Consider the following 57,313-nt stretch of genomic DNA (forward strand, 5'->3'; position numbering starts at 1 on the left):
CCCGGGTTAGAAAATCTTGTGAAAGCAACAGCTGTTGTTTCCTTTTCTCCAGACAAAAGGCCAAGGACCCACTGGAAGCTGAGACGCCATTCAGGGGCGGCTGTAAAACGAACCCAGTCGACAAGGAATCAGTCCTCCTCTAAGCCACGACACATTTGCACCTTCGAGCAGAAATGAGTCCGGCAAGAGTCAATGGAATGAAACCCCAACTTCTTGTTTCAACAAAGAAGAAGCAAGAAGGCGACTGAAAGAACACATTTATTCACCTGGGCTGCCAGCGGGGAGACAAGCATCCATAAGTCTTTTCACAGCTGATATGAGGGGATGGGGACAGGGGACGGGGGGGACGGGGGGTATCGCCACGTTGCTGGCTAAAGAAACATAATATTTTTTGCTTTTTCCTTTTGCAAATGGCAAATGTGGAACTGATTGTCTGCCTGCTTCCCAAGTCCCACTCTAGGCCTTGTTGCAGGTATTGAGCAAGACTTTGTAACTATGTGCCACAACACTGGCCTGACTTCACACAAACACACGTTCGTAGCACCAACAATATGTTATTTTAGACAGTCACCATCTCACAGCGGCCAAATTCATTTCTGGAGCCGGCAAGCAATTGTCGTCTCGTGCCTTTTTCAGTAGGAGGCTCTTGGGAGGGACAGATTGTATTTGGGTCTGCGCCTGCGGGAGCGAATACCAGATTTTTCCCTCTTCTAAATATGCGATCGGAAGAGCGAAGGGGTTTATGTCTCTCTGGAGTACTTCAGGGACTTCTTATCGTCTTATCAGAAACAGTCCGAACAGCTTGGCAGGTCACAAACAACAGCGTGTAGATCTGAATCAGTCCGAAACACTACCCCATCAGACATGTGTCCCAACCCGCTCTGTGTCACGTCCCTCTGATGGAACCCAAACGCAGACCAGACCAGATGGGTTCAGGTGAAAACAAAGAGTCTTTATTGACACTGTGCAGGAGTAGTCCAACGTGCAGAATGGCGAGTCAAGGTGAGGTGGTGGGGGTGGAGGCGTCTCCGTGGCCAGGCGAGGTTGACGGGTTCCCAGGTGCAGAACTAGAAAACAGGACAAAAGACAAGTAAGTGTTTCTCAAGGGAATTCTCGGGATCTCAGTAAGTAGCGGTGGTAGCGAATGCAGGCACACGTACTACTTCGTCTAACAATCCGGCAAGGACTGGATGTCGGTCTCAGCTTAACTAGGGTTGGCTAATCAAGATCAGGTGTGTTGGCTTGATTGGCCGCAGGCCTGGAACTCTCCGCCTCTCCACGTTGCTCGGTAACCATGAAAAACAAACAGACAATAGGGAAACATGCTCAGGGAGCTGGGGTCGTGACAGTACCCCCCCTCCGACGGACGCCCCCGGGCGGACCACCCGGTGCACCGGGGTGGCGTTGGTGGAACACCCTCAGCAGGTCAGCGTCCAGGATCTGACGCCGCGGAACCCAGCACCTTGCTTCTGGACCATAGCCCCTCCAGTCCACAAGGTACTGGAAACCCCGGCCTCGTCGCCGGGAGTCCATGATGCGTCGCACCGTGTAGGCAGGACCTCCGTCAATCATCCGAGGGGGAGGAGGCCGAGAGGGAGGGGGTAGCAGGGGACTGAGAAGGACCGGCTTGATGCGGGATACATGAAAAGCAGGATGTACCTTGAGGGATTTGGGAAGCCTCAGCCGGACAACTGCCGGGTTGATGACCCTCTCTACCTTGAACGGCCCAATATACTTGGGGTTCAGCTTCTTGGATTCAGTTCGCAGTGGAAGGTCCCGGGTGGCCAACCAGACCTTGTCCCCCACCTTATAGTGGGGTGCGGGGGAACGGCGACGGTTGGCCTGGGCCTGGTACTGACCAGAAGCTCTCAAGAGGGCTGCCCTGGCCTGGTGCCATGTCCGGTGGCAGCGCCGGAAATGAGCCTGGACCGAGGGAACCGCAATCTCCTTCTCCTGCGAGGGGAACAACGGGGGTTGATAGCCGTATAGGCATTGAAAGGGCGACATACCTGTGGCGGCGGTAGGGAGCGTGTTGTGGGCATACTCAGCCCAAGGCAGCCGGGAGGACCAAGTGGTGGGGTTAGAAGAGACCAGGCATCGCAGTGTTGCCTCCATCTTCTGGTTGGCCCTCTCCGCTTGGCCGTTGGACTGGGGGTGGAATCCGGAGGAGAGACTGGCAGTGGCGCCGATGGCAGTGCAGAATGCCTTCCATACCGCCGATGTGAATTGGGGACCTCGGTCGGATACGATGTCCCTCGGCAGACCGTGGATCCTAAAAACCTCCTTGACCAGGATAGCAGCAGTCTGTGTAGCTGAGGGTAGTTTTGGGAGGGGCACGAAGTGTGCAAATTTGCTGAATCTATCAACTACGGTTAGAACAACTGTGTTACCTTCAGATAGGGGAAGACCGGTTACAAAATCCAGAGCCAGGTGGGACCAGGGCCGCCTGGGAATTGGTAGAGGGTGAAGTAGTCCTGCACTGGGTCGATTTGTTCCCTTATTCCGTGCACAGACAGGACAGGCAGCGACAAACCCCTGAGTGTCCTTTCCCATGGCTGGCCACCAGAAGCGTCTGCGCAACAGCGCCATGGTACGGGCCACGCCCGGATGGCAAGCAATCCTCGAGGCGTGTGCCCACTGGAGTACCGCCGATCGAAGGGGTTCGGGCACAAACAAACGACCCGGTGGGCCATTACCTGGACCAGGTTGGCTCCGAAGGGCAGTCTTTACCTCCTCTTCAATCCTCCAGACTACTGCCCCCACCACGAGGCTCCGGGGTAGGATGGTCTCCGTCCTGGCCATTGTCTCCTCGGTCCTCGCGAATACCCGGGACAGCGCGTCCGCCTTGCCATTCCGGGAGCCTGGTCGATACGTGAGGGAAAAGTTGAAGCGACCAAAAAATAATGCCCACCTGGCTTGACGTGAGTTGAGACGTTTAGCCGATTGCACGTATGCAAGATTCTTGTGGTCGGTCCAGACGATAAATGGTTGTTCCGCTCCCTCAAGCCAATGGCGCCACTCCTCCAAGGCAAGCTTGACGGCGAGTAGTTCTCTGTTCCCCACGTCGTAGTTTCTCTCTGCTGGGGAAAGACGACGAGAGAGAAAAGCACACGGGTGGAGCTTACCATCGGCAGAGCTACGTTGGGACAGGATGGCGCCTACGCCAACCTCAGAAGCATCCACCTCCACCACGAACTGACGTTTGGGGTCCGGCTGTGTGAGAATGGGTGCCGTGGTGAACCGGTGCTTTAGGTCCCGGAATGCTCTGTCCGCGTCCGGGCTCCAGCAGAAGGGCCTGGCACTGGACGTCAGGGCTGTCAACTGGGCGGCCACCCGGCTGTAGTCGCGGATAAACCGGCGGTAGAAATTTGCAAACCCCAGGAACCTTTGGAGTTGCAATCTAGTAACAGGCTGAGGCCAGTCCAGAACCGCCCTCACTTTCTCGGGATCCATCCTCACCTGTCCCTCCGAAATAATGTATCCAAGGAATGATGTTGTGTGGGCGTGGAAGTCGCACTTCTCTGCTTTAACGAAGAGGCGATTCTCCAAAAGGCGTTGAAGGACCTGCTGGACATGCTGGGTGTGGATACTGTAGTTCTCCGAGAAGACCAGTATGTCATCCAGGTAGACAAACACAAAACGCCCAATCATGTCGCTAAGTACCTCGTTTATCATCCTCTGGAATACTGCAGGGGCGTTAGTAAGGCCGAATGGCATGACTAGGTACTCGAAATGGCCCATGGGGGTGTTGAACCCAGTCAGCCATTCGTCCCCTTCTCTTATTCGGATGAGGTGATAAGCGTTGCGGAGATCAAGCTTAGTAAACACCGAAGCGCCCTGCAGGGAGTCAAAGGCAGAGTTCATCAAGGGCAGAGGGTACTTGTTCTTGATGGTTATATTATTCAAACCCCGGTAATCAATACAAGGCCGAAGGGACCCATCCTTTTTACCCACAAAGAAGAATCCAGCCCCTAAGGGGGAAGATGAGTGACGAATTAGGCCCGCTGCCAGGGCATCCCTGATGTAGGTCTCCATGGCCTCGCGCTCCGGTCGGGAGATGCTATAGAGGCGTCCCTTGGGAAAGGTGGCGCCAGGAATCAGGTTGATTGCACAGTCATAGGGTCTGTGAGGAGGAAGGGCCAGTGCCTGTTGTTTACTAAAAACCTCACCTACGCTGTGATAAACCGTTGGCACCAGAGTCAAATCCGGGGGGGGGGAAGACACCACCTGGCGGGGGATAGAGTGGGAGCAGGCAGATTTAAGACAGTTAGCATGACAGTGAGTACTCCAACTAGTTACCTTGCCTGTCACCCAATCCAGGGTGGGGTTGTGTTTCCTCAGCCAAGGGTGACCAAGAACCAGGGGCATGTGTGGTGAGGACAGGATGAAGAAGGAGATGTCTTCCGAGTGGTTGCCCGATAACTGCATCTTCACTGGCTCCGTTCTCATGGTTACCCGTGCTAGTAGTCTGCCGTCGAGGGTGGTCGCTTCCATGGCCTCCGGAAGTTGTTCCTTGGAGAGCCCCAGCTGTTCCACCAGACTAGCATCGATGAAGCTGTCATCTGCGCCAGAGTCAACGAGTGCATTAATCTCCACAGACTGGTCTCTCTTGGTGAGGGTGACAGGAAAAAGGGGTCTGGCACGAGGGGAGGGGGTCTGAGTGGTTTGGCTCGCTAGAAGGCCTCCCAAATTTAGCGAGCCCGGGAGTTTCCCTGGCGCTGAGGACAGGAAGAGATGTAATGGCCCGCACGTCCGCAGTAGAGGCAGCTCCTGGTATCTCGCCGCCGCTGGCGCTCTTCAGTGGACAACCCCTGTCTGCCCACCTGCATTGGTTCAGGGTCAGGCAGTCTCACCTCCCTTGTCTCGCTAAGTGTCGGGCGATTGGGGTGCTCTGTGCCTTGAAAGAAATTGGGTGACCGTGGATGGTTTGGCAATCCCAACAGTCTCTCCCTTCTTCTCTCCCGACATCTGTTATCCACCCGGATGGACAAGGCCACCAGGTCTTCGAGATTCTGTGGCTCAGGATAGGAAATTAACTCGTCCTTCAGTGGCTCGGTCAACCCCTGGTAGAACACTGCCTGTAGGGACTCGTTGTTCCACCCACTCTCTACAGCCAGTGTTCGGAATTCAATCACATATTCTGCCACGCTGCGGTTTCCCTGACGCACAGCGAACAGGCGCTTTGCTGCATCCTTACCCCGGGTGGGGTGATCGAACAGCCTCCTCAGCTCTGCCGTGAATTCCTGGTATGCGGTGGTACAGGGGTCTCGTTGCTCCCAAATAGCCGAAGCCCACTCCAGCGCTTTTCCCCGGAGCAGCCCAATAACAAAGGCTATCTTAGCCTTGTCCGAGTGGTAGGTTTGAGGTTGGAGGTCAAAAACCAGACCGCATTGTAACAAGAAGGATCTGCAACCTCCCAGATCTCCCTCATACCTCTCCGGTGTGGGCACCTTGGGCTCCCGGACCGATGGGGAAACTTCTCCAGTCTCGACCAGGGCTGGGGGTGATGCAGTTGGCGGAGACGCAGCAGGAGCATTTAGCTGGGCCTGAATGGCAGACAGGCTGGCAGATAAGGCTTGTACCGACGACATGATCTCCTGTAGGGCGGTGCTGTGTTGCCCTAACAAATTTCCTTGTAGGGACACCGCATGGCTCACAGAGTCTAGATCCGCTGGGTTCATGGTGGCCGGATTGTTCTGTCACGTCCCTCTGATGGAACCCAAACGCAGACCAGACCAGATGGGTTCAGGTGAAAACAAAGAGTCTTTATTGACACTGTGCAGGAGTAGTCCAACGTGCAGAATGGCGAGTCAAGGTGAGGTGGTGGGGGTGGAGGCGTCTCCGTGGCCAGGCGAGGTTGACGGGTTCCCAGGTGCAGAACTAGAAAACAGGACAAAAGACAAGTAAGTGTTTCTCAAGGGAATTCTCGGGATCTCAGTAAGTAGCGGTGGTAGCGAATGCAGGCACACGTACTACTTCGTCTAACAATCCGGCAAGGACTGGATGTCGGTCTCAGCTTAACTAGGGTTGGCTAATCAAGATCAGGTGTGTTGGCTTGATTGGCCGCAGGCCTGGAACTCTCCGCCTCTCCACGTTGCTCGGTAACCATGAAAAACAAACAGACAATAGGGAAACATGCTCAGGGAGCTGGGGTCGTGACACTCTGTGAATATCCTATTTAGAGTAAACGCAGTGCGCGCCAGAGATGCCGATATGACTGTTGTGTATTGGCCTTGTTCTGACACAAATAGCCAGATTGGGAATGGTTGAAGTTTGGCAGATCTGGAATGAGACAAAATCAAAAAAGGACAAATCTGTAAATGTACAGAATATGTATTAATTGGTAGTATTCTCTCCGAACTTCTTTCTCTCTCAGGAACTGTAAAGAAAACTACTTTAATGATTTATTCCCTCTGTAAATATGTATAGATGAGTTTTTGGTCTCCATCTAATGTTGGTCTTCTTTAAAACAGCATGATCTTCATTTAGTAAATGATGGTCGTTAGAGTCCAACAGACCTAGAGGATGCTTTAGGTGCAAAAACTAAGACAAACCAACAAGAGGTGAAGTCACAAAGACTCCGTCCACTTCTAATGTAGGTTCTACGTTCAAGCCTGAGGATCCCTTACACATGATTCCAGTCACTCTCATACCCATTCAGTGCAGGTACTGCTATTGACACCAAAAAGATATCTTTTCTAACCTCATAAAAGGTTCAACCAGGGAAACCAAACAGGATTCTTCTGTAAACAGATTAAACAGATTTAGTTAACGCCCTCAAAAGCACAAGTGCACGGCCATTATTTTCACCAACGCCTTTTTCACCGGATTCTTCTCTGTCCCACTTTTGCTCACCAACACTCCCACACCAGCATTTTGTCCTTCTTACTTTCACTCCCGGTCCTGCCACTCCTTTAGAACCCCACAAACAACACGCACAACGCCTCGACGCCCCACCTTCCTGCAGTGTCTTTAACGCCATATGAGCTGTTCAGATGGAGCTTGGCTTTGCTTCTTTACTGGAATTTTAACATTTTGACCCTAGAATCACTATCCTCGTTGTCATTACACATTCTGGTTTATCTCCCTCACTCAATGTGAAGTACGTTTCCCCTCAAACCGCCACAGAGGAGGAACTTCAGAGAGGTTTGTGGGTTCAATCCGTCAACAAAAAACAATGCAGAGACATCTGAAAACGCTTCCTGCTCCGTCACCAAGTGAAGCACAAAAGAAGGCTCGATTGATGGCGACCGAATCGCCAGCCCTGCTCCTCAGCTGCTTTGGTAAAACCGAACCATTGTGCTCCTTCCGCAGCTCTGGTGGGATTATTCAGTACGTGTTTTATCTTGTGTCTGACCAGTTTATTATAGATTCATTCGGTTTTGCACCACTGTGCTCGTCAATCGAGGACACAATCTGGCTTAAGAGGTTGTTTTTATGTTTTCTCTTTCCTTTAAGTAAGATTTTTTATCTAAAATATTAGATGAAAGATGGTTTACATTTATTAATCCCTGCTGGTATTCCGCCCCCAAAAGGCCAAATCCAAAACCAAACAGCAATCGGTTCTAAATGAGTAAAAACGAGGAGTCTTAACAAGGTCCGGAGCACTTCTGCTATTGGGGCTTCAGAAGTTATGTGGTAATTACAACATGTGACCAACGGGCAGAACATCGATCTGCAGAAATGTTCAGTTTGTTGCAGCTAACGTCACAGATGTATGCAGCGTTTGAGCGTAACAACAGCGTGACTGATGAACACTAATCACTTAGATACATTCATTTGAAGGATTTTGGACAATTTTGAATTGCTGCTCAAGAAATACATTTTTTTCAACATATTTTTAAAATATTTTTCTTAATTAGTAATTTTTTACACAAAATAATCCTAAAGAACCGATAAGAGTACCAATAAGGAAGCAAACCCATAAGAGTTCTTATAAAACCCCAAAGTGAATCACCCCCCATCTCTGTGACGGAGAACGAACCACATTAAGAAATAAACATGCAACAACCCAACAAGAAGATATTAATCTTCCCGTTCCACTTCTTTTGCCACCACTTGGCAGTGAGACGTCCGCTTTGAACCTCCTCTGGGCCGACGGGTGAAGTGGCGCCCGCTGAAGGCTTCTGGGTCGTGTTTGCTCTTGGGATTTTCTCTTGAGGTTTGTTTACTAATCCCCTGCGCGGGGAGCACAACAGGGGGAGAACGGGTTTGAATCCCCATGTGCTTTTGTGCCGCGCGCATGTTTTATGGGAATCATTTGCTAATCTGTTGACCACATAAGTGAACTGTAGTCGCCGCAGAGCGGAGGTTGAGGATTCAGTTTCAGACCGTCTGGCCTAAACTCACGGGGGGACTCGCGGGAACTTAAGTCAGAATGCACAGGACAAACATATCGACCATCGGGGGCCGGGGCCCCCACGCCTCGCTGCTTCATTCAAGTACTTTGACAAAGTCACATGAGCTCACACACCAACCCAAACTTATTTATGACCCCTTCAGTTCGTACGGAGGCCGCTGCACCCCCCCTCACCCCCCCACACCCCCCACCACCCCTCCCTCGTGAAAAGAGACAGGAGCATAAAAGAGGAAATGAATGTGTGAGGGATGAATGCGTGGCCCTGGGGGTCAGCTTAATGGAGTGAGACCCCCGGCCCCTATTGACTTCCACCGCAAAACTATTAACTCCCCGCAACTCCCGAGCTACGGCCTCATTATTCATGTCGGGGAGGGGGGCACATTTCTCACTTGAGAAAAGTTGTTTTGACTTTTGTTGGCAACCTATAAATAATCCATGTTAACATAACCCTTTTAACATCCAGATTGTAAAAAAAACCAATCACCTTGTCACAAAAGTTGGTGAACAAATAGTTCAGTTTGCACTTTTTCCCCCAAACTAAAACATTTTGTATTGGTTTCTTACAAAAAACATTTCCAAAACCTTTTTGAAATGTTTTTATATCTCCTGCCTCTTCTCCTCATGTGAAAGGATTAAAAAATTGCTTTAGTTCAATGTGTTCCCACAAAAAGTAACTGATAAAAAGTTAGGGATCAAAAACCCCGTTAAAGCTCCTGCAGTGTTTAGACAACAAATAGACCTGCTTGTGTTTCAGGAAATGATGGAGGTTTGGGTTAAAATAACTGTGGAAGTTGTGTTACTTGATGTTATGTGACAAAGACATGGTTTCACCTGAGATGTGCTGTTAGTGTTCACACTCAAACCCACTCCTGAAGCTAACGTCCATCTTTGTACAAAGCCTCCTATCCTGGTTCAAGATTAGGGGGGGGGGGGGGGGGGGGGGGGGGCTCTATGCAACTCATAGTACATTACTCTTCACATTTAAAACAGTAGTGTTCAGCTTCTGGTCAAACTGAATATAACAATGTTTTTGACCAAATACCTCAATATTGCAACCACACTCTAGGCTCATCACTCATGCTATATTATGATATCTTAAGTTCATGACGACGTCGAGTCTTATCTCATGATATTTATATAATGTAGAGATATTATCCCCCCCGAGGTCAAACCAAAGAAACATAGTCCCAGAAGTTACGTTTAAAGGTACCTTGTGAACCTCTTGATCGCTAGTATTATCGCATTATTCTAGGAGCTAACTCATTCAACATTGATGAAAACAATGAATGATTGAAAATCGTTTTTAAAAACCTGCTTTGCAAATGCTCATTTGCACATGATGTCACATTGTGTTGCACTACAACAACAAACCTGTGTGGAGAAAAGGTGTTTGCTTGGTTCGTAATGCTGCTCAGCGGTCACAGAAAAGGTAAAACTGGCCCCGATACATTTGCGTTTATTTAAATATTTAATTGGATGGTGTTTTGAGACACTTTTAACCACAGAAGGGTGCAGCTACTCTTGAATGCTGATCACTTCTGCCACTAACAGTGCAGATGGTGACCTTCCATGAGATTGGTAAGGCTTCCTGAGATGTCATGGCAGCCAAGACTCCCACCGACGTGTGTGTGTGTGTGTGTGTGTGTTTGCTTGCTTGCTTGTAGAAGCGGGGGGTGGGGGGGTAATCAACAAGTGAATGGGGTATGTTACTTTAGGACAGGCCCATAAATGGTGGCCCGGTCACCACCTCCTTCACTGAGTGAGGGGGGGCTGGCTGCTGTTCAGAGTTTTCCTTGGCGGGTCGAGCCGGCCATTGAAGTGTGAATGGGCTGCCATGGCAGATTACACCGCACAGCTGTCCCCCTACCGTGGAAATTAAGTTATGCCCCGTGTCAGCAAGTTTTGTGTTTTCCTCTCCTCTGTCTCTTTCTCTGTCCTCCACCCCCCCCCCCCCCCCCCCCACCTCTTCCACCCCCCCCCTGCTTTCTAATTCCTTCAACTGCGGAGGAATCTGAAAAGTTCCCGAGCCAGAGGAGGCAGAGGAACTCCCCCAGCTCTCCTTCGCAAACGGCCGCTCACACAGACGTGGACACAAGCGGGCAAACGGAGGTCGTCCCCGACTCGGCCCGCCTCTCTGGTTGGACGCCCCTCGGCACTCGCGTTTGTGTTTATTCGCGAGGCTGAAGCTTGTTTGTGTTATGGTCAAAGTGAAAGGCAAACACTCCTCCAGTGATGCGTGAACGCGCTGGGACAGTCCCCCCCCCCTCACCCCCCCAAACCCAGAGCCCACAAGCCAGCTGGAGGCCGCTGGCGGTTCTGAAGTTGACGGTGGATGAAGCTTCATCCCAGCCGGCGCCATGACACCGTTAAAAGAGTTGTGTAAAAGGGAAGTGGAGAATTACCACGATGCAGTTTGTCCGATACTAGTATCCGTGCTCGTGTGTCTCTGTGTGTCACTCCATCCCGTTGTTCATTCATTCGCCATGAACACTTGCTTCTCCCACCTCATCAATGATTCGGATATCCTGCAACAATAAAGGATGAGAAAACGTTCTGGCTTCTGCCTGATTGCCAGTTACAACACTTCCCACACCCTGCAGCTGTCAGCGCCTCATCAACGCACCAAGGAACCTTTCTACCGGCCGCCTGCCGCAGCCCGTCTCCTTTGGGGGAAATCTCAAAGTGTGTATTCAGAAGAGTTTGTTCCAGGGTTTCTCAGGCTCAGATCCTATCCTATACATTAATATCCCATCTGGCTTTCACGCCTTTTCTGGGGAATGTAGGAATCATATGCTTGAGCAGGTTCCGACGATGTGAGTGTTGAAGGGGAGGTGAGAGTTACCATCAAAATACACTTATGTATCCAGATATAGATGGTCTTCTTCTTCAGATTGTTTATTCAGTAAATTATGGTCCACTTAGAGTTAAATAGACCATAAAGCCGAGTACTTCTGTGACCAGAAACATATTTGGCGTCACTCCTCCACATTCAAAATGTGGTAACTTGGTAGCAAAAAAACGACACAGCGATACAGGGATTCAAAACGTCAGTTCACAAAACATTGGGTCATTGGGTCAAGTCTGTGGTTCAGGATTTGAACTGGTGAATACGTTTTTCTTATTTGCTAAATGAGTCATTTGAAAAGCCGCACAGTGGAATTATTTTGTCCCCCGTGCAAGTTAGCAAAGGGCAACTTCTGAGGGAAGTGCCCCCCTGCATTTGATGATCCATCCAACAAGAAGCTGTGACTGCACAGACAGTACTGTTTGTTCAGATTCAATCAAAGTACACAAGCTGTCAATCAGATTTTAGGAGGCACAGTTTTGGAATAGGACTCATCCTACAGCCTCTTCGCTGGCACACATCATCTTAGTTCACCTTCACCAAATACTATCTATTCCCCCGTAAAGCTGTAGCGTCTCTACAAAAAAGAGAGAGTCTCCTCTAACTATGTGCTCATCCCGTGTGTGCTTTGCACTGTTGGAAGAGTCATTTGACAATAACCCGTGTGAAAGGGCAGCAGGGTCGTGTAATTACTGGATACAATCAGGCTGTGCAGGTTAGGGGAGGATGAATGTGTTATTTCTGGATTCCTGTCTGCAAGACTGTTCATAGCAGAGGAAATCCAAAGTCCATTTTATTCCGTACAAGCATGGCATTAGCAGCCCTGGGCAACAAACAACAAATGGTGCGCAACGATTTGTGACCCCCTCCCCACACCACCTTTGTGAAATGTGAAACATTATAGCGAAAAGTAAGAAAATACTACAGACAGTCGGGTAGCAAAGTGTTCCTCCCAGTGACACTGGGATTAAGGCTGCAGGTTTTTCTTTCTCTCTCAGGACCTCGAGGAGTCGGGTGCACAGCCGGAGTAACTGGATTACAGGCCTTTTTTCCTCATTTCAAAGGGGAGGTGAACTCAGCAGAGGTCTTGCATGATGAAATCAAAGTGGCAGCCGAGATAGGAGGGAGGAGACACAAGGTTCTCTCAAAAGTCGGCTGAGTCGTTAATGAGAGAGAGAGAGAGATGCAAAACAAACGTTGCACTAGTGTGCTATCCCCAAAAAGTTGAAACATATGCAGGAAATGCAGCTTTCAGTGATCACCTTTCGCTGTGGCGGGAGCACAAAGGAGGGGGGGGGGGGGGGGGGGTCGCCCGAGGTGGAGCCCATTCCGTCCAACACCCCTGTGGTAACTTCAGGGGATTATATCCAAATCCTTTCAAATGAACTTTCCATCTCAGTGCCTCCTCCTCCTCCTCCTCCTCCGTCTCAGCCATTCCAACTGTCCGACCATTTCTGCATCACTTTCTGCACGGCCTCGCACCGAGCCGAAACAAATTCCCCCCCGTGAGAAATATGGTTAGCGGCACGCATCCGGGGCGCTGGAGGGGAGGGAGGGAGGTCCGACATTAGTATGGTTCAGTTTAGTAAGATCTGGAGAAGAAAACAGGACACACGTGTCTCAAGCGCACAACTATAGTTGGGAAAATGTAATGGGGACTTGTTCATAGAGACCAGAGCAACAACCATTTGAATTCATAAAGTCCTTTGAGGACAAACAAAATGACGGTTCCATGGGAGACGTCTCCCACGGGACACATCCGCGGGAGACGGGCCTTAACTTAAGGCACGCTCCACGTCGTCGGTGACTTGCGTAATTAAACGTGGCAACCTGACCTTTTTCCGCCCGGAGTGGACGTGGAGGAGGCAACGCGAAGAAAATAAAGAGTTGCTTGTGTCAGGATTCTTGTGGCTCGCAGCCTCTCGGGGATCCTGTCCAGCGATGTGGTGTGAGAGCGCTGCACCTTTGTAAACACCGTGCCGCCATACGCAGGGGGGGGGAAGTGATCCGCATGGGGCGAAGTGTGGGTCGTTTTGTTAGGAGGAGGAGGAGGGGGGAGTGGGGGGGGGGGGGGATCAAGAGCTTGGAAGTGAACTGAGCCCACTGAGGCAAAGTCGATGGCAGAGATACCAAACACACGCTCAGAGGGCCGGAACACAAACAGCCACGGTGTGTAAATCAAAGCCAGAGCGCACACACACACACACACACACACACGCACACACACACACACACACACACACACACACACGCACACACACACACACACACACACACACACACACACGCACACACGCACCACAGGGGAAGTGGAGGAAAAGAGGCTGTGGTAACTTTTCCTCTGTTTAAGGGCGCCACTTTGAAAAAATGAATTTCTATAAAAAAAAAAGCCCTACGATGACGAAAGACCAAAATGTGTTTTATTGCTCAACGTTTTCCTCGTGAGTGTGACGCCAAACGTGCTCTCATTGTGCTCCATTTCCTGGCAGGCCAGTTTTGTGGGATTTTTTTTCATTCTTTTTTGCACCTCATTCATCCATTCACACCCAGTGCATTATTACAGCCTAATCAACGCATGGTGCGCTTTTTCCTCAGTGCTGGAACAGCTTGAAGAATTGTGAGAGGCACAAGAGAAAGAGGAGGAGGAGGAGGAGGAAGAGGAGGAGCGGCCCGGCCCGGAGCTATTCTCCTGCTGGAAAGCCTCATGCACGATGGACCGGCCAACCAACTCTGCAAGGAACCGACTGTGCTTTTATCGAGGAACCACATTTAGTGGATTCAAGAAGGTTGTTTGTTATTGCGTACACAGCAGAGTTTACTTCACTGCAATGGAAATCTGAAGGGTTTTAAGTTTAATGATGTGTTTATTATAATAGTAAAAACGACTAAAGTAAGGAAAATGCAAACTGAAATGGAATATAAAGAGATGTAATGTCATGTGCGCTCATCTTCTTCTCGGTCTCCTTTTAGATCGTTCCCACATGCTTCCCCGCCGCTCGGCTCCCCAGAGGTGTCAAGCCAGCCTGAAAGAATGAAGTGCCTCTCCATTGTGCTGCCCAACTATTATGTGCTTAACATCTCCATGACAAAGGTGCCACTCGACTTCTCCTTTCGTCCATTCAGCTGGAGGGCCCTCGCCCCCCCCCTCCCCTTCCTCTCATACCCCTCTTCTTTTAAGGAAACATTTTGCAGAAGATAGTCGATTTCAAAAAGCCCCATCTCTGCTAAAAACAAAGATTAATAGCATGAATCTTAATTCCAGGCAACTAGAGGAATCTAATTAAGCTGCTGTGAGGTCAGAAACGTGTCATCACTTCTGCATTGATTGATTATCCTAATAACTCCAAAATGAAAATTAATTAGAACACTCCTTAATCATGAAAATAAAAAAAACGGCAAGGGCTGTAAATCCTGATACCTGAGAGTGTTGGTGTCGGGTGTTGGTGGGAGGGAGGGAGGCGAACGAGGGGGGACGGGGGGTCTCGGTTGATTTATGGTGCCAGTTGCTTTTGACAGCAGCCGTCTAAATCAAGACGTAGCAGGTCATTAGGTCTCCAGTCAACAGAGGAAGCCGGCCGGCATTTTTTTCTACAAACAAGCCTGTATTCTCTTCACACGCTTCCTCGCCCGCACGCCGTGTAAAATGTAACCACTGCTTCTTGACAATAGCAAATTTGTAACTTTCGTCTTCTCTAGATTTATGACAGAAAGAACTTTTGGAACCATCTGGTGTGTCCAGAAAAATGTGATCATATGAAAAATGCAGCATTTGGCAGCAGGTCGAGGTCATCACATCCAGCATCTAAAGCGCTGCCGTGTTGCGTATCGGGCTGTCAATATAATATCCACATCCAACGCAAAACAATATACTTTTTTTTAACGGCTACCGGCTACAAATATAAACCAAGATGTTGCGTGTCGTATCATGTGTGCAACAGGTTTCGGGCAGAGACACATTTCCCCTGTGGAGATAATAAACTACATCATATCGCAGGGTATTAGTGCGTTGTTGGCTCCCTGATGGACACGGTGCTCTCACATCTGACTTGAACCATTACGTAAACTAACAAAGTGCGTAAAGTAAAAGATTCTCACGCATATTGGATTTACACGAGGCGCAAAGTGACCATTCTCAAAAGGACATTGACGTTTGATTCTTCCTCCACCTGGTATTCACCTCCCATAAAAACAATATTGCTTTCCTCATACGCCGCGCACAACAACCGACCCGGCGATAATAAACAGACCTTGTGTCTTTGGTGTGACCAACAATAACACAGAAGCAAACGAACAAACACACTCAGCAGTCGAGAAAGGATATCTTCAAGTTTCCTTTATGCCTCCTATAAAAGTATATCGTTAAGGCAAATCATACAGTGGATTTAGACGTGTCTTTCTCTAGGCTGTACACGGTGAATAAAGCCGAAAACATAGAGGATTCTCTGGGTGGGAACAAAAAAATCTATATAGGCTATACACATATATACACAATGCACATTATCTTTGAAGAGAATATAAGGTAAGTTCCCTTTAAAGCTGGAATACTTGTTATTCACACGGAGGACATTTGGGTGGCTTGTAATAAATTACTATTTCACTTTTTAAACTCCTGCGTCTATTTACAGCTACACACAGTTCATAGGATTTCATCATTAAATATCTGTAAATCAGATTAGACTGGTGCCCAACAAAAACGGCAACTGGCGTCATAGAAAAATAGTTCATATCTTTACAAAAAAAAAAAAAAAACAGGGAGATTGGCAGTGCACAGCTGATCAATGGTTTCTACCAAAACAAGCCCGGCGGCGTCTCCATGGCGACGACTTCAGGAGGCGATCTGGCTCATCACATCAGCAGATGTGGGGTTTGAGGACAGGGAGGACAGAGACGCCCGGGGGACCGACAGACGTCCCGCAGCCTCTGGAAGACTCTTAGTCCGAACAAAACACGCGTGCCCCCCTCCTCGAGTCCGCTTAATCTGTGCAGCGGGGACAGAGTTTAGCCTAAACCAAAGTGTGATTAAACAAGAGCAAGTAGAGCCAAAATGGAGGCCAGCAGGGTCAAAGCGCCGCGGGTCGCCGGAGGAGCGCCTCCGCTCTCCGGCTCCTCCGTGTAGTCCTCGTAGTCCTCCTCCCGGTCGTTGTCCGAGCCGCTGCCCTCGTCCCCCCGGGCGGGCGAGTCGAAGCACAGCTCCTTCATGCTCCTCTTCACGTACTCGCAGATGGCACGCTCCGTGCCGTCGCACGTGCACGCGTCCAGCTGCTGGCCCTTGGGGATTTTGCGCATGTTCGCGATCACGGCGCGGCAGGCGTTGGTGCAGATGGCGCCGCTGAACAGCTTCCCGCAGTGCTTCAGGTAGTCGTGCATCGCGGAGCTGCACTGGCCGTCGCGCTCGCACTGGCGCCGGGCCTCCGTGCAGCCGGTGCTGGTGGTCCTGGGCAGGCAGGGCTCGATGGCCCGCTTGGTGCTGGTGCACAGCGGGTCGTGGGCGCAGCTGCAGTCCTCTAGCGCCGGGCCGCTCTTGGTCAGGTTGAGCTGCACCAGGGACGAGATGCAGTGGCTCGGGCACTTCCTGCGCTCGCCGTTCAGCACCGGGCCGCACGCGCGCACGTAGTGCTCGTACGCGTAGTTGCACTCGGGCTCGGCCTGGCAGTTCATGATGGCCTTCCAGCAGATGAGCCGGCGGCCGTGGGGCGGAGAGGCCGCGGCGAGGCAGCCGAGGAGGAGCAGCAGCAGCGCGCAGCCGAGGGGCAGCGCGGAGCGACGGGCGCGGCGCGCCGCGGCGCCGGGGGTCGCCATTGGTGTGGCTGCGGGGAAAGGGGCGCCGCTCACCGCACTCTCATATACAACAACAGCCAACAACAATGATGACTTTCTTCACCGCTTCCTAACCAGAGGAGTATATTCCCAGGCAGATGGTGTGTGTGAGTGCGCGTGGGGGGCGTTCAACAGGTTGCCACAGCGCGGTGTAATTCCGGCTCCATAAAAGCCGTCAGCGTTGATCCGTTCGAGCCGGGCTCCTGCGCGACAAGCTCCCGCTGTCCGCTCATGACCGGGGAGGGTGGAGTGAAGTCCTTGAACTCCTCACGGTGGTCAAAAAAAAAAAGGACGCAGAAGGAAAAGTTCTCCACAAGTTGAGGAGAGTTTCTGCAGCGGATCATTCCATCGCGGTGCTTCCCTCCGGCTCCGCTGTCCTCTCCGCCGCAGCGGATCTCAACTGGCCCCCACCGATGCGAAGACGGCACAAGTTCCGAGAGCCCTCTTTCGCGGGACCGCGCTGGGTCATCTAGCAGTCCTCGTGCGCACGGAAGTGCAAAACAAATAGCGCACGGGGAAAAACAACAAGCCGTGCGGGTCGCGGGTCGCTCCTCTACTCTCTCCCCTCGGAGCGTTTGCCTTTCAGTCCCCCCCGTTTTCACGTATTAGCGAGGGGCTGCTCATTGGTTGTAGGTAGAGGTGGGCGGGGTTCAACGAGGGGGGAGTCTGTCGGTGAGAAAAGATTTGTGGGAAGAGCGCTCCTCTTTATTATCAGAGGGGGGGTTGAGAACTGTTTAATGCTCAAAGTTTTATGAAATCACGTCCTACACCAATTATTATTATTGTTTCTAATTGATTGATCGCTTGCTTTGATTCGCAATTTATAATTATTGAAGGCAACAGGATTTATTCAATTTGAGTGCTTTGTTGTGTTTGGTTCACATTACATAAGGCAGCATCCGTGGATTGAAGCATGAACTTGTAGGTCGTAAAAAAAATTCATGGTGATCCTTCTCTTTACTTTATTCACATGTAGGCTCTTGACATTATCTGCTTATCGGTTTAGTTTCCCTAAAACCTCCACTACACTAACCCTTACCTCTACCAAAGGTTGGTCCCTGTACCATTCACAGCGTGATTCCAATTGACTTCCTTCCTAACAACATGGTCAACTCCTTTTTTGATATGAATGATGCATTTTGGCTGATTTTGTGGAACCAGAAGGGACTCTAGAAGGTGACCAAAATGTCATAATTACCGTTCGTAAAGGAGAAACACACTTTAAAAGGGTTAACGTTAAAGCTGTAGAAGTATCCCTCTCTATCTGACTCTAAATGGACCATCATTTACTAAATGAACATCATGCTCAATGGAAGGAGACTTCCAACTAGATATTGAGACTATCAACTCATGACTACAATGTTTACGGAGGAAATCAAGATAGAAGGCGAATCGTCTTCTTATTGACGTCTGTACAAGCAGAGGAGTCGCCCCGATGGAGAGAACGCAGGTTTAAGGCACTTCTGCGTTGGCTTGTCACCTTACAGAAACAGAGGTTGCCGTCTGAAAACAGAATGACCGTCCAATTTGGACAGTTCAAACTGTGTGAGCTGCAGTTCTTCTTCAAGCAGCCCCCAATGTGTACTTTTACATTTCTAACCATCATAAATGTTGCTTCCTGAAGTTTTGAATTTACAGCCTCTTTTCAAGAGCTTAGATGAGATATCGTCATGGAGCTCATCCTTAAACTGACATATCAGTGTGTGTGTGTGTGTGTGTGTGTAAAATCAGTGCCCACATGTTGATATATGAGCGAGAGGAGGCAGTTCAGCTCTTGAGGCCTGCTGCGGATGAGGGAGGGGGCAGCGAGGGCACAAAGGCTGTTTGTGTGTTCAAACAGCATTCTGATCTCAGGAATGTACCTTCAGGCCACAGCCGTGAGCTTCCCGCTGCAAACAATGCACTCAATGTCAGTTACGGCCGGCTAGCGCCGACGCTGCTGGCGCTACTCCAAGGCCCCGACTCGTTGGAAATGATGGATCCAGGGAACTCAATACCTTGAGGAGTCTCCTCTCCTACCTCCCCCTCCGGCACAAAGAAGGGCAAACAGTGTGTGTCGTGACAAAAGATCCCCAAAACAGCAGTGTCGTCATTGTTTCGAGTGCTTTTTACCTCAACTGTAATACGAAACGGAGGCAACACCGCTAAAGCGAGGTATTCAGCCATTAATCTTTTGTATATGAGTGGTGGTGTTGTGGTTGGCACCGTCGCCTCTGAGCCAGAACTTCCCGGGTTGGGTTTCTGTGTGGAGCCTGCACGTTCTCTGCAGGTACTCCTGCTTCCTCGGGGGATTCGGTAGGTGTAGGCCAGGTGTACCCCGTCTCTCATCCCCCCCCCCCCCCTGTGACCTTGTATGAAGGAAAAGCGGCTTTGAGGATGACTAAATGAAAAGTCTCGTATTGTTGGTGGAAAAGGCCTCTTTAAAAGCTCATCAACCACATGAAAACAATCTTTCATCCTAATCACTAACAGGCAGGAGGATGATCAAATCATCCAACACTTTTGCCTTTGCCAACAGCTGCGCAATTGAACCAGATGTGCTGAGCTGAGATGAGGCTGAGCGCTGTTACTTTGAGGGATGAATGAAAAGCGTTCTTGCCGTAGGAGTCCAGTTAAGTGGACATAGTGGTGTTCAAAACCTCCCCCTGCTAGTGCTCATAGCCAGCCAGGCTCTGTGCGACGGACGAGCATCAGGCCCTTTTCCAAAACACACAGTACTTTGTCGGGATTGATATTTAAAGTATAAGTTTGCTCTTTTAAGTATTATTTTAAAAAGTAAACTGGATTCAACTTGTGCTAATATATACTTTAAAAAAAAATCTGCAGTTTCATTCCATTAAAGATGTCTCTGAAAGCCTATTTCATACGTTATGAGACACTTGCTGCAATTTCTGACACAAACAGTGTAACTCCTAAATGGTCGAAGGGCTGACGAGGGATGCCATCATGTACTGAGTGAGCTGGATTCCCAGAGAGCAGGTCAGCGGCAGTGGGCCTGCCCTGCACCCAGCCTTCTGTAGCAGGGTACAGGAAATGAGTTAGCAGGAACTATCCGTTCAAATTGCTTCCTCTTTGGGATTTCAGAGAAGCGATAATGGCTAAAGTGATAAGTTATTTGGAAAGAGACCAAAAAAAAAAAGCTTAAGGATTCATTTCCTTCCTCGTCTTTGCCTGTTAATTCGCCTCAGTTTGGTCCGTCCTCTTCAGAGGATTTGAGTCGCTGTCTTTGGGTTGGGAACTGCAAAGCCCTGCAAGTTGGCAGATAATGGCAGGGAGACAGAAATAAAGCACTATTTTTGCAGTAAGAGCCGTGAGTTGCTTTGCTTGCGAGGGACAAATCCCCTGCAGCACCAAACAACAAACCACCGGCCACTTTCACAGAACATTGCTACTACGCAGTTTGCAAGGGACAAAAATTGGGAAACTCTCTCTGCTGCTGTGCTTTAAACTGTGTCTTTCATATGCTGCTGAATGGTCACAATGTCAAAGGTTCCTTTAATCAGTGAGATTAAAGTCATCCATCATGTCAAACATGCACTGGCCTGCTGACCCTTTTAGCAAAGGCCACTGCGTCATTTCAGTTCACCGTGATCTGATCCGCACATTTGGCCCATCAGGAAACTAACTGGTGAAAATAATTAGAGAAGTTTCAATCGGGGCCAGAAACATGGTCAAGTCACAGTTTGGACCCTGTAATTCAGTCAGTTACAATAATTGAGGAAATCAAACATTTTTTCTTTTGTTTTTCAGACACACTTTGTTTGAAAAGAATCAAATAAATGGTTTTAGTGTCTTTCAGGGGCTGACGTGCGCCCCCACGTCCTCGCTCTGTGTCTGGCTTAATGGAATGTCGTTGTTCACTTATTTCCCGCCTGCTTTCCACTGTCAGCATCAAATAAAGTCGTATCATTTCCCCCAACAGAATGTTACGGAAGAAGAAAGGGTGATGTGGATGGAATGACCACAGCAGTCATCGTGGACCGCATGTCCTCTAATCGTAAACAGTGGAGTCCATTAGTGGTGCAGAACGTGCTTTTAGAACTGTAATTACATCCAGGTATCTCTTACAGTATTTACCCCGACAGAACTCTACGCGGCCTCTGCACGTGGGCAGCTGCTGCGACACATGCTCCTCAGCCCCGATGCCTGCATCAGGGGCTGTTTACACGGACCCCGAAGGCCCCTCATATCACTGCAGACAAACAGCAGCACATATGGACGGACCAATAAAAGACCTAACCTGCGACACAGACCTTCATCTACCGGACACGGAATGCAGCAGGGAGGAATTTAACAATATGAAAAACAGGACAAAGCAAAAAAAGTACCCATCGTTACTTGACGCACACGTGCTAAGCTTCTGCTGTAGATGAAAGCATCAGTTTTATTGTAGGGTTCAATGGAGACTCGTGAGAGTCTAAATGGAAAGTTTTTTTAGCTGTTTACAAGAAGAAATTGAGGAATAGTTTTTAAAAATTGCTACGGACACAATAACGGTCCTTTGATGTCTTTGGGTTTGGCTGCCAATGCAACTGATGCCAAAAAGATACGCTGATAAATACTTTAATTTAAGGAATACAAATACTGTCAACAACATCATTATACAACTTGTATTACTTGTATTGTATGTATTACTCACAGAGAACCTGATAGAGGATTCTATGAAATTAATATCTTTTTTTAAAAACTTTTTGGCAGTTCTCAAAACAGTGTGGACATATTTTCGCTCAGCCCTTAAGACGTATCAGGGCTCGAGATAATAATGAACAAAATGTCAATCTCCCTTTGGTGTTTTCATTTTTACCTCCTTTTTGGTACTTTTTACTAAAAGAGCTGAAACGAGGTCAACGAGGAAGATAAATAAAGAGAATGTATATGAAACAAAGTTCTACTGACCACCGTGCCAAACACAGGTCTTCCATTAATGCTTTACTCTCTTAAAGTGTTTGTCAAACTACTGACATTTCCAACCTCCTCAGCTGTACTTTGTGTTCACTGCTACGAGCTAATGTTAGCAAGCTAACCCGCCAAAATAAGCGCTCACGCCGTCATTTGATACATTATTATGGAGAGATTAGAGCCAGAAGGAGCCCGCAAGACCAAGACGGAGTTCCTCCCTCCCCCGTTGAACCTCAGTCTGAATGTGAAACTCTACCCACGCCGCCCCCCCCCCCCCCCCCCTACGCCCCCCCTCCCCGTTTGGCACGTTCCTGAAGCTCCAACGCCGTTATGAGGCCACTTCATAGGAGTGTAAACTGTGTATTTAAAAAGCCGTCATTGTGGGACCAACATTGGCCCTGGTGTAGGTTGTTAGAATAACTGAATGACACAATGGTTTCTTTTCTAAATAAACAGATGTGGGTAAGCTATTAAAACCTCCATTTTTTTTCCTTTCCCTCGCTTCCTCTTCGTCTCCTCCTCCCCTCCTCCATCCCATCTGTAAGTGGTCTCACACACATAAACACACGCTCGCTCGCTCGCTCGCTCTTTCTCTCTCTTTCGCTCTCTTTCGCTCACTCTCACTGCTTCTCCCTCCCTCCCTCCATCACACATGTCTAAGAAAGGCGAGCGGGCCGGTTTCCTCCTGCAGCTGTTCGGGACAGACGGGCCTGTATTCCAGCCTGCGCAGTGAAGTGATATCGGCCGTCCACCCCGGCTGATTAAGTGCGCGTCATTCTTAACTCCTCAAAGACCACTGCCCCCCCTCCCCACTGCTCCTCCCACGCTGCACATGGAGGAAATGAAATCACCACAATCCTGCTGGCACTGGACTCCTTTCAAATCTAATTCTCGGGGAAAGATTACTGTGGGATTTCAAAAAGAGTGGGGCGAGGCCCGACGACGATAATAACTTGTGAGTTCTGTGGAGAACTAATGAGAGGCAGCTGAACTCACGAAAATCGCTCACCCAATTTAGGTACCCTACTACCCTACCACCCTACTACCCTACTACCCTACCACCCTACCACCCTACTACCCTACTACCCTACCACCCTACTGGACTACTACCCTACTACCCTACCACCCGACTACCCTACCACCCTACCACCCTACTACCCTACCACCCTACCATCCTACTACCCTACTACCACCCTACTACCACCCTACTACCCTACCACCCTACTACCCTACTACCACCCTACTACCCTACCACCTTACCACCCTACCACCCTACTACCCTACTACCATACCACCCTACCACCCTACTACCATACCACCCTACCACCCTACCACCCTACTACCCTACCACCCTACTACCATACCACCCTACCACCCTACTACCCTACTACCATACCACCCTACCACCCTACCACCCTACTACCCTACCACCCTACTACCATACCACCCTACCACCCTACCACCCTACTACCCTACCACCCTACTACCCTACTACCCTACCACCCTACCACCCTACTACCCTACTACCACCCTACTACCACCCTACTACCCTACCACCCTACTACCCTACTACCACCCTACTGCCCTACCACCTTACCACCCTACAACCCGACTACCCTACCACACTACTACCCTACCACCCTACCACCCTACAACTCGACTACTCTACCACACTACTACCCGACTACCCTACCACCCTACCACCCTACTACCCGACTACCCTACTACCCTACTACCCGACTACCCTACCACCCTACCACCCTACAACCCGACTACCCTACCACACTACTACCCTACCACCCTACCACCCTACAACCCGACTACTCTACCACACTACTACCCGACTACCCTACCACCCTACCACCCTACTACCCGACTACCCTACTACCCTACTACCCGACTACCCTACTACCCGACCACCTTACCACCGTACCACCCTACCACCCTACTACCCGACTACACTACCTTTTAGCAATAAGCATTATCCAGTTCAATAGTTTTAGTTCATGGTCCACTGAAGATCTTGTGGGACCTTCTTCGAGGAGTATGTACAGAGTCAAAGAAAAGCTCCTTCATAGGACAAAAATTGTTTCTTTCTTTGAATTCTGGTTGGAAATTTGGCTGTAATAGGAAAACACAACCATCATGAGCTTGAGAACTACTGAGAATATGAAGAAGAAGACCTGATGAAGAACGCTGGAGGTCAGCACATTTCACCTACTGCTTGCCGTTGTCCTCTGGTAGTGCAGGAGAACATTCCCAGCTGGTTCTGTGACGACGGTAAAGCAGAGTGGCTGCCTGGTGACCAAATAAAAAGCACATGTCTGACATCAGAGAGGCATCAATCCTCCGCAAACTCTTGACTCCGAGGGGATTACTTTAGATAACAACGATGTGAGCAAACCCCATGTTGCGTACTTTGAAGAAACACAGGCGCCGTTTCAGAGTGTCAGCTTTCAGAGGGCGTTTTTCAAACACATACAAGTGTTTTAATGTTGATTCTATTTACTGCAGAAGCTGGAGTCACTTCTCAAGAGCAGATTTTAATGCAGCACTTTACATTTATTTGTATCATTATTACTTAAAATAATGAAGGCATTTGTGTGTATTGACATGTTGCAATATATACACAAATAAACAAACAACAGACAGAAGTAAAACAAGAATGTTAAGCCCAAAGTTCAAGGTCAAAATCAATTAAAAAAACATTGTGAAAACTAAAATGGCCTTTTTTGAACTGCAGCTGTCCTGTATTTACCTGTATCTTATTTTGGCTTTTTGGATGCAATATCACTTTGGCTTTAGGAAATATGCTGGGAGCCGGATTAAGATTTCCTCAACCCAAAGGTAGAAAAAGATCTGAAGATGATCTGAGGCAGAATTTCGAACTGTGAGTGATTTTTTTTAGTTTTTATTAAGCCGTAGACAAATCTGGTCAGCGAAAAAAGCTTTCTTCACCTGAAGAAATAAAAAAACTTTTATTTAAGTGACTATGGCGGAGAAAGATTGTTCCTGATCTGCGTTCTCCCACAGAACCTTTTCCGTTCTCCGGAGTGGGAATCGAAACGTTCAAAAGTTCAACCAAAAATGTTGGCGTTTTGGCTGCAACCCTGTCAGTGTCTGCTTTCCCCCGATAACAGCCAGACAATCACTCTAGCAGTGGTCCCAGATGGCTTTGGATAGATCCATCACAACGAAGACCCTGGGTCAGTCGCAGGTAATCCATCAGCGCGCTGGACCAACTCAGGGGTGTCAGGTGGGAGCGAAATAACTCTGTCGCGGTTACGACTCCATTGACAAAATTTACGGCCTGGTCCGAGTCTGTAGCTCTGAGTGCAACGTCTGAGGCACACAAAGTGTGTACATGAGTTAACACCCGGGAGAAAAGCTCTCAGTTTACGACCGTGTTGCGTGATGTGGTCTTCGCCCCAAAACTACGGCAACAGCTGACCAAAGAAACCCAATTCCACAATCCAGATAATGTACCCCCCCCCCTTTCTGTGGCCTCATTGCACTGATGTCAAATACAATTTTCAACAAACATTATTAGGACAGCAGGGGAAGCATTTCCCTTTCCAATGCCCTGGAAATTGTTTCTGCAACGCTGCATTATCAAGATATTATTAATATAAACACAACATGTGGCTCATTACGCACTTTCTACAAAAACATCTGAAGGTCAAGAAAACGCATGACATCATATCCGCTTGGATCGCTTTGAGGTTCTCATAAGCGTCGTTGTTATGTTGTTTGTTTGGTTTCCGCTGGGTAAACAAGTAATACTTTGTAGCTAATTAATCTGCAGGAAGGGGAAACTCAGGATAGGGATGCTGAAAGATTAGTTATTGCAAATGTTGATGGGTCAAGTCATTGGAACATTATATATTTAGCTCCAATCATCGTTTCTCAAGCCTCTAACAGTTTCTGCGCCTTATTACCTACACACTGGAGAGTATGTGGCTTTCTTCCTGTTTGTTGGTCAGCTAGCAGGCTAGCTCAATAATAACTTAAGACCATTTTGATTTAATGTTAATAAAGTGGCTCTTGTGAAGTCCATTTGAAAGCAAACAGACTTTTAGCCATTTCAATTTCAGCATTTTCTTCCCAATATTTATTCTGAAATACATATCTGGGTTATTTAGTAAGTTATTTAATAACCCAAATATTGAACGAGTGACCTGTAGCGACCACTATAACTCTTTGTAGCCAAATTCATGACACAGAAACACGTCACCTCTCAGCAGTCCACTGGGAACAGTGATGAAGAACTGTTATGCTTGTTATTGGAAACAGGAGCTGAGACGGAGAGGGAGAAGGCTTCTGTGCGCACCCAACAGAATATCTGAGAATACCACTTTTCCCTAAATATCTGTATATTAATATCAAGAAGGTAATCATTCCATAGATCCAGTTTCCACAAGCCAAAGCGGAGGCTACGATTAAAAAGTAAATTCTGTAATTAACAAGGGCCCTCAACTGGGGTCTCTAATGCATGGTGGGATTTGGGCTGCAAAATCCTTATTCTAGTCTTTTGGAAAGGTACATGGTATCAACTGAATACAATCGACCTAAACCATCACTCACGGATCATATGGAAGTAAAATTCAAGTTAACTTCAACGTGTGTGTGAAAAGCCTGAGCTTTGACCAATGATCTTTTAACCCCTCTGTTGCTTGACACAAATTTCCAATCCGGGTGTTATTTCCTCTGTCTCCTTGTGTTAAAAGCGCCAAAAGTTTACAACCTTGTGCGCTGAACTTTTCTATTACCTCGCACTGTTTCAGCCTGTGGCCGTCCTACGAGCTACTATGTAGATGTGGACGTGGACGTAGATTTTGATGTGAATGTGGACGTGGACGTGGATGTAGATGTAGATGTGTGTTTTGTAGGAAGACACTATTTATATCACCTACTATTGTAGCATACTAGTGGGCCAAGTATGTCTAGTTCCAGAGACTTAAGGGGCCGATGCTGGAGAGCAGACTTCACTAAAGGGGCCACGTCTCCACTCGATTACATACCAAATCCATCACAATAAAGGACACTGAGGCCAGAAGGACATTTGGCTTAATCACTGTCATTTCCTGGACCCTGCCGCGAACCCCGGCTGTCTCCGAGCGTGGAATCCGGCAGTCTGGGCCCATATAGACAGCGCAAACACACAGCGAACACACTCATCCACCCAGCACACACAAGAACTCTGATTCATCTGCGACGGCACGGCCGAACAATCTGCTCCTTCTTCTGGCCTCCCCTGTCCAGACATACTTTCTGTCTCGATCTGTCCGCCCCGAGAGAAGATAACGGAGCCCGATTTATCCTTCAGCATTGAACTATCTGAAAGTCCCTCACGCAGATGGCTGGATAATGTCAACTGCACGAGCATCCCCTGCTCCTTTGCTGTTTTTCTGCACACATATTCGTGAGAATGCTCAGGAGCTCTGATGACAAGGCGAAGGTAGAACGACGGTTGACGTCAGTTATAGTCTTGCATGCAACAAATGGCCGTTGGGTGACCATTACAGAAGCTGACGAAAGAAGCATTACAGACTTTTTGTGTGTTTCTCTCGGAGTTGTGTGCCCTTTTTTCTGAGGCACACACTCAACAGGAAGAAACATTTCATTCAGTTGGAGTTGAGTTTCCTTTTAGCTTTGTTTTCATCTCCACCAACTCCTTAGGGAAATATCCTGTTCTTTAGCAGCTAAATGCAGCACTGTATTCGCCAGCCATTCGCTATGCGTTTGTGCCATTTGGTGCCGGGCAGAAAGTGTCGGCTTCAGTAGGTTTGTCAGACCTTTTTTCACAGAAGACAGCTGCCACTTACTGCTAGCAGAAGACAGACGTAGAGTTTTGGTGGCTGGGATTCAATGTCAAATCCAAATCTGAGATGATAATGAGTGGCTTTCAAAGTTTAGAGTTCATTTCAAGATCTAAAACGAGCCTGATATCTTCTTCTTCCGAACCACCAACTACAGCAACTGCAGTTCCACAGAGATACCTCTGAGGAGACATCCACACTGCTCGGTTTTTGCTTTAAAACGATCAGCTGATGCTTCAGCATCTTTTCCGAGTTGATCAGCAACCATACCGCAACCTTCGCACACATATATCAGATGATGATTAACGTATACTGGATATGCACATATGGTCACGTGATAGGAGTGTGACAAATCAGGGAAGGACACGGCAGAACTGCTGAGAACCAAACAAGTGGAAAACGCTGAGGCATGTGTGATGGTTTCTTCTTTTTTCTATCTTACACAAACAATAACGTTACATCCCAAAGACCAATTCCTTTCCGTCTGTGCCAGCTTTGTCTTTCCAGGTCATCTACCCTCGTGTCAAGCTAAATGCTCTGCTGATCACATACATAAATGCTTTTCTTGTCCGTCAGCGTTGCTCAACCCACAAACACACGATGAAAAACCCAACGTGATATTATCTGTAACTGGCATAAGACATCTAGTGGTGTCGTAATGCGATGTCTGCAAACCCATCAATCTCAAACGTGTTTTAACAAAGCTGGCATGCAGCGATGGTTTGGGCTTTTTTTTCTTCATGCCATTGATCAAACATTAGTGTAAGAGACATGTTCCCAGTTTAGGCTACTTTATTTGTACCCGAGGGCAGACTTGGTTTGCAGTAGAAGCAAACTATTCCTGTTGTGTCTTTGTCCCTCATTGAAGCGGGGGCCAATTCTCTCACCATCGGCCGCAGACAGAGAGACATGTTTAGGTAGACTTTGGCTTTGATTTGCGGTGAGGAGTGCATGCTTCCAGGGCATGGCGCTAACTTTTGGTCCATAAGCTTGCAAGATAATGGCACCATCAGAATCTTGAATGTTTACAGAGTAAATATTGTTTGAATAATTCCATCTGTTCTTGTGGGCAAAAGCTTTGTGGTTCAATAGCGTTACGTTTACCTGTCGTGTGGCTTTACTTTGGCTAAACAGTACAAATGTTTTAGGTTTGCGCGGGGGAAAATGGTCAGCACGTCTGGTCTTTGAATCTTTGATATCAAACTATCTGGCACACTCAGGTCTTATCATTAAAGCATTTTCTAAGCTTCAGTAAACCTCTTCAAGGAGGAAGAAAAACAGCCGGGCTCTGCTTTGAACTTGAGATAACATGGTCTCCACATGGCGTGTTTTTAAGGAACTGCTTGTGTGTGTGTGTGTGTGTGTATGTGTGTGTGTGTGTGTGTGTGTGTGTGTGTGTGTGTGTGTGTATGTGTGTGCGTGTGTGTGTGTGTGCATGCATCTATATTTTCAAAGTAAAACTAGAAGGATGCATTTAGCAGAGTGCTCATCTCCGTTGAGCTCCACCATCATTGCGGCATTAAAGACGCATAAAACACACTTAATTAAAACTTAAAAGCAGGCGTGGACGTATGCAGACAATCAGCTCAAAGTCTCCCTATAAGACACAAAATTACAACAAAGCTGAGTGGCACCTAGGAAATAAAACAAGGAAGAAGAAGATACAGAAGAGAGTATTAGGAATTCTTCCGCAGATCAACATAAACATGCATACAACATTAGTCATTTGGCCAAACCTTGATGTTTGATTCTAAAGCCCCCATGAAACCCTCAAATGGATTTCAGTTTCATCCATTCAGAGGACCGACTCTCCTGAGCGAGTCCAACGGATTCCTTCTACTCATCCTCCAGCTTCACACCCCCCCCCCCCCCCCCCCACACCCCACACCCCCCCACCTGACAGGAGCAGCTGCGCTTAATGACGGATCGGCCGTGTCGTCTCCAGAATTCCTGCAGGGCTGCCCTGCTCTCAGCATTTCTGTCAGCACTCAATATGACGTTCTAATTTTACCGAGGCTGGTACGCCTTTGCACACACAGTACAACTGAGCATGCGTACATGTCTCTCTCTCTCTCTCTTTATTCAACAATGCCTGCTCATATATATATATATATATATATATATATATATATATATATATATATGTGTATTCTCCCTCCAAGTTAGTAAGATTCCTAGATGGTACACAACATTTGGGGCCTGACCATACTCCAAGGTCTTGTTAAGGCCATGGAATGACTTGCAAGGCCCTCTGGGTAATGAGCTGGGGATGTGCTGGAAGGAAACTCAAGCGTTCTTGCCATTCCAGGCAGAGCACAGCAGGGCTTGCTCAGTATGAATGACAAAAACAGACAGGCAACCGTGATGTATTGAACATGAGGCAGACATGAGGAAGTCAGAACTACGGAGTCAATGATCATTTTTGGGACAATTCTGTTAGTTCTTACAAAGCGTTTTCTAAACTACATACAAACTACATACAAACTCAGTTTCCATTATTTAAGTGCTAATGTGAACCTTCCTATGCTTTAATGTGGCATCGTTGTACAATCCGTGACTGTGATGGGAAAGAAAACCAGACAGCAGAAGGTCAGACTGCCTGAGAATAGATCACTGAGGAAAAGGTAGCGCAGATACTGTTTTTTAGTAAAAACGGGGAGTGTTAATTCTAAGACAAACACATTTATACAAGCATGTAGTCAACTACTGTTCAGTCCACAAATATACAGCAATTTTGTGTAAATTCTGACAAGGCCATGCGCTGTTTTGGTTGAAACCATGTGGGACTCATTTGCAATGGAACTTCTGGCTCCGATTCCAAGGCCTGGTTTTGATGTTCGGATAGGAACGATACACATTTGATCAACGGCAAGATATTCCAAGGTAAACGTGCTGCGTGTCACAATGGCCCCCACACCCACCTTTCCCCAACAAACACACACACTTTAGCAGAAATGTACAGTACATGGAGTTTCCTTGTTCCATATATTTGAATAATTCTTCTTCTACACCCACAAACTCCCCCACAAATGTCCATTTTTGTATTTATTTTTGAGAAAGCTGAGCTCGGCCTTTCCTGGCATTATATTCCAGTAACGGGACTCGTTTCTAAAAAGTGTCTATAAAGTTACAGTGAGCGTTTCTCCGTTTGGCTTCAACGGGCAGATCTGTGTCTGTTTTTCTCTCCTGCTTGGATCAAATTAGCTGAGGGGCCTGTTGAGGGAGAACTTAGGCAACACAAGGTTCGACTGCAAAACTCCTCTGTTGCGTCAGCTCCTCATACAGTAATGCCAAGTCTTTCAGAAAGAAATAAGGAAAGGATCATAAAGACCTCGTGATGGCTGTCTGAACTAACCTGTGACCTCTGAAACCGGCCGCCAAAAGAACATCTCCGCTGATTAGGGTTTTAGTCAGAAGTAAAGGCTGGAGGGGCTTCTTGGGGAAGGGTTTTTGCCATTAACTCGCTCGTCAACATGTTTTTTTGCACTGTATTTTCGACTTTCACACAGAACAAAAAAAATACAACCTGCCAACTTTTTCCGAGCTTTTGCATTGCGATCAAAGACATAAACCAATCCCATTGCGTGAGACAGGCGTATTCCAAATGTAGAAAATAGTGCTCGACAATAGAGACAACAGAGACTGCTATTCATTTTTGAACCTTTACAAAGGCAGCGCACACCAGATCCACGCCATCTGTCCTTGCCTTTCACAATAAAAGCCCCACACATAGGCTATACTACACTAACTCTCTGCAGGAGGGAACTCGATGAAATAGCATACAGCCGCTTCGGTTATAGAACAAACGGACGCTGCTCTGAGTCAATAGAGTTCCAATAGTCAGTGCAACTGTTGTGTACTCGCATCGCCGAAGATACGAAGGGTTTTGCTCCAAAATGTTTGCGAGTTGTTCTTAGTCAGAGACAGTCGATTCCCCTCCGTAGCCCCTCATACTCAAATGTAATAACATGTCACTGGCATTGGTTGTTCACTTAATGTGTTTTTTTACAGTTCTCATAGTGAAAACAGCAGTGTCGAGCAAAGGTCCCTCGAGCAGCCAAATTTAATGGTTGCCCAATCCAACTCCCAGAGATTAAAACGCATCCAAAACCAACAGCGGCGTGCCAAAAGCAAATGAAATTGCTGCTTATTACACTGCTAGTAAAGTAATCATTCCCATTTGGGTTCTTGTGATCGGGTGTGTTTGTTTTTGAGTGTTTCTCAGTAACGCCCCCACCATGTTACCAATGCTGTGATAATGATCAGCGGCTATGGGAACACCGTTGGCTTTAAATGAGTGGTAAAGAACAAGGAAAACAACGCCCCACACACATATAGCAACATGCAGACAGCGTGGCACCAAATTACCAAACGTTGCATCACTATGCTGTTCACGCTTTGATCTGAGAACAGCTCCAAGCCTTTTGACACTCACTACGCTGTCCTGCAGCACTGCGTTAAGAAAGAAGAACTACACTTTGTATTTTCTCAGATTTCCACTGGCAGGTTTTAAAGTCAAATGGACACCTCCAGCTGGTCCAGGATCCTCATGGGCCACAACGACCTTAACTCCAGTAAGTGGTTTCATGGCACACAAAGGGAAAGTTCAGCCGTGTTTGCCAGAGGCTCAATCTCGGGGTTTTATCTGGAACCGATGGATGAACAACAGCCTTAAACTTTAGGGCTTTGAGGAATTGTCTCCAAGCGTATAAAAGTACATCATGTTACATCAAAGTCTGCTTATAAATCTTGGGGAATGCAACACGTTTTATAAATCTTCATTTGGCTCCAGAGAGAGAGAGAGATCTTACATTCTGTTGAGCTTTGAACTATTCGCTCAACTGAACAAGACAGTCCCTTAACGTTACCTTGGAGGTTTGCTTCTTTTTATTGACAATGTCCATCACTGAAATATTTTTGGGGTTTTCCACATTTCATAATCTGCAAAGGCCACTGGCTGTTAGCTTGCTAGCTTCTGACAGTCATTTGGATTTTAGCATCCAGCCAAGTGATTTAGAAGCGGATACGTTTTAAACACCTTCAGCGAGAGTCGCCCCAAAGAACACAAAACCGAGCCAGAAACAACTTCCAACAGGAACGTTGTGTTCTCATCACAAGCAAATATATCAATACTTCACACCGTTGGAAATATTAATGTTACGATGCGTGGCGTGGCGTCGGACCCAAATGCAGCGAGACCAGGAGGTCCAGCGGGAACTTATTTATTGTCAGGAACCAGAAATGGAGGCAGATGGGGGAATGGCAGAGAAATCCAGGTGGGGGAATCCAGGCAGGGAAACGGCAGACAGACGGGAGAATCGGGGGGATGGATGCCTGCAAGGACGCAGAATACACGGCCAGAGGAACGTAGAAAAACAACAAACCAATATCTCTGAGACATTCGTCGTCAGCACAGACAAGCGTAATTACTGCCAGGTTAGTGGAGACAACGATCTGGCAACGAGTAGATGTTGAACCGGGGTAGATGTGGACCCGGGGTAGATTAGGAACCAGGGTAGATGTGGAACCGGGGTAGATTAGGAACCGAGGTAGATTAGGAACCGGGGTAGATGTAGAACCGGGGTAGATATGGAACCGAGGTAGATTAGGAACCGGGGTAGATGTGGAACCGGGGTAGATATGGAACCGGGGTAGATTAGGAACCGGGGTAGTTGAGGAACCGAGGTAGATTAGGAACCGGGGTAGATTAGGAACCGGGGTAGATATGGAACCGGGGTAGATATGGAACCGGGGTAGATTAGGAACCGGGGTAGATGTGGAACCGGGGTAGATGAGGAACCGGGGTAGATATGGAACCGGGGTAGATATGGAACCGGGGTAGATTAGGAACCGGGGTAGATATGGAACCGGGGTAGATATGGAACCGGGGTAGTTGAGGAACCGAGGTAGATTAGGAACCGGGGTAGATTAGGAACCGGGGTAGATATGGAACCGGGGTAGATATGGAACCGGGGTTGATTAGGAACCGGGGTAGATGTGGAACCGGGGTAGATGAGGAACCGGGGTAGATATGGAACCGGGGTAGATATGGAACTGGGGTAGATTAGGAACCGGGGTAGATATGGAACCGGGGTAGATATGGAACCGGGGTAGATTAGGAACCGCGGTAGATTAGGAACCGGGGTAGATTAGGAACCGGGGTAGATGTGGAACCGGGGTAGATGAGGAACCGGGGTAGATGAGGAACCGGGATATACACTGCAAGGTGATTTGTAGACTGAAAGCAGCTTGGTTTCCTGCGCAGGTGAAGTGACTTAAAATCAGGGAGTCTGAATGGGCCTCAGTTTGGACATGCCACATGCCACATGATACCAGCAGGAGGCCTGGCCTCCCCATGACAATTAAAGTCTAAAGGCTAAAGGCTACAATCTGCATCTATTCGTTTGAAAATGCTCCAAACACAACTCAAGTTAGTAAATATGTTATGCAAATTAGTTGAGAACATTTTTTTCATCAAAGTTAGAAGCTAACAAAGAAAAAATCCAGGCAGTTTTAGGGGTTGGGTGGTTAGTGGGGGTTTCTCAGCCAATCGGCACTTTGGCTTCTGCGGCTAAGGAGCACTGTTCCGCGTGCTGTCAGTCGGATCCAATCGGATCAGACGATCAAAAAAAGTGGTTGAACCGTGTGACTCAGCCAACCAGAACCGGACAGATGCAAATCCAGATTTTCAGTCTTGCTGTTTCTCTGCCGCGAGGCCTCCACTAGCGCCTCCTTTAGAGTACTTCATCTTCACTATCATCCTGATCAATGACACACAGTGAGCTGTAGCGTAGATGTACTTTTACTTCACCTCAGCTGAATCTGACGGACTCAAGTCGAAGCGCTGCATGACAGTGTGACCGTACGGAGGCTTGCAGGAGCTTCTCCCCCTGAAGGCCGTGACTCTTTCAACCTGTAACTTTATTCTGCCGGCAGCTGCGCGCCCGCATGGAGCCGCCTTCATTTAGACATACGCCGCCTGCATCCATCAGACAGGCAGAGATTGAGGATGTGGTCCAGGGTGACGAGGCACGGCAGGTCAGGTTTCACACCCCTTCTCACATATCCATGAGACAAGATAGAGAGGAACACACCACCGAGACACCCACTTTGACTTGAACGAGGAAGGACGAGGCCGATGTTATTCTCTATTTTTGTTTTTGTCAACAAAACCAACAATGAGTTTGACTTTTATTCTCTGTATGCGGCACTCACATGAAGCCTTAGTGACAAATGAAGGCCAGTTCATCTATAAAATGTCTGAGAGTTGTAGTTTTTAACATTACTCCAAGAGTAAATAGTGCATTTTCAGCGATGGATTACTACCCTTTTGAGATAGAGCCACATTACTAACACATTATAACAGACTGCCCTGCAGTCACGAATAAAGACGCAATCTAACGTTTCAATGTGGTTAATAAAAAGCTACAGACACCCTTGTACTTCACATCCATGTCTGTCCTAATGTCCTAATGTCCTCACTTCAGAATTTTACCGCCTGAGACGTTTGTTTGTCATTTAGTATATTAATTCTTGAATCATAGCCATGAATGTGATTTGTGAGGTCACAATGACCTTTGACCACCAAATTCTAAAATCAGTAAATCATCTTAAGTGGATATTTGCGCTAAATTTGAAAGAAATCCACTCAAGGTGCGTTCATGAGAATGTTCGTCACCTTTTGTTTTAAAGGTAGACATCTGCCCACGTGTTGCTGGCGTGGAGGAGAGGCGGGAGAGCGCAGCAAAAAGATGGAAGATGTCTCGACTATGCTGAACTGGCCTTTGATCTAAGGCTGGTATGCCTTTTGGAAAATGAGATGATGAAAGAAATGGTTGCATCTATTATCATGTCATATTCATGGTCTCTAAGTAAGAGCAAAATACTTGAAGGGAAACCGGATACCTTCTCTTCTGGTGGTGACAGCTGGTCAGAGAAAGAGAGAGAGAGTAAGGAGAGAGAGAGAGAGAGGGGGGGGGGATAAGGGAGAGAGAGAGAGCAATGGGAGAGCAGGTTGTGAGAGAGGATGCAGCTGCGTGGAGGCTCTGTGATGGTGGTAGGGGCCCAGAAGCAGATGGGGGCTTCAGCCTGCACTGCAACATGATAGCCAAGATTAAATGAAATAAAATAAATAAATAATTTCACATTCTGTAAGACAACTTAAGAAAGTGACGAAATCTGCAGCCCCCAGTCGATCAACATTTTCATGTTTTTTTCCACTCATACATACTCATGTTCTTCCGGCACACTGTGACCACTTTGGGCTTTAGGATTTAAGTGTTAACTTGGAATGATAATTAATTAATACAGATTCATTTCTTAGGCACGTCTGCTGAATCCAGCTTTAGTCCGAAGGCCGCAAAATTTGAAATCATTGAAGAACTTTGAAATCTGACCTGTAGAAACCTAATAGTTAGCACGCCCCCCCCCCCCGCCCCTCTGTAGCTCTAACAATAACAGCCATGTTGGATAAGCGGGACTTTAAACCTACTACAGGAGGCCTGTGAAGAGTTTCTGAATGTCTGAATGTCAAAGAGACTGTTGCCTGATACCTGATATCTGCCGCTGAGCAGAAAGTCTCGGCAAAAGGACGTTCAATCGTAAATACTAAATCTAGGTTTTTAACTAAGTTATATATTTCTGGTTTTATTTTGATGTAAAACAAATGTCAGAAACAAGTAGTTGCATAAATCTAGCGAGTGGTCACATTCGAGGTAGCTATAAAATAAGAAAGATTCAAAATAGGACATAATGGCATGACAAAAGGTCACTTTAAAATATCTTTAGAAATGCTTCAAACATTTGTACTATTCTCCAGAGGGGAGAAAGAACATATCACATGTTTAACTGATAAACAGAAACAAACCACCATTCCTACATTTAGCTTTGCACCATTACTTTTTAGTTGTCAAACCATTGGAGGTCTCATTTTCTAGATGACTTCCACGAGGTCCGAAAGTGTGCGTAACTTAAGACAAACTTGAATCCCTTTCTCCATTTAAGCAATTTCCATTAAGCCAGGATGTCGACATAAACAAATGTTACACAAAGGTTTTGGAGCCTAAATAAGCGTAAATATGGATCTCAAACTGACAGTGAGCTGATTGTCATAACACGTCATCGCGTCATGATTTGTTATCATCCATTTGCCCTTTTGAATGCGTTAAATAGATTGGCGCCTACGCCGGTTGCCTGGCAACCTGGCGCTGAAGACAACAACTTGCTGCGCTGGTCCAAGAAATAGAAAAATCCCCAATAAAATCCCGAAAAATAAACAAGTGGAGTGGAAGTCTGTGAGGACACAGAGGCAGGCTGGCTGTTCAGTCTTTATGCCGAGCTCGGCTACGCAGCTTCAATGGGACGATATCTCAGTGACCAGTCGCCTCAGCAAACCAATAAGCATATTTCCCAGCGTGTCAAATTATTCTTTTAAATCAAACGCTGTGAAAACGTTCTCTTTCAAGAACAAGCAATCTAAACAAAGCTCTACCTCGCCATTGCCAGAAGCGAACTATGTGTTAGCAAAGCCTGGACATGAGTTACAGCTGCTATAACGTGGTGGCTGTTTCACTTTTATCACTCCAATTATAGTTAAAAACGTGACGCCTGCAGAAGTGGCTGTTAGGCTTTAGAGGAAAAGGAGGGGCGAAACGTACACTCAACATCGAGCAGCGAGGGTTTATGAAGAGCCCCCCCTGCCCCCCCGCTCCACAGCAGGAGATATTTTACTAGCGGTGTTTAAATGACCAGCTTGTTAAACATCAAGCGGCAGGCGCTCGGTGCTTCAGGATCCGCTGCAATGCTTCGTCTCTGGCTGTTTTCACCCTCTTTGGAGCTTTATTTGACCCGCGGCTGTGAGGACGGCCTTGTTTGGAGACACAATAATCAGGTTTGACCGTGGGTGTTGAAACACTGGATCCCCACCTGTGAGCGGTGGTCAGGACTCGAGTGGTCCCGGGTTCCTCAGCATCTGTCGTAGTGTCAGAGAGAGAATAAAAGAAATGGGGGAAAAAGAGGCCGAGGGAAGAGAGGTTGGATAGATGAGGCGTCCCAGCCGAAGTATTGAGGATCTTAACACCTTGAGTGACAGCTTAAGGACCCCAAATGGAAAATCACTCATGCGTGGATTAGTGTGTTTAATCAGATCCAAGTCCTCTTTTTTTTAATCTTATTGTGACATGCAACGTGACTCATTGGCTCGCAGGTCATGGGAGCACATGAAAACTACGATCCCCTGAGATTAATGCTGCGGTCATGGAAAGTCCGACACATTAGCCGCGATCCCTGATGGCGCTGACGCAGACGCTGCATCGGGGGATGGGAAAAGTCAAGTAATGGCTTCAACGTCAATTCCATTTTAGGCTTTCGCTCAGTCTATTGCCTCCTTTACAGTTCATGTCTGCACAGACTTTGGATCTTGCCGCTGAATTGACTCAGCAGAATTTTCCAGTAATGGCAAAGAAATGTTTTTTTAAAGACCGATTTAGAGCTGCAATGTTTAATCATGTAATATGAATACTTTGTTGTGTCTTTAGTCTTGGATGGTTCATTTGTTGCGGCTTTGGACCAAAACAAGATACTTGAATGTCAGTCACAATTGGCCGAAGTGTCATCGTGACCAACGTTTCTTTTGTTATTTAAAGACATTTAATAGGTCAAACAACTAATAGAGTAACTTACAGATTAATCAAAAATAAAAATAGTTCCAACCTTCAAGACAGTATGATGAAATATTTACATACCGCTGTATTTTATTCAACTTTTTTTGATGGATATTATGCAACATTGAGGTCATGAGCTTTATGACAGCATAACAAATAGTAGTACAACATTTCTGTATTATATTATAGAAAATACCAAACCCCAGTCTCTACAGATGCCAAGTCCAACAACAACAAGAAAGAAGTCTCAACTATGTTATTTCAATTAACAAAAGAAAGGAGCATTACAAACAATCCAAAGATAATTTCTGCAGAAAAACAAATCTCATTACACCATGAAAGATTCACATTTACTTACACTGACTCAGTGTCATCAGTCGAGACGGGAGTGAAGACAGAGTATTTTCGAGGTTGCTGCAAATCAAAGTATAAGTCACTCAGCCGGGGTGGACGCGGTGAGCGCGAGACGTTGGGAACCTGAAGATCATTTGTCTCTGATCTGTGACGATGAAGTTCAAGGTTCCTTACAGGAGATCAATGCTGAATATAATAAAACGGGATTTAAAAATGAAGTCCAAGAGGAAACCCCTTGCAGCACAACACAATGATGAAAAAGAGGGAAAAAAGTCAGAGATTCATTGACCTCCAACAAAGCACCATACATACGCTACATTACTAAGAAGTTCCCATGCAAGATTTCCCACGACAACAATAGATCGACATACTGCAGATAAGAAAACTGGCAACTGCAAGCCATTCCAGAAACAGACCAATCTCCCCAAAGACCTCTTATCTCTGCTGTAACTCAAACAACACACCGGACTTAGGAACATTATCAAACCCACCTGCAGATGTCCAATCCGAGGCCTGTTGGACTGTCAGCCGATGGGCAGAGCTTGTGTTGGTTTGCAGCTCATTTGGGGTCCTGGTTATGCTGAACATTCAGGGCCGGTCTGATCTGATGCGGTATCACTGTTTTCCATTGATCAAGCCAGAGTGGCTCCAGGTTGTCTTTGATTAAAGGAAATACTTTTCAATGGATAAAGGATAAAGGGTGCTGTGTCATTCGCAATGGGCCAATATCCTGTCTTTGGATACCGGATGTGCTGCTGGGAAATCAAGAAGAGTTTGGTTGTAACGTTAGTATATCCGCATTCCCGTGTACATGGGAAATGTACCAGGGGATTGTGCAAAAATACCCTTTTTTGTTGCGTTTTGATAGAACATTCATGCAAACCAACTGTTGTAGGCTGATCGGATGATTTAAGCATCATGGAAGGAGAGCAAAAATTTGGTCTGGTAGCAAAACAAGCTGAACAAATTTCCCCGTACTGTGATTATTTTCCATTAAGCCAAAGCCTGCTTTCTATACCAGAGACAAGGGTTTAAAGCAAATTCATGCAGCACTGAGACAGCTCCGAAATGAATGATTCACTGGGGAGTGGTTGGAGCCTAGAACATATTTCATGAGCCAGAAGAATGAGCGTTGAGGTTTCTGGTTTGGGGTCATCTGAAGAGTCAGGATCAGACATCCCTCAAGAGTCCCACACAGGAAGTCATCGCTAAGAGTGCAATTAGACAGAAAGCCCCCCGTTTCTGCCCAGAGAGTCTTCCTGATAGCACAAAGCCTTTTAACTGTGGTCAAATTGATAGCCGGTTTATTCCCTTTGGCCGGAGAGAAGCCATCCAGTGGCAAATAAGAGCCAATTGTCTATTGATCTACCAGATAGGATGAGATTACTTCTTTAACATGTAAACAAAACTATCCCACAGATTAAGGCTGGCTGTTGAGCCCAGTCTTATGCTAAACTAAACTATGCAGCTTCAACGCGAAGGTATCTTATATATTGGTATCAAAGCAAATACGTGCAATGAATGCCATCTTTAGTTTTTATACTTTAGTTCGTGCTCAATATTCACATCCATATTGTTGAAGCTGCTAACCGTTGTGCTGAACTAGATAACACGTTTGAAACATAGCAGGTCTCTGCGTGTTGATGTCTCCTACCGTGATGACTTTTAGGTGACCGTTTACTCACTAAGCTGAACGATGTGTGTTTACGCGTTGAGGGCTTTGCCGTTAGCACCAGGCGGGCTCCTGCTCCAGCTGCTTGTTTATGTTCATACTGGAGACCAACCACCTTCAAACTGACATCAATTCTGGCGAGAGAGACACAACCGCCATGTGTGAGTGTTCTCTTACTGTAAATATTTCCTTAGCTGTCAGCTGCCCTCCCTGCCAGCGCTCACATTTTAGAAAGGTGTGGGAGAGAGTCCAACAGTGCAGGTTGACGCAGCACAGTACACGAGGGGGCTGCTGGAGATTACTCCCCCGCCCAGAGTGCCCGACCAATGCTCTATCGTGTGATTCAATGAATACAACCAACAGTTGGCTAACTCTCAGTCTAGACACCAATGGGCTGCAAGGCGTCGTAAAACACACATTATTTTAACTGAAACATTCTTGCCAAAACAAAATATAAAATTACATACACAAAGGGGCACAGTTACTTACTGACGCACCAGCACACAATCATATCATCCTCAGAAAGTGGTAATATTTCATACCAAAAAAACGCTTTGGCGACACTGGGAAGGCCGGCTTGACATTTTATATGAAGTAATTAGTCAATTAATCAATTGGTTGTTTTATGTTTATTTAAAGGCCACACTAGGTCCCCAAGGTATATATATATATATATATATATATATATATATATATATATATATATATATATATATATATATATATACCAATGGTCCAAATAAATTAATACATATTTGATTTTTAATGTTGGTAGATATTATATAACAACAAATGATTATTTAGGGCAATAACTCCCTGGACACTTATCTTTAAAGTGTTCTCAATGCTTGCAAAATACTGCCAGCATTCATTTGCAGAAGTTTGGTCACCACGTGAGTTTATGATCGGAAGACTATGACAACACTTGATTATTCTGCAGACTTGATGGGGAGGAAAAACTCCAAAGAATTTTATTTCCCAAAAGCAAACACAGGCGTTATTAATCACAGGGCGCGCTCACTTTTCTTTCCTTTGCACTATTTATTCTCCCCTCACAGCGTGATGATTCCAATGCAGAGAATAAGGAGTGACCCTAACATGTGAGTTAGGTTAAGAAATGGAATTTTTTTTTCGCAATAAATAATTAGTTGCTGAGGCTGCTGAAAGGGAAAATATGATGTTGCCTCATTGGAATGTCTCCGGCATGTCCTGCCAAATCTGAGCTGGAAACACTTAGTAGGGAACCTGTGTGTACAAGGAACCGCTAATAATTTGCTTATAGGGGAACCCACATCTGGTCGGACGGCTGAGCAGAGGTTAAGAGCGTCGAAACTGGGACACCGCTGCCTGCCAGTTGCCGGCTGAGAATAGCGTTAAAGAAAAATCTTAAATACAGGAAATGGGCTTGTTATTATAATAAAACCATTTGCCTTGGCTTGCAAACAGGCTAAAATTGCTCCGTGTTTACTATTATCGAATGGGGCCGAAAGTTTACATACAGATGAATCACAAATCCTTGGCTGTGCAACTGTAGTCGTCAAACTGTTTGTTTTTAGTAGAAGAGGCCAAAAAGCAGAGCAAATACAAGGAACAAGTGCGAGAGAAGGCAAGTTTGTTTACACGGCTCTCCGCTTGGTTGGAGGGCCTTTGGCGATAACTCGGAGAGTTCCGCCCTCGGAGCTACCGAACGAGAAACGGAAGCAGAAGCAAACACAGAAGTGAAATGTTTACGAGTTACAACAAACTAAACCAAAAAGAAATTATCAAACAAAATGAAGAGAGATTTTTCTTAAGCTTGTGGAGCTCTCTAGGTTGCAGTTTTTGCGCTATTTTGCTGGTGAAGACGATAAGAAAATCAGGTGAGGGGTCATTTGCCGGCAAGGTGTCCGCGTCTTGGCACCATCGACCGGAGTGTCTCACCTGTGCCCTGCAAAGATTGTCAAACTCTACCAACGGGGCATCGCTTCCACGCGCATCGCTGTCAGCTCATTTAAAGAGTCTCTTCACTCCCACACCCCCACCAGGTCTGCGCCAAACTCCACCCACTGCATCATTTTTAAAGAATACTTGCTAGAAAAAAGTGGGAAAGAGGTTGGAGGACGAAACGGCGGGACGCTCGTTGCAGCCTCGAGGAGCTCGACGGCTACGTGAGCTTGGAAAGGAGCGATGGGCCCCTGAAATCGGGTTAATCTACACACTTGTCACAGAGCAGGAAAAGCGCATTGCTTTCTCAACGTAACATGTCATTAAGCTTGATTTATAATACACAGAAATACAATGAAAACCTTGCACGCTGTGGGGAGAGACCAAGTGAGAGGTTTCATCAGTCATTTCATTTAGTTTGAAGTCTCAAAAACACATGTAAGTGTGCAGTTAGTTAAGAGATAACTCACTAGGGGACCAGGAACAAGCCTCAAACCAGTGCCGTGTTTCTTGGTAGCACTGCATTGATGGAAACACTGTTGGTTCCCGCGTCAGGGTGTTTTTTTTCCATTAGAAACGGGGTGAACTACATCCACATGAATTGCCGCATATTTGAGGTTATTACAAGGAGGCCTTCGCTGGCGCGCTGATCCCCAGTTCTGTGTATGATGAAGTTTTCGGACCCCGGGGCGGCGCGGCACCCTTGTTACTGCAGCAGAGAGCGGCTGGGAGCACTTTAAACCAAAGCTGGGATATTAAGTTTTTCCCAAAACAAAGCAGCGGCCTTTTCACTTTACTGCAAGAAGTTTGTTTCACCTGGTTTGTTTTTTGTTTTACCTTAAAAATATTTTTATGAAAGTTCCTTCTTTTTTAACAGTATGGATTTAAGTAAGACTTTCTTGCTTTTGAAATGTTTCCGCCTCTAAATGCCACTGCACAGAATTACGATATCTTTAAAGCAGCTATAATCATTAATGATTAGAATTGGTATAACCAACATCGGGTCACATATCTACTTAAATGTGACAGCTTGTAAAGTGACCAACAGATAATTACAACCCAGCTCTGCAATTCGTTGACCCTTTACAACGTTTTTTTAAGCCGTTAGCTCATTCTTTTCTTTTTTTCTGGCCCACAAGTTCAACGGTTTCATTTACTCTCATACGTCTTTGTGTTTTTTGGCCATTCTGTTAACATGACATCTGTCCTTCCTGGAAGAGGGATCCCTCCTCTGTTGCTCTCCCTGAGGTGCCTTTTTGGGGGGAAAGGTTTTTCCCTCTGATGTGAAGTTCCTCGTCGATGTTTCTGTCTTAGAAACACTGTCTGGTTTGGTTTTAGTTATTGTAACATTTTAATGGCTTAAAAATGTCTGATTTTGATTTTGGTTGTGCTGATCCTCTTGTGTCACTTTTCATTGAAAAAACGCTTCAATAAAAGATGTCTACGGACAAAATGCCAAACTCAAGGGTTCAAAACAGTGGTCCGCAAACCAATGGGTGACATCCCGTTGACGGCCACTATTTATGTTTATATATATATACATTTCAAAGGGGTGATAACCAATCTGAAGTTGTTTGCATGAGATGAGAACTACAAAAGACGTAAACTTCTGGAGGAACACGACAAAGAAAGAACATAAAAGAAAAAGAGGGTATTGTATGCATCTTTTTATGTTTCTATCAATTACACCAGCAGCACACTTTGTAGACAACTCCAGAGGGATATAATTAATGTCTGGGGCCAACAAAAAGCAGATGTAAATGTGTTCATAAAGAGGCCGACGTGCACAATGTTGCACTGTGAAACTATGTGCTGCAGGCACTGCTACGTGCTTATTTCTTTTAACGAGGAGCTCGAGCCTCATGTTACTTTCATATATAAAGCACAGAAACACAAACAGGAGAAAACTAGTCCAGCAATGAAGAAAGGTGATATTAACTGCTTCTTTGGGGACATTACAGGTATTGTGCAAAAAAGACCTAATTTGCAACACAATTTTGCTGCTTTTGGAGCTTTCCACGACCTGCTGGTAGTGACACAAATCATGTCCTTCCGTCTCTCTGTTCGTTGGTCACTCCGACGAACACGACGACTCACTCGTTAATGCTGCAGGTCTCTTTGAGGTTCACAATTATTAAAATAAATGAAATAAAAGCTCATTCTGTGAAGTCATTTCAAGCGGGGAGATGGTTTTCATCATTGTGGATCACATTTGTGTTAATGAAACTTAAGGCGAGTGAGTTTTTTTACATTAGATTTTTTTTTTGTCGCTGCATTCTGCATAAAAGGTTCTATAAAAGCTTTGTTGAATTAATTCAACCTTTAGGACAACAAGGTGTGCCATGGTGGAACACGCAGCCGTCTGTGTGAGACTAACCAATAGGCTTTTGTCTGCAGGCCTATCTCCACCATCTGACTGAACCTAAAGCAGGGGGTTGCACCCAAAATCTACAGACTCTTGTCGGAGCTGATTTCCCCTTCAAACCTCCTCCTCGCAATGAATGCCAGATGTTTTGCAGGCAAAAGTGAATTGGAAGGGGAGGAAGGGTGCAGGCAGTTGGTGGATACTTTTCTTTTTGCGGTACGTTTAATGTATGTCACCTGCATTACAGCATAACAGGCCCCTTACACATTGGCTGCACTCCAAGGTCATTGAAAAAGTTGCGTGACTCACAAAATCAGCTAAATAACTCACTGAAAAGCAAGTTCACACATCGGTTCAAGTAATAGCCGGGACGGAAATCATTCCAAGTCAAGTGAAGTCCTGATCTGCGGAATCTTTACAATTCCGCGAAGCCTCAGACTCAGACAGTAGGTCGGGCAAACAAGCAGCGGCTGTGTGTGGTCCGCCTCACTGGAGTCACTGGGAGGAATATTCTCTTCTATGGGTTTTAATAAATATCAAATCCGTCTTGCCGGAAGGCGGGATGAAGAGAAGCCCCCGACCTAGCGTTTCCCTTTGGCTCGCAATAAAGCGTTGGCCACCATGCAGGCTTCTCAGAAGAGAAAAATGTATGAAAGGCAATTATTAGCCGTGCAGTTTATAGAATTCCACAAGTCTAAAAGTAGAGGCGAGATGTTTTTGACTCCTGCAAACTTGTACGCAAAACTCCTCAGCATGTTCTGGCTCTCATATACCTGTGGTGGTATTTTTTCTTTCCAATATGATCGAGGCCGACTGGAGAACTCCCCCGGCCCCCGTCACCAGATCCATTAAGGCGCCCCTCAAACTGCTGCGAGCGCCGCCGTCATCCTAACCGGTCCCAACATCCAGCTGCGGATCTTTGGGTTTTCTCAGCGACCGCTCGCCTGACCCACTCAGCCGAAGACTGCCGACTCATTGTTGGCTTTCGCGGCACACGTCGGCTACCGCGCAGATGCTGAAATGTCTAAATATTGACTTTGTCAAACCTGTAATCAAATTCCTACATCTGACAGAATAGAAATAAACAGCGAGGGTTTGCGGGGGGAGCGGGGGGGGGGAGGGGGGGTCGCCTGGGGCCCTCGGCTCAGCAAATGTGGTAATGAGAACTTGCCTGCGACGGCAAGGGGTAGCAATACGAAAATAGGAGGCATAATGGGGTGTGTAATTACTTCTATGACAGTACAGCTCTAAAATTGGGCTTTGGAGAATTTTTGGAACTACTGATTTTGTATTTGACAAAAGCTATTGTGGCCTGTTTAAGAGATAACCTTTCCCCACATCTGTTTATCAGATCAATGTTCATCCAAGCATCTGTTTATCTGGCAGAGTCACGGCTGCTGGCTCCTCTTCTACGTGGAGAGAAAACGTTTAACCATGCGTTTCACTGAGCCCTAGAAAGGAAATCTCCAAATATAAAAACCTTCACGTGGCTGGAATCTGGAGATTAGACAATGGCCGTACATCAAGCACATCTGGGAGGCAATAAATCTGTCTACGGGCTCATCCCTGTTCGCTTTGCAAAGAGGAGGGACCCGCTTTTTAGGGGATTTTCTGACGCAGTTATCGTATTGTTCAACCATGAAAAGCCCTGTTTGCTTTGGAATCAAATAGTCCATGAATTTCATTGTTTACGATACATTTGTCCCACAGAAGACAAGCAGCCACGTGGCTCCACGTAAACTATCATGTGGAAGCAGCTTCTGTGTGAAAAGTTTGATCGGTTAGAAATCGTGTGAGATTGATTTTGGCCGGTCAGCTGAAATTTCTAACGGCATCCAATCGATCGGCACATGTGGAACTATTATGATAGTGTGTCTTTTTACGTTTTTTAAAGTAGAGTAATAAATGCTACAATTAAAATGATATATTATTATGTATTATTATGCTGGTGAGGATTTCTTTGATCAAGCTGTATTCACGTCTGCTGTACATTTTAGCTGCATTTATAATAGTTTTTTCTCTCCTTGGCTCCCTGGCTCACTTTCACAGACATACACATACTGACCTGTGACTGACCGCTGCTCTGATTTCAGGTCACCAATTCTTGTGCAAAATTGGCAAATTGCATGCGTATAACCTATATGCGTATATTTATATATTGTGCTGTGTATGGAAATTATTCTGTCTTATACACCACAAACCATCTGTTATTCATTCCTTCATTTCTGTTTTGTTTTAAAAGGATTTAACACAGTCGAATTGAATCTTCAGAATGTCTTATCACTTGCCAATGGACTGAACTAATGAGGGACGTGAAAGCTTTCTGCCGACCTTATGTTTTGAGCACTAGTAGCCTTTAACCACATACTTTTCTAAATATATAGATTCATATGTATGTGTTTCTGGAGTAATCAAGCAGAAGAACTGTAAGAGGATACATTGACTTTAGAGTCAACTTGATGCTCATTTTCCCCCAAAAAGGAGAAATAAAATGCTTTAGTTGACCCTGCCAAACTGCGTCAGACTGTTTCCAACCCACGTTGGCCATATGGATTTTACACATACAAGTTCAATCCCTTTTTCCACTTCCTCAAAAGTACTGGAACGTACCAGGAGCAGACTCAAGCAAGAACTCTGTTTACCTTCACAGAAGACGTTGTTAGTGTCTGGATATGGATCGATGAACTGAAGCTATTAATGGCCTTTAAGGTAAAGTCAGGAAAAGAACCTTGAATCCAAGCACCCCGTTAAGGGCGGGCATTGACATGCATGGACAGCTACGGGTGTGAACGCAACGAGATGCATTGAGTTCTTGAGCACACAAAACATTTTTCAAAATGGTCACAGTAACAGAAAAGTCATGTGAAAATAGATTTTTCACCACTTTTTCCAGGCACAACAAATGGCACCCAGGCCAGATGGCTGCCACGTTATTCCATTTTTGTGTGGGAATGTGTTTTGTCGTTTCCTCTCCATTGTTGAGATCTAAATGACATCTCCAAATGGTGCCTTTTATTTCAGTAAGAGGCTGTAATTGTCGGATGCCTGGATGAACTGTCAGCTTCTTACGCGACCATCTGGACCTTTCACCATTTGGCCCATTAGTTCGCCCGACCCCCCTCAAGTCCTGCACATTTTTGGCCTCCCTACAAAGAAGAGGAGATAGCGGCCAGATGACGCCAAAGGTAATCACGAGAACTCCAACCAACCTCTGCCAATGGTGCGCGGCCCTGACTGATAAATTGGAGGTCAAGGAGATTATTTTTTATTCCCGGGCCGGTTTAATTGCTGCTGATTGCCAGGCAGATTGGTGGATTGTTGGCTAATCGGGATGGCAACTTAAGAACTTGAATGAGCAACTGCTCCCTCCAAGTTAACTGGGGAATTGTGAAGGACATCACTGAAGGCTGAGGTGTAAAATGTATGTATGCTATATGATTCTGTCATACATGAAGGTATGAACTTCAAAATAAAAAAATGAAACCTGGACTTGTGATGATATATATGATATGAAAGCAAATATTTCAGAAGAAATTATCAACACCACAAAACACCATGTAGTCCAACATTGAGCATCCTTTTGGCTCCACATTTCTTGCATCCTGGAGGCTTTAACTTTGAGACTTTAACTTAACTTTTTCTGACGTGGACACCTTACCTCAGGTCAAAGGGATCTCTCTTACTAAGAGGGATGTTGGAGGGGAGACAGAGCCATGACCCTGAAATCACATTTCATCAGATTTGAGCTTCAAACAATATTGTTTTTTTATAGCTGCACTCCAGCTTTATTCAACACTTGTGGGGAATTCCTTTACACTTCAATTTCACATTGTAGCCAGACAATGAATTCCATAAAACATTAAGCTGAAATTTGTCTCGGTTGGACTGAAATCCGGCCTTATTTCCATTTTGGGAACGGCTGTAAGAGATACAATCAGGTCGGGGACTGGGGAAAGCAAACTGTTGTTTATTCTTAAGTTTTCTCCAGGGCACTGAGAAAAAATGCCAACAAGGTTTCCATTGTGAAAGGACAGACGGCCTTTGTGTGCCCTGCCACTGAATGCTGTGTTTCCATAGCCCTGTGCTCTCCACCCTTTAAATCATATAATATTCCTGAATTACAATGACATGTGCAGGATAGGGTTTCTCCTGTCTCAGACATTTCTGTCAGAGCGTCTTAAAGTTTTGTCTTGGCCAGGAAATCTGAGCCCTGCTCCACAGGCAGCTCAGCACAGCGACTCAGTAATTTATTGGTTAAAAGGGGTCTGGTGTAAAGGCCGTAAAAAGTTGTAGTCCAATGGAGGAGGAGAAGTTGATTTTGGTGGCGACGGTATCCAACATGGATTTGATCAGTCAACATTATTAACAAGGCTGTTGGTGCGTTCCATTACCCAGAATACCATTCAGTATGTCCCCAAAGACATTTCGTTTTTTTAATTGCTAACAAGCATTGTTCAATACTGAAAGAACATTTTCAAAACTCGTCACACAGTCTGCATTAACAAGTCACATTTTGGCCAAACAGTTAATCTAACGTCCAAAACTCACTTGGACCAACAGAACATTTCATACATGTCTCAGAATTAGCTCGTTCCACCATCACCGGCAACAGATTCTCATTCAGAAAACATGCCAGTCACTCATAACACACAGACCTAAAAAACACTAGCAACATAAATGATGAACTTTCATTGAAAGTTGAATGAATTTTCACATAAACATTATTTCATTATAGAATAACAGATTTTTAATTTATTGAATGTACTAAAGCAAACGTATGTAACAAGAACGAATCAGAAATAATTTGTTTTCCTGCCCATCTGAAAAGATTCGGCCTCTCCCTCCCCTCTGAGGCAACCTTTGGATACTAAAACAAAACAATTACTGTTTTCTAATAGGTTTCAAAATTTAGAAAATTCAGTTGTTTTGCCAGAGAATTTATTCTATTGACGCAACTGTTGAGTGGTGCAGATTTGGCTGCACCTTTAGACCGGGCGCTCTCAAAGTGTGTTCACACGTTTAAAACCATGTTCACACGTTTATTTCATCAGATATTACCGCTCCTGGTCCTCCACACGCTCTCCCTCATATCACTCCTCTTTCCCCACCGACCTGCTTTCTGTGATCAACATTTCCAAACAAAATCAGTTCTAAGATATCGCCTTTTATTGAAACATGGTATTGAGAGTAATGCAGGACACCCGGATTGGCTTTGAGCTGAAAATGCAATCAGCTTGGATTGATAATTCTTTAAACTTCTATATTTCAAAATAATTGCTACAGAAAAGTTTGAAATTTGTCATCATTCTGATTTGAATGTGCTTTTATCAGTTTTTAAAGCAGTGTGTTAACATATAAAAAATATCCTGCAAATATATAGTTTTTTGTAGTTTGTGGAGTAAGAATGACAAAAGTGTTTGTGGATTTTGAAAAATGTGGCGATTGAACTCATTTTGTCTGAAAGCAATGAAAAATGATTCACAGTTCCGTATACACTTGTGTGTCTCTCTGAATTTGTGAAGAGTTTTGAAAATGCGGTTTCAGTTATTGAACAATGCCTGTTAGCAATTGAAAAAACCTGTAGTACGTCCCAAAAATACCAAGATGTCCTACTGGATTAGGTCATATTTTGTTGAAGGAAAGCGTACCGTCGCAGTAATTTTGACCCACAATCCTCTGCGCTGCAGATGTAAAATCAAGATATGTTTAGATGAAGTGCTATTTACGTCCCCTGACTAAATTATGCCTTTGGAGTTGGAGCTAGATGCACCGGAATGCCAGCTAATTTTCAGTATTTACAACGGAAGATGACATCCGGAGCATCCTGATTCGCGGCGTTTGATCAGAACTTACAAATCCTACCGCTCACGTCTAGCAAATAAAATTTTCAAACAGTTCAGTTGGTGTGCTTGGTCCTTGCTAGCGAATATCTGTTAAACGCATGAGCACGTGTGAGACGGTTTGATCAGTGCTTTACCATCTGATATAGTGTCCATTGAACTTCCCTCTTATTGCTGCTTTATCACTTTATGCACTGAAAAGGGCTCCTACAAGAAAGCAACACAGCCTTCATCTGTTCACATTCCAGCCTATTTAGCTTTTTAAGGTTGTCAGATGTTCGTTCTGAGCCAATTAGACGGTTGGGTTGTCATATTACGCTGTGTACGGGATGGTCAATAGCCGGCTCTGAGAAACCAGAACTCTGAACCACAAACCCACCATTCACTTGCAGCACATGGCAGGTTAAGGGTTAAATGAAAAATGCTTCTAGACTTATTTTAGCGCTTTGTAGGCTTCAGCTCAAAATTCAGGGTGTTCGGAGTTTAACAAAAGCTTTTCATAGAAATGAATAATGTTGTGGCGCTGTGATTATTTGATATTGTCTTACACAAAATACTTTTATGAGCAGATCTTGATGAAAAACTAACCAACAGTGTAAAGTATTCAGAAAACAATTTGATCATCTTTGAGGCCTTTAGACAGCTGGAGCGTGACAGATATGCAGCATGTCACGAAAACTAAAACCATTCAGCAGCCCAACAACCAAGATCCTAGTGCAGTGTCGGCGATAATCAATTGTCTAGCCTGAGCCATTCTAACTTATTTGATTGACTTTCTTTTTTGCAAAATGCTCTGTCAACCCGAGCAAAATCGTCTATAGGCCCTGGGCTTTTATTGTGGAAGGTAAAAACAGCGAGGATCTGTTTCTCAGTTTTGTTAGTGTCTAAAAGGATTGCTTCTTGGTTAGGACAGAGTGGAACACTATGGCGTACGTGTTGGATGTATCCATTCCCACAATGTCATTGGTTGATGCTTCTGTTCGCCAGGAGAAAATTCTACGTTCACGCAGCATTTTCTTTATGAAGTATATCGGCCGAAATGATGAGGCAATTGTTACTTTTTTGTTTGGGTTACTGTGATGGTTTTCTTAGCTCACCATTATTTATCGCTCTCTGAAATCTTTTGGGTAATTAATATATTTTAAAGACGTGACTCAGGTCCTGGAAATCAATCAATAATAAACATATGATTTGTGAGTGATGTCATTCAGCACATTTCTAACCTATTGTGCATCTGTATGTGTTGATCACATCGCCCCAGCCTAGGCCGTATATCTAAAGCTTTTTCTTCTGTGTCCATCGGCTTTGGGAATGCACCTGAAAGACGTGTCCCCTTTTGCTTTCCCTCCACGGCCTTTTCCCCGAGGCTTGAGGTCAAACCGGCACACAGAAAAAGCCCAGGGAGCCTCTCGGAGATATCTGGAGAATGCTGAAACATAGCCAACAAATGAAGACGCAGCTGTGCTTGTCTGAGAGCGCCCCGGTCTCTCGGGAACGTGGAGTTATGAGGCCGCTCACACACACACACACACACACACACACACACACACACACACACACGACTCTGTTTGCTTAGTCTCTGACACGGAAAAGACAAACCAACACAAGAGATGGGAGGAGTGAGACAAAGAAGGTGAGGGGGGTGCAAGACCAATGGTAAAATAGAGAGGTCAAAGTTCGCACACAGCCAGGTGAAGAGAGGGGTCGGAGTCACGCTGCTCTTAATGGGGTAACAGTCAGATAACTAAAGAGATAAATGCTAATAAATACAAACTTCGGAGGCTTTTATTTCATTCTAACGTCTGGGGTTTTTTTTTTCTCTCTTTTCTCCGTATTTCACAGACGTATTGGTTTCTTAAAAGAATGCAGACTGTCCTATTCCAAAAAATCAACAACATCAAGCATTTTGAAAAGGGAAAGTGCCAAATTCTTGCACGGCTCGATAAACCCAAAGGGATTCATTTTTATTCTGGAACTGTATCTTTTGGCAAAGTTGTGATCTTCTGAGAAGCTTGTTTCCCACATTATTTTCTTGAGAAGATTCAGGATAAACTCTCCCCATAAAGATTATTTTTCTTATCTATAAGTCTGCGGCTCGTTATCGCAATTTATTGAGTAGTCCTTCTATAAAATGTCACCAACAAGTTATATTGCACGTTATCATTTTTGGCGTCTGTCTGAAGATGGTATGTTTCTTTTTTCCCAGAGTGTTTGAATAAACGGATGAACCAACTCACCGATTTTCCTACCGTAAAGGACATGAAAGGAAATGTTGGTTTGCTGGATACATCAAAATTTGAAAAATCGAAAACCCCACAAGCTTGAAAGGTTATCAGAAACATAAAAGATGAGGATTGTAAGCAAATGGAGCACAATCAGCTAATCACAATCAGCAAAACCACTGGTGTGGTCCTTTAAAAGCGACACACTGAATGATACACACACACACACACACACACACAGCTTCATCCAAACTGTCAGTCAATGCTCCTAGTTGGTGGCCCGCTGCTGTCAGTCTCAACACACACACACACACACACACACACACACACACGCACACAGTTGAAACAGCTGGCCGAGCCAAACCAGAATCAGTGGAGGCAACAAGTTCATTTGAAGACAGGTTTTTCTCTTTGAAGTGGCGTCACTCGGCCAGCAAGCAAACATTATTGTGAGCGGGGGAAGATTTACGACCTCTTGTCCCACAGCTGCTTTAACACTTTCTGCTGGTGGCTGCCCAGCAGGGAGCCTGATAAAGACTTGCATGAAACTGCCAAGGAAAACACCCCAACGTGCACTAGATGTGCAGAAACTGTACAAAGTAAAACTATTAGAATTTGATTTTCCATTTAAAGCGTAGCTTAGGTTTGAATATGAATGCAGGATTTGATTTGTTCATCTTGTTTTAAATCCTGGTCTCATCAGGTGGTGAAGCTTTAGATCACAGCCCGGGTCAACATCCAGTGAGGTGGCGCCTCTTAATGGCCATGGGCAGGTACTAGAAATGTGAAAAATCAGCCTTGAGCCGGCAGGGCCACAGGACATTTTGACCAATCATCTACACTTTGCAGCCCTCTACAAAACTGTAGAGGGCTGCGTCCAACAATGTGTACTCTCCTTTAATTTGTTGATTGTTTTGTTGATTAATTTATCAATTGTTTGGTCTAAAGATTTTTTTTTTAAATTGCAGCCACAATTTGCAGGCCACAGGGTGTCCTGCAATGACTCAGGGCAATCATTGATTTACTTGACAACTATCAGCTGCAGCCCTTTAATCGATCATCAAAAGCGTTGATTTAGTTGTGTAGCAAATTGATTAATCGCCTTGTCTTTGCAGTTCTATTGTTTGCACGTACTGCATGCATCACGACCATATGATGCACGTTAATATCTATGGTCACAAAAACACTGCTCATCTCAGACTATGCATATCTGACAGCAAAACAGAATCTGGTCCTATCACACATCCACAGATTTAATATGTAATGGTAGACAGCCGGCGGATTAAAGCTCGCTGACCCTTCTCCCTCCCTGTCTTCCACCCCCCAAAGAAACTCTCCCTGCAGTCAGTGTAAGTCCTTACAACAACTCAGCTGCACTTAAAGAAAATTGTTTATGTTCGCCCTCAGGCTACCAGGTTAAAACTTTTGCATTTGTCTCCCATGGCTCTGACGTCTGTCTCGGCCCCCACGATGGTGGTGTGATATTCCTGCTGTGAACGAAACAAAGCACATTATAAACGTATTGCCTCGTGATTAAGGCTTATTTCTTTCTGTTCCCTATGGAATCTAGTCTTCCAGTCCATGGCCGACTTTTACAGACGTAAAATTGTGCAAGTAAGTCTTCAGTTATGAACTCATGAGGCAGATTGCAACATTGTGGACGTGAGGTCAGGAATCTACAGCCATAACAGGGTGTGTTTAAGGACACCTGCCAGGAGGGAAATGTATCTTTATCTCGGTCACTGTCTCTTGCTCGAACCTTATTTATTGTTATAGAGATCAGAAAGACAGATACTCTACATGAATTCCTGTTTTATATTTCGATGAGAGGACTTTTTTCCACCACAGCTTCCCTCCTAAAAAGTTCTCTTTTCAGCTGTTACCTTGTGTTACCTTGAAACAATGGGGTCCTCCCTCCCCTTTTCACTTACATTACTAATTGTTTGGCTGTAAACGCTTGGAAACACCAAAAAGAAACCTTGTGATGGCATGGATAACGGCATCAGTTTAAAAACCTAATTCATACATAACCTACAACTAAAGGCGTTCATAGAAAAGGATTTGGGTATTTACCTAGAATCACCACATGTGTGCCTCTGCCAACATCACCATATCCTTCTATCCTATTGTGTGGAATTATCCACACAATAGGATGTTGTGTCCAAGTAATGTGTTTATACGGTCACAGTGACCTTTGACCAACAAATCAGTTCAACCTTTAGTCCAAGTGGACATTTGTGCCAAATATGAAGAAATTAGGTTGAGAGGAATCAGATTCACAAGAAGCGACCAGGCAGTCGTGGAGTAACTGTGACCTTTGACCTTTAACCACTTAAATCAATCTATCCTCGAGTCGAGGTGAAACTTTGGGCTAAATTTTAAGATATTCCCTCCAGGTGCTCCTAAGACTTTGGATCCAACAGAATGACAAACCAAAAACTGAATCCCCTGGCCCACAGATGTCCCCCCGATTCTGGTAAGTATACGGTAAGAAATAAATATAACAAATGACGGAGTGAGAGTTGCTACCAAAATGACAGATATCTGGATCCAACAATGTTTATCCTTCACACTTAGTAAGTAGTATACTTAAATAGTAATATACAGGTATGTCTAGCTGCACCTGTTTAAATCCACTGCCACACGGCATACGCCCTCCTCTTGCCCATAGGTTACAGATTTCACAAAAGGTTGAACATGTTTAAGTTTACTATAAACAGATAGACTTTAATCATGTAGCACCTGATATACTACAACCACTGTTTAGTCTGTTTAGTCTATAAGACAATCTGAATATAGAGTAAACAGCTTCACAGATTCTAAGACGATGCCTTTAAACAATCTATAAGCCAAAGATATTTAGTTTACTATGTGTGGTCATTTTCCAGTAGTCTCTGACCTGTGATTTGAGCCCACCAGCAGACTGCTGTCAGCGTGTTGCAATTAGCAGTGCAGCTAGCCAACTAGCCAGCTGCTAAACAAATCTACCCACATAATGCACTGCTGTCACAGAGTAGGAAAATACATTGTTATTGTCATGATAAAAGACATCACTGTTGTGAAACCAATGTTGCATGAAAGCGTGGTGGAATTAGTAAACTGGCCAAAAAGCCAGCAAGTGGCTAGTTCCACCACGCTTTTCTTCATTTTAGTTTGGCCTATTTTTTCAGTCGGAAGGCGTGGCGGCATTTTCTCCATCATTTAAAGGTTTTGCCAATGTTAAAGCTTGCTAAATTTTAAAATTAGTTTATCAACTCAAATGTAGGGAATATTTTTGAGGAGTGACTCGAGCCCACTACTCTGATTTGGGTTTGCTTTGTTTAGATACAGCCCACCTGCCATCTATGACCAGCGGTTTGAGGCGTACGGCAAACAAACCTGCTGCCAACATTCACTGCCTGCCTGTCTCTCCACATTCAATAAGTACTTCGTACCCAAAGTCTACACGGATCTGACATCTTGTGAAAATTAGAGCTCAGATTTGAAAAACATGCATAACTTCTTTCACAGAAAACGCAAACAAACAAACCCAAAGAAAAACTGGGGTCTCCAAATTGCTACGTTAGTAACCATGAAATTACAAGGCAGCATTATGGTTTTATACAGCTATAAAAACATAATTATGCCCTGCGGCTTTATGAATACTGCGGTCTTCAAAAGGAGCTCCCTTAGTAAAGCTAAATACCTTTCTGTTAATTTGTTCCCCTTTTCCCTTTCTTTTGCTTTGACCGCTGTGGTGAGATAAACGTTTATAAATCACGGGGTAAGCGACTGAGATGTCTGCGAGCGCAGCAGAAAACCATGATGGATTCCGCAGATGTGTTTTCTTGAGCTCAGGGGTTTCATCGCAAATCCATTTAAGCTCTTATGTAATTTAGTTAAATATACAGAATCCTTTTTATCTTTTTATGTGTCCATTTTCTACCCACTAGCCTTGATGGAAAGTATGATGTTGGCGGGGGGTGGGGGGGGTTCCCATTGAAACTGACCTCTTATAAAACACTGCAGTGTGTGTGTGTGTGTGTGTGTGTGTGTGTACATAAGTGGGAGAATGAAGGTGTTGTTGAGTGACATACAAACCATCAGGCAAAAGGTTGCACACTCTACGTGCGGTAGTGCTGTAATGCGAGGATCCCCGTGCCTGCGCCCACCTGTTCCAAATCAGCAATCAACACACCTGCTCCTGATCAGCTTCTACAAGGCTACTTAAGTCGAGAGCTGACATCCAGTCCCTGCCAGATCGTTAGCCACATTTCTACGTTCACCCTGGATTTCCCTTTGCTCCTGCCTTGCAACCGGCACCTTCCACCACATCGCTTCGTCAAGCCTCCATCACCTGTACTCACCTGTCTACATGTCTGGAATACCATCTCAGAAACATCTGTGTGTTCAATAATTACTCACCGTTGTCACCACCAACGTTGCTTAATATGCGTTTGGGTTCAAATCCAAGAGACCTTTAGCTCAGACAGCGCCTCAAACTCAAGGCCTGAACCCCCCCCCCCCCCCCCGCAGCAGGAGCTCACCCTTCTGCCAA

General features: G+C 45.7%; 1 protein-coding gene across 1 annotated transcript; it reads right to left on the minus strand.

Annotated features, from left to right (window-relative positions):
* Positions 1–15,522: 15,522 nt before the first annotated feature.
* gas1a (growth arrest-specific 1a) lies at positions 15,523–18,632 on the minus strand. Its single transcript, XM_040196397.2, has one exon. It carries the CDS (start codon positions 17,001–17,003, stop codon positions 16,224–16,226), a length of 780 nt encoding a protein of 259 aa, XP_040052331.2. The 5' UTR covers positions 17,004–18,632; the 3' UTR covers positions 15,523–16,223.
* Between the last annotated feature and the right edge of the window lie 38,681 nt (positions 18,633–57,313).

The sequence above is a fragment of the Gasterosteus aculeatus genome, chromosome 13 (assembly GCF_964276395.1).
Source record: "Gasterosteus aculeatus chromosome 13, fGasAcu3.hap1.1, whole genome shotgun sequence".
Classification (NCBI taxonomy): Eukaryota; Metazoa; Chordata; class Actinopteri; order Perciformes; family Gasterosteidae; genus Gasterosteus; species Gasterosteus aculeatus.

What these genes read in the sequence shown, in the direction of transcription:
- gas1a (XM_040196397.2), bottom strand. Translation starts at nt 17,003, where the DNA reads ATGGCGACCCCCGGCGCCGCGGCGCGCCGCGCCCGTCGCTCCGCGCTG.